Raw genomic sequence first — 72089 nt, 5'->3', positions numbered from 1 at the left:
TTTGCTAGTGTGTTCATGTTTTTGTTATGCTTTCTGGGTCCGCTCTTCAATAAAGTGTGACAGCCCCTAAACAAACCCAGTCAAGTAAACAAACTAACGTAAAGTGTGACTTAACTTCAGAAGCCGTTCGTGGCAGCTCTTGTAGGTTGAAATCAAGACAAACACATTATTAAGATCCAATTTATTGGTCATGCATACATGCATACACACGAAATTTGTCCTCCGCTTTTAACCCATCCAGTTTGGCACCTGTTGAGACACACATGCACAGGGTCACACACTCAGAGACGGATGCCAACCTGGAGCGGTGGCAGTCATTCAGCGCCCGGGGAGCATGGGGATACGGTGCCTTGCTCAAGGGCACCTCAGCCGTGACAAGGAGGTGGACTGACACCCCTCCAGCTATCAGTTCCACCAATCTTTTTTTTTTTTGAGTGGCACGAGTGGGAATCGAACCGCCAACCTTCCGGTTATTGGACGACCAACTCTAACCACTGAGCCAGTGGTTATTAATTATAAATGAATATATCTCGTGATTAATTAATTTATCACGAGAAAACGATCTTTGTTATATCGAGATAAGAAAATATTAAATCGTTATCACGATAACAGTGGATTTTTTTTAAATCCATGGACGTTCTCGGCTTCTGTACCAAACGACTCCGCTGACCACACCAAACAATTCAAAAGTCAGACAAACTTGGTCAGAGTCAGCGAAAACTCCATCAGTCAGAGAAAACTCCATCAGAGTCGGAGAAAACTCCATCAGAGTCAGAGAAAACTCCACCAGAGTCAGGGAAAACTCCATCACAGTCAGAGAAAACTCCATTAGAGTCAGAAAAAACTCCATCAGAGTCAGGGAAAACTCCATCAGAGTCAGGGAAAACTCCATCAGTCAGAGAAAACTCCATCAGTCAGAGAAAACTCCATCAGAGTCAGAGAAAACTCCATCAGAGTCAGGGAAAACTCCATCAGTCAGAGAAAACTCCATCAGTCAGAGAAAACTCCACCAGAGTCGGAGAAAACTCCATCAGAGTCAGAGAAAACTCCATCAGAGTCAGAGAAAACTCCATCAGAGTCAGAGAAAACTCCACCAGAGTCAGGGAAAACTCCATCAGAGTCAGGGAAAACTCCATTAGAGTCAGAAAAAACTCCATCAGAGTCAGGGAAAACTCCATCAGAGTCAGGGAAAACTCCATCAGTCAGAGAAAACTCCATCAGAGTCAGAGAAAACTCCATCAGAGTCAGAGAAAACTCCAACAGAGTCAGAGAAAACTCCATCAGAGTCAGAGAAAACTCCATCAGAGTCAGAGAAAACTCCAACAGAGTCAGAGAAAACTCCATCAGAGTCAGAGAAAACTCCATCAGTCAGAGAAAACTCCACCAGAGTCAGAGAAAACTCCACCAGAGTCAGAAAAAAACTCCACCAGAGTCAGGGAAAACTCCATCAGAGTCAGGGAAAACTCCATCAGAGTCAGGGAAAACTCCATCAGAGTCAGAGAAAACTCCATCAGAGTCAGGGAAAACTCCATCAGTTAGAGAAAACTCCATCAGAGTCAGAGAAAACTCCATCAGAGTCAGGGAAAACGCCATCAGTCAGAGAAAACTCCATCAGAGTCAGGGAAAACTCCATCAGAGTCAGAGAAAACTCCATCAGTCAGAGAAAACTCCACCAGAGTCAGGGAAAACTCCACCAGTCAGCGAAAACTCCATCAGAGTCAGGGAAAACTCCATCAGTTAGAGAAAACTCCATCAGAGTCAGAGAAAACTCCATCAGAGTCAGGGAAAACTCCATCAGTTAGAGAAAACTCCATCAGAGTCAGAGAAAACTCCATCAGAGTCAGAGAAAACTCCATCAGAGTCAGAGGAAACTCCATCAGAGTCAGAGAAAACTCCATCAGAGTCAGGGAAAACTCCACCAGTCAGGGAAAACTCCATCAGAGTCAGAGAAAACTCCATCAGAGTCAGAGAAAACTCCATCAGAGTCAGGGAAAACTCCACCAGTCAGGGAAAACGCCATCAGTCAGAGAAAACTCCACCAGAGTCAGAGAAAACTCCACCAGAGTCAGAGAAAACTCCACCAGAGTCAGAGAAAACTCCATCAGTCAGGGAAAACTCCATCAGAGTCAGGGAAAACTCCATCAGTTAGAGAAAACTCCATCAGAGTCAGAGAAAACTCCATCAGAGTCAGGGAAAACTCCATCAGTTAGAGAAAACTCCATCAGAGTCAGAGAAAACTCCATCAGAGTCAGGGAAAACTCCATCAGTTAGAGAAAACTCCATCAGAGTCAGAGAAAACTCCATCAGAGTCAGAGAAAACTCCATCAGAGTCAGAGAAAACTCCAACAGAGTCAGAGAAAACTCCATCAGAGTCAGAGAAAACTCCATCAGTCAGAGAAAACTCCACCAGAGTCAGAGAAAACTCCACCAGAGTCAGAAAAAAACTCCACCAGAGTCAGGGAAAACTCCATCAGAGTCAGGGAAAACTCCATCAGAGTCAGGGAAAACTCCATCAGAGTCAGAGGAAACTCCATCAGAGTCAGAGAAAACTCCATCAGAGTCAGGGAAAACTCCACCAGTCAGGGAAAACTCCACCAGAGTCAGGGAAAACTCCACCAGTCAGCGAAAACTCCATCAGAGTCAGGGAAAACTCCATCAGTTAGAGAAAACTCCATCAGAGTCAGAGAAAACTCCATCAGAGTCAGGGAAAACGCCATCAGTCAGAGAAAACTCCATCAGAGTCAGGGAAAACTCCATCAGAGTCAGAGAAAACTCCATCAGTCAGAGAAAACTCCACCAGAGTCAGGGAAAACTCCACCAGTCAGCGAAAACTCCATCAGAGTCAGGGAAAACTCCATCAGTTAGAGAAAACTCCATCAGAGTCAGAGAAAACTCCATCAGAGTCAGGGAAAACTCCATCAGTTAGAGAAAACTCCATCAGAGTCAGAGAAAACTCCATCAGAGTCAGAGAAAACTCCATCAGAGTCAGAGGAAACTCCATCAGAGTCAGAGAAAACTCCATCAGAGTCAGGGAAAACTCCACCAGTCAGGGAAAACTCCATCAGAGTCAGAGAAAACTCCATCAGAGTCAGAGAAAACTCCATCAGAGTCAGGGAAAACTCCACCAGTCAGGGAAAACGCCATCAGAGTCAGGGAAAACGCCATCAGTCAGGGAAAACGCCATCAGTCAGAGAAAACTCCACCAGAGTCAGAGAAAACTCCACCAGAGTCAGAGAAAACTCCATCAGTCAGGGAAAACTCCATCAGAGTCAGGGAAAACTCCCTCAGTCAGGGAAAACTCCATCAGTCAGAGAAAACTCCATCAGAGTCAGAGAAAACTCCATCAGTCAGGGAAAACGCCATCAGTCAGAGAAAACTCCATCAGAGTCAGAGAAAACTCCACCAGTCAGAGAAAACTCCATCAGAGTCAGAGAAAACTCCATCAGGTTCAGGGAAAACTCCACCAGAGTCAGAGGAAACTCTGTCAAAGGAAATTACGGACTGGACCACTACAACGCATCATAATTATGCGACAATTAAACGTCATAGAGGTGCGTTAAAGAGGAACAAGCGATGGGTGAGTTGATGACCAATGTGTAGCTTATCGATTCCTATATTATTATTATTTTTTCTATTTATTTTTCTACATATCTGGAGGTTTTCATAAGATCAGGGCCATGGATTATTAAAAACCAAAAGGCAGCTGGCTGTACTAATGGGTACTATTACTCCACCACATATGGACAATGATGTCCATAAGTACCATAAAAGTCCATAGAACTGAGGTATATTTGTCTAGGTAGCATAATTTATTGTAATAATTTTTAATAATTTTTTGTTATTTTTTGCATAATTTGCCAATCAGTTAATATTACAACTTAACCATTATTTATTTATTTTCCTCATATTGTTCCAGGATTCTATGAAATAAGTAAACACATAAGCTCTTAATGATAAGATTCATTCAATTTTCATTCTAAAGAATGTCATTAAAATGACAGCATATAAATCCAAGTCAAGTGTTCATTGAAGTTTTGGAAAATATGACTTAGAAAAGCATAACCAGTTGTCAAACATGGTTAAGTGCAGCTTGAGATTTCTCTCTTTTTTAAATATAATACTGCATCATTAACAATGAATGTGTCATTATACATTCTGCTGTTATTGTCAACATTATATAAAAGATTTAAATCATTACAAGTCAATGACTGAGCACAAAAGGTTAAGTTATTTAGATACATCAAATACTACCTGGAAAAATAGCAGGGTTGGTGGAGCCCTGGGTTTCATCTTTGCCTCGCAAGGCTAGCTCGAAAATTCCGCAAAATTCTTCCAAACTTCCTTCTCCGCATTAGTACGACGACTAAAGGGAACTTCTGTCAGAAGCACTACCGTATTGTTGCACTCGACACTCGGCATCTTCTTCGTAGAATGTTTTTTTTCTTTTCTTTTTTTTTTTTTTGAAAACCACAATGTTACAACAACAACGTAGAATGTTCATGGTCCCGCGCAACAGACATATGACGAAAGCACGTTGTGCGTCGTTTGTGCGAGCACATAAACCCTCATGGAAAATGCATTGGGAGCAGGATTTTTTTTAAAAAACGAGGTCCCATTCATGTCAATGGGAGCTTCCTGGTGCAAATTCGACCCTGACAGAAATCGCCCCAAATGGGCGTGGCAACACCAGGCGCGACCTTAATCTGATTGGACAATGACATATACAACCAGTTTGCCTACAGTAGATCAGTCCCACCTTAGCAACTAGATAAAAAAAAAAAAAAAAAAAAAAAACTCTGTGTTTGGTAGTGCGTAGCACAAATCGCCCCTATGAAGGAGCCGCCGCTGCTGAAATGCATTATTAAAGCAAGGGTGTTGCTAGACAGACACACACACACAAGTGAAGTTAAATTCAATGGTAACTCAAATACCAGGAGGTGGCGAAGTGTAGAGGACGTCGGGGTTTCCAAATGGACTTAGAGCATTTTGTTGTTTACGGATGTCATGGGTATAGTGACATGCAATCAATCTAAAAATGATTTCAATTAATATTTCAAAAACAATTCTTAAACTTACATGTGTACAGGGTTGTCCAGTTCAAGTATACCAGACTCTACCATTTTATATCCATATGAACTGAGAGTTTGGCAGATTTCCTTCTGTTTGAATCCACTCTTAAACAACAATTCAATCATTCGATCTATAAACAGTTAAGTGCAACAACCATAGACTGATTTTCTATTGGCTCCATCTGTACTTATACTTATTATATAGGCTCAATTAGCCAGAATACGAAAATTCGGATATGTAACATGTTGAATATTATTCCAAAACAGTTAGTACATAGCTCTCAACAGCCATAATTAAACATTTTACCCCTACGACTAGCTTTTATATGATTGTGGATACTCCTTTCAGTTTCAGCCATCTTCCGTTGTTCTGAAATGAAAATTGTAAAGCAATTAGCAGAATTTCTCTATGGACATAGACTTTTATTCAAACGATTAGCTTTACATTACAAACTATTTTTGACACTACCCACCCGCAATTTGCAACTTACGCTACGCTGCAGAGAGCCAATTTCAATCGTATCAACCAGATAAACACAAAACTTTTATCAGATGTTGGCTCACTTTCTACAGTTCAGAATTATACGCATGTATTAAAACGTAAATACTACTGGGATATGGGTAAAATATTTTTACAAAGTAATATAGCTATCAATAAGTTACAGTAATGTAGTGTAATGTTGGCACAGTGCTACAAGCGGCCAGGAGGGAACCAACCTGTCACTCCGGCTATGTTTGTTTTCTTTCGTCTATCCTAATTAGGTTTATTTTTTATTTGTAGTGGTTTAATTACTTGTTTCCATTATTTTACCTGCCTGTTTGATTTCTGTTTTTCTATAATTTGAATGATAAATGATAAATTTGTATGATAAACAATTGTTAGAGCAGGTGGTACTCAGTCTTTTGGTATAGTTTCTGTTATTTGTTTTGTCCTTTCCTTTGGACTTGTTGATTCTGGGCAATCAATACTTTGTTTTGTTTGGTTTAGATATAATTTGCCCAGTTTCCATTTTAAGTCCGTGTGGGTGTGTGACTTATGTGTTTGATCTTTTTGTTGCAGAGGCCGTGGTGGCTGGTGACCTGGGTGACAGTGTCCCTGTTCCTACTGTGTGCAGTGTTCCCCTGGGACCTGGGAATTAACGGTGGTCTGTGTGTGCCTATCACATACCTGGGTGGCTTATGTTATTTAGTGTGGACCCCTCTCCCCTCACGAGCGTCATCCCACCAACTAGCCTCAGTCCAGTACAAGTTTCCCCCTTACTTGTACGCTTAAGTGGTTAATTGTTTTAAAGAAAATGATTTAATAAAGTGTATGTCACACACGGGTCCCACAATTAAATATTTTGGGCAAGTAACACCAGCATAAGATTCCACTGTTGAGGAATGGGCAGAAACAGAAAAATGGGATTCACAGTGATATTTATTCCAGACCAAGGATAAAAGACAGACTAAAACCAAATAAGCAATAGGCTAAAAAAACCAATAAAATGCGCCGATCAAAAATAAAATGCGATGGTTAAAACCATTAAAATATAACAAATAAAAGAGGACAAAAAAGGGCAAGAAGCTAAATGAATAAAGTGCAGCAGTCAACGGCCCAAGGAGTCTTTAAATCTTCTTTAAGTCTTTAAATGGGCTTCAAGGTCCAGTGCCTCCAATCATCCGCCAAGTGGCCGGGTCCGTGGAGTTCTCTTGTCTCTTTTCAATCAGCTGATATCCACGGCCTGCCACTGCACCTCGAAGGACAGAGAGGAGCACTAAGTTTCCAGCATTGATAAAAGGACACATATATTGAACACTTAAGAGAGGGAGGAAGTACTTTCCTTTGCCAACTTAACACAGGCCGTTGTGATAAGTTCTTGTCCGCTCCACCTCGCCGCCGTCCTGGGATAAAACACCTGTTCGGACGGCAGGCTCCAGTTTTACACTGCAAAAAATAGGGGTCTTCAAACAAGATAAAAAAAACACTAAAACTAAGTGAAAAGGTACTCAAAACAAGTGAAAAAATCTGTCCATGCAGCAAGATAATTTGACTTGGCAAGATTTCTTAAATTAAGATTGTAGGAGTCTTGTTTCTAGATTTAACAAAGGCAGTTTTGTGAACAAACATTTGTCATATGCTTAAAATCCAAGGAATAGGGGCGGTCGGTGGCGTAGTGGGTTGAGCGGCCGCCCCATGTGCAGAGGCTACGGTCCTCGATGCAGCGGGCCCCGGTTCGACTCCCGCACCGGGCGGCCCTTTGCTGCGTGTCTTCCCCCTTTCTCTGCCCCCTGCTTCCTGTCTCTCTCACACTGTCCTATCATTAAAGGCATAAAAAGCCCAAAAAAATACTTAAAAAAAAAAAAAAAAATCCAAGGAATAAAGTGTGTTTTCAGATATTTTCTGTGCGACTCTTGAATCAAGCATGTTGAGTTTGTTATTCAATCTTAAAACAAGATTTATTTTGATGAGACTTTGGAGGAGAAACGTAATACATCTTATTTTAAGTGTTAATTGTCTCATTTTATGATTCCCTGCCTGTTTGAGACAAAAAAAGTAAAGTTTTGCTTGATATAAGATTATACTGTTAAGTTGAAGACTTAAAATAAGAAATTAATTCTTAAAACAAGAAAAAAATATCTAGCACTTCTAAATGTAAGGTTTTTTTTCTTGGTAGGAACCAAATAATTTGCAGTGTACCCATCCGGCACCAGCGAATGTGTTGTCGTTTTCCTTCCACTCCTGTTCCTCCTTGTCGTTCCTACGGTCCTTCTGCTGTCGTGAAAAAATGATTCTGTGAACTCATTGGCAATCAAAGCCACAATAATTCACTTAGAGTTATCTTCTTTTTTTTTTTATGTAAAGCTCCCATCTAAAAAGCAGACATTGATAACTTAATTTTCAAGTATCACAGGGATTTGGTCTTCATCTTAACTACATTTCTTTTTAGTCTTTCAGGACTGTGAACAGTGCATCCAAGTGAGATGATGTGAAGAAACTCAAGCTTAACTTATAAGATTCTAAACTTATTTGACAGCCGCCTACCAGCCTGTTTTTCACCCCTTTTTTTTGTGACAGGCTCCAATCCCAGCCCAATCTCATCATGAAATGTGTGATGAACCAGTTTGTTCATATTTGCAAAACAGTGTCACAATAAATGGTTAGAAATCATTACATATCTAAATCTGTGACCACATGACATGACAGGAACCCTTAACCATGAACAATTTAATGTGTAACCTATGTATACTTTTCTTTTTAACTTTAAACCTTGACCTGTCCTTAATAAGAGTGTTCATTGGTGTGAGTGTGTCTTGGAGAGTACCACTCAAATAAAGCTTCCACAAGAACCTCATTGGCAGTTCTGGAAGCATTCCACAACAGCCAAAAGGAGGAAATGCCACTTAACTGCATGGATCATGACCTACATCACAAACAGAACACAGTTTGCAAGAAAACTTAAGATCAGAGAATGTTGGCCAATAAATATATCTGCTTGTGTTTCTACCATTAGAACTGATTCACCAGAACCCTGCAATATGAACATGAGCTAACATGGCAACCCAGCCTGATGAGCACATCCATTAAAGACCTCCTTTGATATGATCAGTTTGTTCATACTGATAACCTTCAAGGTGGGGATATAAGCAACTTTAGATCAAGTCTGCTATTCAGTCCAGTGCTTTCCCAGAAATTGGACTGCGGGCCCTTCAAAGGACCACCACATAATCTGAGTGGTTGTGGGATGATTATTAAGAGAGAAGGTAAAAGAAAGTTCTGGCCTCTACGGCTGTAGCTGTTCATTTTACTGATTAGGCTGATAAAAACTTTGCATGGTGTTCCTTGAATACACTATAAGGATTTTATTTGACAGTTGCAAGGTGAATTTATACACACGTATACTAGAGGTAACAGCCGCCAATACCATTTTTAATTAGAACTATCCCTTTAACAACTCGGCAGTAAAGTGCTCGCTTTGAATTTAACGTGTTCCATTACTCTCAAGCTACCATCCTGAGGGTCATTTCGGGCTTTTTAAAAAAAACGAGACCCTCTTTTCAGATCTCCTGGCTTTTCCTGAGCAAAGAAGATGGAGGATGTTGTGAAGATTGGGAAGACTGAGAAAATATACTTCTCTTGTTCAGACCTCTGGCTCCGGTCTTAGCTGAAGTGGCAAAGAAGCCATTCTCTGGTTCCGGTAGGCTGTCACAAATATATACTGTTTCATATTTGCCATGCTGCAGTTGATATGCTTTGATCTTTCAGATAATCAATATATTATCACGAACTATACTTTCTGAGAGTTCTGGAGGTGTGTGAAAGAAAAAAAAAGATAAATTAAAGTTGTTTTTTTGGAATAAGCACTACTGAATGAAGAAATGCATCAGCTCCTCTAACTGGGCAGACAGGGAGAGCAGTTAGCCAGCTGAATCAATATTAAAGCTTTACGCCTCAGGAGCAGAGGGAAGAGAGGAGTGCAGAGAGAGTTGCGGAAGGAGGAATGCAGACAGGGACAGTGAATTTCTGGCAATTCATCAGATCTCTTTCTTGGCTTGGATGACTTTTAAGGACTCTGCTCTGCTGCTTGGGAAAACACAGCAGCTGTCTGCATCATAAGCTCTTATCACAAGCTCTGAGAGATGTGTGTGTGTGTGTGTGTGTGTGTGTGTGTGTCAGAGGGAGAGAGAGACCCGGTATGATAGTTTGAATTCTTTGAAACCTGCTCACTTCAGTATTTGTTACCGAAGCAGAAAAGTTCTGTCGAGCACCTGAAAATGATTATTTCAAGAAGCGTTACTTCTAACTTTACCATGGTCTTCTATAATTACTTTGTGCCAATGAAACGTATCTGTTAAACTTCTATCAGTAAAACTCCATTAGCTCTACCCTAAGAATCCTCTTCCTATCACTCACTTCCTGCCCATAACTTAATGGATGTTGTTTCTCCTCAGCAGCTTTTCAGATAATGTGCTACTGCTCTGACTGGCTGGAATTCTGGAGGTCACAGTCAGGCCTTCCCTGAAGCAAGCCCCACAAGACACAACGTTTCCATGTTATTTTCTCTTGGCATACACTGGGTCTGACCTCTAAATGCTTGTTCAGTCACATATACATATATACACATGTAAAGGCATAAACATAGGCAGATTGGATCAGGACTGATTGATTTGATGTATTCCATGTTCCATGATAAATTCATCTTTTTCCTGTTTCCTCCTTTAAAAGACCAGATAATATTTCAGTGCTGCTTTCTTCAACTAAACAGCAACGGACTGTGCTTTTCCTTTTTGTGCCCATTTCAGCATCTTAATGGGAAGTTTTTCAAGCAAATACTTGAGATGTGAAAGCCTCAAGTTTATGACCCCTTTTTCAGTAATGGAGGCAGATGGATTTTTGATCGATTTAACCCTTTCTACCCCGAATATTCACGTTTGTCATCATTTTCATGATGTACAAATGTAGCTGTTTAATAACAAACCCTTGTTGGATGTAGTTCCATCCTTCCACTAAGTTTTTTTACAAGCCTTCAAGTCTGCAGAGCGAGAATGCTTTCATTTGCACAATCCACCTTGGAAAATCAAGTGACAACTGAGCAAGACTCACGTTTCTCCTCTGCAATATTGTACTGATTATGAATTGTTTAAGTTTTTATCATAATTTCATTCCTAAGTATGTTTACATTCTAGTTGTGTTTCAATTTTGAATGCAGTTTAATTTGCAGTAGTGTAAAAAAAAATCATGTTTGATTTATATACGCTATACCATCAGCATGAAAAACCAACAGCATACCTAACCATCCCAACCCTACTCTTCTATAAAATGTTACAACATGCAGTGCCAGCAAGCATGGAAGTGACATTAAAGGAAAAGCACAGGTGCAATGATACAGACAATAGCTGCATTTTGTCTAGTGGAACCATTATTAAGTAATGTCTCGCATTAATGTGTCTAAGTTAACCACATTATTGGGTAACATTAAAGGGACACTTTGTAATTCCTCCCCCCATCTAGTGGTGCAATTTTATTTTGCAAAGTCGAATGAATTTGCTCTCTAGCGCCTCGCGTTTTCAAATGTGCGTTGCAACTTCTTGAACCACGGGAGGCGGCACGTGTCAAGATTCAAGAAGCTATAGCTTCAGACTCAAGGTCCATACAAACAAAAAGACATCATACACACAGTACAAAGGATTACATAACACACATACAATAACACTATAAATACAGATGACAGATAACATGTCAGATAACATAAGTTGACATAGCCTTTGGTGTGCAAGCAATGCCATTAGTCATATTCCGGGAGTTACCGGAAGTGACGTCGACGCAGCGGTAGCGTTAGCAGCAGTGTGTAGTTGCTATTTGGAAAGTATTCTTTTAAACAAACTCCCGGTAAACTTACAAACTTTCTAATGCCTCGTTTTGTGAGTCTGTGTACTACGGCAGAAGTTTGGTAACAATCAATGCATTATTAGTGGGAAAATTTACGAGATAAAATCTATTTACCATTAGCGCCATTAATAAGCCATTCGGCGGACGTGACGTCAAAATGACGTCATTTCCGCTTGCAGGCCTGGCGTTGGGGAAAACGCGATTTTAAGTGCTTTATGTCCCTCTCGGCACTTCGTCGTTTTTCATAGACCGGAAGGACATGGCAGCCTCCATAGAGCTTACCTGCTCTATGTAGATACAGACAAGTTATTCTTCACTCAGGAGGATAAGTGAGATTTTTGACAGAGATCATTTTACACCAATGAGGACTAATTTATGAATGAATATGTTGATTTGAGCTAATAAATGACTTAATATATTACATAATGTCCCTTTTAATGTGGTTAATTTAGACGCTTAAATGAACAGAGCATTTGTTGATGTCCTCATTAACACATTGACCTTAGTCAATGACAAGTATCTGAATGGTTACAAAACGTTTTCAGAGCTTGATTTCTGTCAATCCTCAAAGATGTTGTTTACAAATGGAGGGAAATTCAAAGCAGTGTTGCCCAGGTTCTGAAGTGGTAAACCAAAAAAATATTGCTAAAGTTTAGCACTCTCCACCAGCTGTCAGGAATCAGCAGATGGCCTGCAGGTGTTCTGCAGCGGTAAACTCAGGGGCATACGGGTAGATGCCAGCTCAGTTTGGGGCTGATAAACCGTCACTTCACTCTGGGGCTTGCTTTGAGGCTGACTTAGAGATCATCTGACGAGGGATCAGCTGAGTTTAGAGCTGGTGAAGAGGAAACTTTAACCTAGCCAGCACAACCCAGTCTTTGTGGCTCCAGCACTGGGATTAAAGATGTGACAAACCTCTGTAGTATAGACATTGGGCCTCGTGCAAGAACATTTTCGTTTTTTTATTCTTAATTTCTCTTACTTTTCACGTACGAAGGTCTGGTACAAACACGCCACGTCAGATTCAACAAACGCTCTTAACTTCGGAAAAAGTGTGTAAACGACCTGCGTAAATGATGAATGCCACCCGTGCGCATTTAAGTGCACGTGCACGAGGATAGTAGATTTGCATACTCCACGCCCTAAATTTTACCATATAAGGCTGTGCTACCTCTCTCCTGTGCCAGGAAGTGTTGAGTGTTGAGTCATGAGAACGGCATCAAGGCGCAAAAGAAAAACTTTACGGGCTCTGAGATTGAAGTTCTTCTTTCAGAGATCCAAAAAGGAGAATCTGTTATTTTTAGCATGTCAGCAGTGGAATTACAGGACCTGCTAAAGCGAAGAAATGGGAAGCAATTAAAGTGCTGTTAATTCAGTGTCAACTGTAGTGTCACCGAAATAAAGAAGAAATGGTTTGATATGAAAATGGCTTAAAAAAAAAAAACTCTCGCCATGGCCAGGCGCTCAATGACTGCAACTAAAGCCGTGCAATCAGTTGTTGCCTCATCATGATGGCTCTTCGATGGGGCGGTTAATGAGGGGGGACCTTCTGGTCTGCCTGGGCTGGTTCAGGTTGTGGGAGACCCTCGTTCATGGCAACATTGTTCAAAACGCAGCATGCCTTCTCTGGGCTATAGAGCAGTTTGCCCCCCTGCTGTATGGAGACACACCCACCTGGCCTTCAGCTCAGTGCGCTCCACAACAGCACGGGTGCTTGGATGCGTATATGTGTAAGTCCCTCTTAATTTGTACTTCTTCGACAGCGGTGTATGGGAATTTGATGTATCATGGGTGATAAACTGATGAGAGTTTTGATGACCCTCTTAAAGGTTCCAGTGGCCAAAAATCCAAGGGTGGTGAGGACCTGGGCGTGTGGTGGAATTGGATTTGATCGGCGTGTTTTTCTCTGGAGTTGTGGCTCTAGCAAGCTGCATATTTGCAGCAGCACAGTCCTTGGCAATCTGAATCGCGATGTAAGCCATTCATCTGTCTCCGCAAGGATATCTACACGCTCTCTTCCAACACTGGAAAAAATGCCCCTCCAAAAATGAGTAAAAACCAACAAATAAAATACATTTTTGCTTGAAATAAGCAAAAAAATCTGCCAATGGAACTAGTGAAAATCAACTTGTCAAGATTTCTTGAAATAAAATGTGATATTTAGGACTTTTGAGTTAAAAGTGATCTTGAAATTAGCTTAAAAACCTCTTCAAATGAAAAAAAAGCTTGTTTCATGTGAAATATGACTCAAAACAATTTGTTTTCAAGACTTTTTCACTTAATGAGATATTCAAGATGTATTGTATTAAAACAAGTCCCTATATCTTGCTGAAATGGTACTTGTTAGGCGGTTGTGTCTTATATCAAGTGTAATGAGATACTCAATGAGACAAATATACTTGGTAAGATTTAGATTTTTTCCAGTGAATAGCCTGACGCGCTAAAGCATCCAAAAGTAACAAGTCAGCCGCTTCCCATTGACCTTGTTATATACAGAGTCAGATGAACCTTCATTTAGTGCATAATTTAAGTCAAACAGAATAATGTCAGCATCATTATGGGGTAAATGTATATATTTATTTATGTTTGCCTCAAAGTAATTAAATATACAATCCATTAGTCAAGCAAACTTGATTCGAATAACAGCAGACTGTTTTACAAAACTCCTACGACGGGTCTGGATCACTCGTAAATTCTGTTCGTACCTGAAAGAAAAAGTAAAATACGAAAAGATTGGTGATTGCGCAAATTCTCGCACGATTTAAGAACAAATCTGTGCATACGAACGGTTGTTGCATGAGGCCCATTGAGATTGAGGAGGTGTCAACTCTGTGTGGATATGGACTTGATGTTGTTGATCCTCTTCGGATATGATGTTGGTCAGGCATCCTCCCATTGTAGTCTGGGGGAGAAGTTCTACCCACTTGGATTCAATAAGTCCAGTGTCGACACTTGGATGGTGTTTAATGATTCAGCAGCTGGAACAAGATGATCAACTCAATAAATCTTTGGTTTCTGTTAATTATTGTACAGCAAATACACTAAATGCTGCAAATACTCTCGTTCAGAAGAACGAGCAAGAATATGTGTTCCTCAATGATAAACCGAAAAAAAATAAATAGGTACCTTTATGTTTTTTTAGTTTTTTGTGTCAAACTAAATCCAAAGTCAGTGATCATGATGACCACGTCGGCCAGGATGATATTCATGGGTCAGAGCTAAGAAAGCTGCATCAAATGAATTATACTGAACAGCCACACAGACTGCATGTGGCATCTTTCTTTAACTGTAAGAGTTTTTTAGTTCAGTAAGATTCAAATCTCTGTGATTTCAAATGGTTTTCTTCTGGTTCTCCAAAGCTCCCTGAAGTGAATTTTGTGCAGTTATTTGTGATGTCCAAAGGGTTCACCCCTCCATATATCTTTAAAAGCCAGACCAGTTTTTGAACAGCATTCTTTGTACAGAGGAAACTAAGGAAATACAGGAAGAAACAGATTCTGAGAAGGCTTTGAAGGACTCCAACATCACATGGAAGCAGTGTGATGACATGAATATGCATGGCTCCAAGTGCACTGGATCACTCCTGTTTATGCACGATTTGACAGAACACAGGAACAGACTGCTTAGATTCAGCCAAATGCTACAAAACTGCTACTATCTGTGTTTCACAGATAGATGAAACATCTAGTCGAGAACATTTCAATTCAATTCATTCAATTATATTTTTATTATCATTGTAGCTTGTACGACGATATTAAAAAGTGTCATCCAGTCAGTGCATTAAAAAAAGCATCTAAAAATATGATGAATAAATAACACACACACAAGCATGCATGCGATTATTGCACAGATCTCTTAAAAAAAGAAAAAGTCATGTATTAGCAGCGTTAAAGGAAAGTGAGTGATCATGAACCAAAGCTGACAGTCTGCTCTTTAAGCCAGTATGTATCATAAAATTGGAACTAAAATTATTTTTTGTATTTGCTGTGAATAATGAAATAATGAAATCTTGGCAGCCAAATATTTCCACACTAACTTGTATGTACACAGTGCAGGGCTATTTATTCTGACCCTGTTCTTCTCCTCCTGTCGTCTAGTTAGCTGCTTGGTACAGCTGGACCATATTAACAGAAAAGTGGTGCTTAAACGCAGATTTCACTGATCATGGACAATATTGTAAACTATTAATTACAATTTCTTATATATATTTTTAAATATCATGTACAAATATAAACAAGAAAGTAGCAGACAGAACACACACATATCTAGCCCTGCCTTATGTATTTCATTCAGCTTTATGTGCTTTCAGTGGTAACATAGCAGGATGCATTGTGGGTACATGCCCTCCACCCATGTCAATTCCACACCAACCAAATTATTCTAATACAAGGGTGTGAAATTATCCCTTTAGGGGGAGACTGCATGTAGTCCATCAACCTTGCTCAGAAAGCAGAGAGGCTGTGTGACCCTCTCTCTTTGTGTGCGTGTGTGTGGAAGAATGTGTGTTTCCATCCATTCTTGGTTTTTTAGTTTTAACTCTCCATCCATCCACACCAGCCATCAAACAGAATACACATCAAGCTGAGAGTCTCTTTTAAAGGGAGGTTTGAAGGGCTTTTGGCATAGAAGGCCTATGCAGTTAAAAGACTAATCCAACCATTTGGTGTTGCAGTGTTTTGCTTCCCCAGAACTGCAAGACTAACAGGCAGAAAAAAAGGCAAACAAAGCTAAATCCATTATTTACTGGGTATAGCTGTCTAGTAAGCACTATTAAGAATGATGATACATTCTCTTTTACCTCCTCTATAGTAATAGTTTATGATTTTCTGACACATTGCATAATTTTCCCACAAACAGCATGTTATTTGGCAACACCAATGAGTGGCTCATGCCTGCCCCCTATCTTATCTAATGTTCAGTTAGAGTCATGTAAAACGAATTGTCATCTGCAATTGTAATGAACAAAAACAACTCCCAGGATCCTATTATGCAACTATGTCTTCTTTTTCTGATTTGACTTAGATCTGTGGTAGTAAAAAAATTTGGCTGCATATTGCACGTTCTTGTGGAAGCTTGAGTCACACACCATTCTCAAACACATTCGTACGGCGTTTCTTTTTTTATTGCCAATGCAATACTTTTTGTTTTTTAGTTTTTACTCACAGACTCACACACCAACGAACACTTTGGATTAATTGTGGTGCTCAGTGTTTAGCCCGAAGATACGTATTATTCGACCTTGTGATTGATAGACGACTTGCTTCATCCAAAGTCACAACAGAAAGAGAAGAAAAAGTGGATTCAAGGAACTTTAATTCTCATACTAATTGTTTGTATACTTAAATGGATAGTTTGCCTCTTTTGCTGTGCCACTGATTTTAGCTTTGAAATCGTACTACGTCACACATATTTATGTTTATGTTTATTGCACAGGTGTGAACTTCAGATCCTCTTAAAAGGCTAAAGTGTGGGGTAAAAATATGCTAATCTTTGTTTAGTGGTAGCATTTTATGGCAGTGTAACCTTTCACTGCTGTCCTCCATTACCTGTGTGCAATCCGGCTTTAATGAAAACAATGCACCACCTCTGGCTCAATTGTTGGTGATTTTTCAAAGGTGATGCCAATTGCTGTTAGATCAAATATTTTACTCATTCTATATCATAAAAAATTCCACATCGCATCAATCATATCCACCCTATCAGAGGCAGATGGCCTCAATCTGAGTATTAATCACAGCTAGACTATGTAATTACCATGTAGTAACTCAAATGTTATTGTGCATCAACAACACATGTAACAGCCTGACATTCATAAATAAGAAAAGTGTGCCGTATACACATGTACTGAACAGCAGAGGCACATGTTTGTCTCTGTTTAAATATCAGTGTGCCTTCTCACAAGGCTCCCACAGAAAGACGATCACTTTTCCAACAGTGCCATCATGAGGTGAAAATTTGGGGTTTTGAAATGTCTCAACGGTTACTTGATAGATTACACTGAAATATGATGCACGTGTCCATGCCCAGGTCATGATGAATTTTAATCACTTTGGATATCCTTTAACTTTCCAGGACCTGAAATGATCCTTCCTGCCATCTCTGTGTTTAACACATGTAGAATTTTATATTTACACTGTGAACATTAATATGCTTAATATGGTAAACATATCTGTTAAATATCCGGACATTTCCATTGTCAGTGCGAGTGTGTTAACATGCTGACTGAAGTTTTAATCCAACCTGCAGAGCTGGAACTGTAGAGGTTCTTTCACAGCTGCAGGTCCGCATTTGTGTTGATCACACAGACATTAAACAAAATGTCATGAAATGTCAAAGTCTACTGTACTGGCGTGTCTGAGCTTTTGGTGGAGTTAAAATAGAAAAATAAAAACCCAAGGAAAAGTGATGACAGCATTTTGAGCACAAATCTTAAATGGGTGGTAATGTCTTAACCAGCCTGGACTTTGTGGATTCTCAAAACACCATCTCCTATATTGTAGCATTATGTGTTTCCACAATAAGATACATCTCACGTAGCAAAAATTTAATGGACTTCCTGTATAGCTGTCATGGTCAATGATTTTTGGGTTATTTATTTAATCTTTCATTTTTAGATTTTTTTAGATCTTTCATTTTGATATGTTCTGTACCTTAATTAGCTTTACTCCCTGTTTTCTTTTTAGTTGCTTTTTCTGGTGCCCCAGATAGTTTTGCTTCAAACAAGAAGAAAGAGGAAGAAGAAGAAGTCTTCATGTCATCACCATCAGTCCCAGTGATGTTCTTCTTGTTCCACTGTTTGGATTTAGACTTTATTTGTTCACCCGTCTACCTCTTCCCTATTAGTTTCCAAGTAATATTCTCATTTTAACCCAATTATGACTCAGACTAAGACACTGCCATGTGAACAATATTTTCTGATCATCTTATCCCCAACAATGTTACACTTGCCTTAAACAGTAGATTAATCAAGCTATGCTAAATATGCCGATCTCAGTTCCATCATGTAGTCATGCTTGCATTTTCACCACATCTTGCAACATAAACTGCTACACTATTATGCCCACTCTAAGCTCCAGGGTTCCCGGGTGAATTTATTAACATTCATAACTGTGGGCACTGTCACTTACTGTCTCTTGTCTTGGACTTGTTTTAATCGATCAGATTGTTAGTTTTCTTGTAAGATCTCCAGCAGAATTTGGTGCAGAGCAAGACACTGTGTTTGAGTTTTGTTCTGTTTGGAATGTCTTTCATACATCGCTGTGTGGGGTTTTCTTTCAGTTGCAGGGATGTTATTTGCAAGACATGGCCCTTAGCCAGCCCTCTGAGGATTTGTGCATGACTGAGAAACAAAGTCAGTCTTGCCACCCCACAGTTAAACACATAACCCACTAAGCTCATCCTGATGACAGTCTGAAATAAAGTAGTGCATTTTCTTTTTGCTAATGTGGGCAGTGGTTTTATCATTAGTATATCAATACGTATCTACTGAAAAACTATCATTACATTGAGTGATTTTATGTATATACATGTGAACACACACATAACATGCATGTCTAATTAAACCCAGAAAAGTGCTGATGTTCTCCAACACAGGTGGTGAAAAAAGAAAACCTGCAGAGGAACAAGAACAGGTATTCCCTGAAACCCATTTTACATCTCTGTCAGAATGTCACACAGAAAGCAAACGATAACTCGTTATGGACTCATTACATCAAAAGCCCTGCTGAAAACATTATAGTGAGAAACAGCTGTGGACAGAGTTGGTCTGTGACTACTCATTGTTTGCTGGGCTGGAGAGGGGAACTTATATGGGAAATCCAATCTGCAACTCGTGTTATCTCCATAATTGCAATATTGTCTTATTCAGATTTAATTCAAATAGTTGCTCTGCAAGCACACCTAGTCGTTGAAAAAAATGAAGCTCAGTAAACAGAATGACAAACTCTACCTGAAAACTGCTACAGTGATAAATCATCTCAATTTGAGAATTTATTTTCCTCTCAGCCATGTCGACACAATTGAGGCTGGGTTATTAAAAATGCAAAGAGAGTAATACCGAGGGCAAGCAAATGCCAATTAACCTTTAAGTCAATACAAACAACATTTCAACAAAGCATCTGGGGAGAAGTATAAGGTGCACCACACAAGCTTAATGTTGTCCAAAAGAGAACTGGTTTGGTTCTCGATCTGAACCAGTTCTGTTTGATAAACACAGAACTAAAAGCAATGCATTAAAGCAGCATCAGTTCTGAAGTCAGATCAGTTACATTTTCCTGGGTTTAGTCCACTGGCTTATTTTTTCAATTTATATCAACAAACACTAAGTTACAATGAGACATTGGCTGCGTTCCAATGTAATTGTCAGAAGACAATAAAACCTTTTTTTCTCTTCAGTGATAAAACACATCTGCCCCAATAAGTTATACTACAGCAATACAATTTCCCTTTGGGGATTAAAAGAGTATTTGAATTGAACTGAATAGAAAAAGGAGAAGCAGTAACCAAGTAGCCATAGATCAGAAACATGAATCCGCAGTACCGATGCTGTTGGTTGCCTTATAGTATTAGGAAGACATGGGGCACTTTTCTGTATATGGTTCAGAATAAGAATAAGAAACTCAGTGTCTGAAGCTCTGCCTAAATCGGACCTGATAGTCTCACTGTAAAACTACTTTCATCATTCTTTGCAAGTCTTTCAATTTAAAATCAGTTCTAGTTTTTGGCCCTGATTTTTATTTATACTAAATTGCTTTCAATATTTTGTCAAGTTATGTTAAATGTGTCAAAATAATCTTTAAAATGAAACAAAAATGTCTCAGATAGGATTAAAGGTTGACTGAAGTGTGAAAACTGAAAATTTGACGAAAACTTTGCTCTGGATACAAATATACTGATTAAATCTAAAAATATTTGTCTAACGAATTGAAGAATTAAGAGCCTGCTGAATTTGTAGTTTAAAAACAACTGGACCATAATGTAACAAAGCATATCATACTATGTGAGGTGATTATATAGGTTTCTTATTTATTTATATATTTCTATTTTTGTTCTGGGTGCGGGTTGGTTTTTCTTTGTCATTTTCAGGCTGGGCGGCCAGCCAGTGGCGGACCTGGCTAGATTTACGCCCTGGACGAACCATCCCTTACCGCCGGCGCCGCCCCACCCAAAAAAAAAAGACTTCCCCACCTGGCCGCCACCAACACAACAACATATTATATTATTTGTATTATTTTATTATATATAATCTTAAATACAAAAAGGTACAAAAAGATACCACATGTAGCTTACAAAATGCCATGTCAATGTATATCAGAAGTTATTTAAGTTATTTAATTTCGCATATAGCTTATAACATTAAAAAAAAAATCCAGTCGGGACTTCTGTGTGAATTTGCAATTGTTGTGTTGCAAGCACAAACTAGACTAGGTTGCCTATGGGTGAAATTAGTTGCATGACATGATGCCTCAATTCTAATTCTAGTTCAGCAAAACTAAAAATCAAATACAGTCGTGGCTAATAGCAACATATTAGCAAGAGGCTAACAAATAGCCTATAGCTGTGGTGTATCTGATCGAGCACTCGGTACTCGACAATGTTGGCCTGCGGCGCGCCAGGCTCTGTGATTGATTGCTTGTATCTGTAGCTAAGTTAAGCTGACGTACTAAAGAGAGCACCTGAAAGTACCTCGCCTCCGTTGTGTATTATTTATTAATATAGTTATGGTAACCCACGGTCCGGTCTAACCTACGGTAAGGCCTTACAAAGAACTACAACAATAGCCTATGTCACTCATGTCACTCATAGAAATCTGCATCCCTTTATCTTTTGCCTGTTTCTTATTCTTCTTTTCTTCTCTTTCTAAACTGGGCACCTGATGGCTTCTTTGGTCTTTTACCATGATGATGATCCATCATGACTCCACATTATTACCTTTGCTTTTCTCATTAACACCCTCCGTACACCCATCAATCAACCGGAGTCATGTGACGTGAACACATTCACGTAGATGACTGCCCAGATCTTTTTTTTCATTTTTCATTTTTCACATAACCCAGTTAATTACACGAAGGTATATGGGTCTATGTTATTTTTAGGAATGAAATACAGTTTATTTGGATTGGAAGCAGTTTGTGTTGTGTGGCCTGGGATCAGTCTAACCCCCTCCCCCTTGCCTCTTCTGATATACACAACCTGTATGAGTCTCAGCAGCAAGTTGGACGTGACAATGAGGGCGCCCCAGAGCCCACTCCACTAACGTGACATGGAAATGAGCGGTACTCTATGTCACACCCAGGGAATGCAGGACGCAGGAGCAGGAGATGTTTAATCCACAAGCTTTATTTGGAGGAGCAGGCGTTTCCAAAAACTCTCCAAGACAGAACAAAACAGTCCATAGAAGTTATCAATAATATATATACTTCTCCCAAAATCTATGAAAATTTATCAAAACAATAATCACTCCACTAAGGAGGAAAACAAAAAACCTCTTCTGAAAAATAGGAGGCACTACACTATGAAATCTTATTCAAACAAAGGATCACTCCACTTGGAGGAAAAAGCAAGAATGCTATAAATCTTAAACTATGCTTAATCAAGGCTATCTTATTAAAGTTATCAAAAAACAAAAACTCTCTTAGCGAGGATTCAATCAGAACGATGGTTTGGTAGATGGACTATGGTTTATAAAAGGCGAGAGTGAAGCACGTTAGGAACAACAGATACGACACACTGGCACAAGATAAGGGGAGATGCAGACTCTTATACACACATAGTTAAAGCTGCAGTCTGCAGGATTTGTTGTTGTCATACGTAAAGTCCTACTTTTTGGCATTTTAAGAGTTTACATGATCTATCAGAACGCTTGAAGTTGAAAACGGTGACCTCCGTAGTCGCAAAATGCAAGAAATGCTTATTTTTTAACCGAAAAATAAAAAGTTATTCAACTTCCTGTCCCGCCCCTTCAAAACACATGAGAACTCGTGCACGTCTACGTGCACGCCAGATGCGCCTACACGACTCCTCATTCATCAACTCACCTGTCATTTGCGATCATGGAAGACACAGTAAGTAGACTAGCCCGTAATGAAGTTCAATAGTCCAGATAAATAAGCGTGGGGACGAGCATACCTTGTATCGCGCGTGCACACTCGGTGATTGACAGGCAGCAGAGCCCAGCTCATAAACCTGATTGGTTACCTTTTACCGGTCCGGTCTGCAATTTTGTAAACAAACCTGCTGGCTTTGGAGGGACCTAGTGGGACATATTTTTTTTGTATTGGGGTATTTAATGTACTACTTTCAGAATCCCCGGACAGTTCCAGGCATTATGCTTGAAAAAGAGTTGCAGACTGCAGCTTTAACAGGGAACAGGTGTAATCGTTCATGCGACAATCAGACTGGAACACGAGAGGAAGGGCATCTTTCAAAATAAAACAGGAAATGACGAGACAAAAAACCCACTTGACCTCACCGCGGTGTGACAGTCTAGAAAACTGGCTTTTTTTTTTTTGGTCGCCCACATTGCCCATAGCAAAAACCGGCCCTGCAGCCAGCATCCCACGGATCACACACCCGGACACGGAGCCCCCTTCCCCGCCGATATCCCATATCCTGGATCCCTTCCTCACTTCCTGGCATCCCAACTTTCCCCTCAGTAAATAAAATCCATTTTCTGACACCTAATCTACCGTCTCTTGTTCGCATCTAGATCCAGTCTGCTCACCCTCTAACACTATGCTTGCAAAGATTGATGAAATTATTTTCATTTCATTGCAAGATAATGGATAGAGGACACTAATGTAAAAAATGCCAAGAATTACCTTATTTGTGATTTTGCAAGTCCCCCCATGTGTTCCTGAATGCTCACTGATGATGGAGTTGGATGTATTTATTCTCCATTCTTTTTGACTTCCACTCCATTTGGCCTTTTTGTGAGACATTAGGTGAGTCAGTCATTTTTATAAATGACTCCTGGATGATTCTTTTCAGCTTCTAATAATACCCTATTGTGTGAAGAAAACCAGAAGTATGGGTGGTGAGTTTGGAATGAAAGAGCAGAAATGATGCACCATATGTTGATGAGGCATACCATGGAAATTATTTTCTAGTTTTTCTTGACCATAGCAGCTTGAGTAAGGGCAGATTAAAGCAGTTTGACTGAACCATTTACATGGTTGGACGTAACTTGACTTTTGTTGAATATTCGTTAGACTTTATGGGATTTATTTATTGAATGGCTGAGACATTTCTATAATATATTGTTAATGTATTGGGTAATAAGCATTTTAACAAGATAGATATTAGATTCTCTATCAGCCATTATTTTCAGATTGTACAGAATGTTGTTAACACGTTACAGGAAAGGATTTTCAGGGTGATTTTAATGTATGAACAATTAAGTACCAAATAAATACTAACTACTAAGACTGTCACGCTGTTCATTCTGGAAGAAGAAGTGAATCGTGCATTTGATGTCACTGAATATCAGACTGTTTCTGGTTTCATACCAGCTTGCATTTAAAAGAATAAATTTAAAAAAGGAGGAAACACCAAACACTCTAATGTAAAAATCGGTTTTGTAGTGATGTTATTGTAGCATGTAAGAGAATATACAAAAGGTGCACTCAAACACACCTACAATGCCGAGATTTGAAATAATGGCATCTGCTTTAACGTGTGACATGTAATAAGGTCAAGTCAAGAAATTAGAATTGAATCACATCATCCAGCACTGCAGAAGCTTAAGAGGCGTAAGCTCAGATAGAAAAACAAACATGTCATGTGTACCAGCTACAGATAGACATTTCAATACATGGAATTTATAATGGAGCCAGAAATGATTTCTTCCCCTGATTACCAGTTGTTACGGAAACAGATCTTAAATGGCAAGAGACTAAAATTGGAGATTTCAGTCAAGCAAATACAGCTCAAATTACAAAATAAAAAGTGCTGATAAGCGTTTTCTTCATGTGTACAATTACTGCACAATGATACAAATGCATTTAAAACACCACTCGTCAGTAGTTCCAGGCAGATGTCATCTACAAGAAATGTGCTTCAAACTTGCTGCTTTGCTGCTTAGTCATTCATGCCATTAAATGATGAAGCAGATAATCTAAATACAGTCAAGTTAACAGTCTGGTCATTCAGTTAGTGGCCAGCTGGTCTCTCAGGCAGGGAATGCATGTATGATGGAGGTCCTCTCAATGGGTTTGACCTTTCATGCAAAACAGCTGGATCCACTATTTACACAGGCTAGTTTGCAGCTTGAAACCTTAACTTAAAAACCACTCATCTCCATTCAGTTGGGGCTGTAACAACCCCAGAAAACTACAACTGTTAAACACAACACATGACTACAAAAGTTTCAAAAGGTTTATTGACAAAGGTTATGAGAATTAGGTGATCTCCAGAGCTCTCCACTGGCTCTTTCAGTAACTGATCTGTGACAGAGGCAGAAGGGTCAACTTGAATCTTCAGCACAAAATACCTTTGATTGTTTTCTTTGGGAGGTTGAAAAACGGGATCACCGTAGGAGTCAGCTGCAACTTGCGACGCCAATCAGTGGTGAGGATTTGTCCCAGGCTTGGTTTGCGTTAAATTTAAGGGAGAGATCAGGTCATGCTTCATGGTTGCAGGGAAAAGGCAGAGACTTCTTGTGGTGTCATGTAGGTGTAACAGGGCACAAAAACAAATCCAGCAGGTTGTCAGGCAGGGTGGGTGCGAGGAAGGATGCGGACGCAGATTCTTCAAAAACAAAACTTGGTTTATTTTCAAAAAAAGGGTTTTAACAAGGAGCGCGGCTGATACCAAAAACTAAACTGTGACTAAAACAAAACATGACTATGGCTTGGAATACTGGAAAGGTACTTAACTTGGTTGAGACAGTGACGAGTGAGGATCTGGCAATGAACATCAACACAAAACCCAGAACTAAGGAGGAACTGGAGGCGGTCTGGGGGGGGGGCAGACGTCCGACGACGTGACAGGGGCGGCCGGAGAACATGAATAAAAAACTAAGTCTTGACATGACAAAACACAGAAGTAAAAACATGGGGAAAAACCCCATGAACGTGACACAGGTCAGGAATTCTGTGTCGCTGTTTCTCCACACCTGTTTTTCATCAGTTAATTAAGGCTTACTTTGATCCTTTTCTATCTTACACTTGACAGGCTAAATGAGTGAGCGATTATACTCTCCAGTAGTAGTACTTTATGTCTTAAATGACTGAAGGCAAAGAATTGACTCACTGTCTCAGCCTCTACTCTCAGTGGAGACAAAGAGCATCTTAACTTTACTGAAGAAAACAAGTTACATGATGAGCATGACTCAACAGTGGCCCAATACTCAGGCAAGACAAACACGCTTCACTAAAGCATTCTTAAAACTAGTAAAACACAATATAAAAATACATGAGAGGCATATTCATCATTAAATCAGCCTCTGAGCTGAAAACTGCTGAGAAGAGACAGCAGATAGAAGAACTGAATCAAACAGAATATGTTGTTGATCAGATTAAGATTAAATCCTCAATATTTACAGCTCACAGCCTCATGTTTAACCACAATCAAGACCATATATAAAGACAGCACTGTTTCAGGAGCTGTTAATATGAATGTTAAGAATCAAACACACAAAGAATCTCGTGTTTGACAACAAGATAATAATAAATGTATAATTATGTCCACTGAAGAGGAATTGCTTTAATTAACAGGTGAACAGAAGAGATATTTCTCTTTGATGGAAAAAAAAGTGAAAGCAGCACAGTGGTGAGGAAGACGTGAGTTGGTTGCATTGATTTTGTGCAAATAGACATCTTATTGGGTTTCTCAGACCAACAGGTTTTGGAGCTTCTTGGCTCCCAACTTCCTGATATATATTTAATATAATTGAAGATGAGCTTCTTTGCTCCAAACTGTGTTCCCAAAAAAATGCTATTCCCGTCTTGTTGGGTAACCTAATTAAAGCTCAAAGTATTTTGATACTATAAAGGGGACAAGTTTTTCACAGTAACAAATAAAGAACATGACACTGTCAAGACTGTCTTGCAGTAACATGTTAGTTGAATGGTTTGTTCAGTTTTTCTGAAGGGAGCATAATTCAGAAAACTTAGACGCCATTCTTACCCTTTTTCTATATGTCAGTGATGCTAATCCAAAGCCATGCCACAGCAGTTGGTCCTAAATTTCCTTCACAAACCTTTTTATTCATCACCAGCTTCATCGGTTTGGCACTTTCATAAAGTGAGAGTAAGTAGAGTGTTTAGAGAAACAAAAACATCAGAATCTCATTCAAAACAGCCTAAGTTTTAGTCCTAAGTTGGACAAATGCTTGGACCTACATTTTTCATCATCCAGTTTTTTTGTACAGAGGAGCATTCTTCTTGCGTCCTCTAAACTTCAGAGGATATAAGTGTTGGAGCTATTTATTTCTTATCTTCATTACTCTGAATTTTGTTAAAACTTATTCTTGGGTTACTTTATATTTTGGGGGGTTATTTATAGAGTTTATTTGTTTTTTTGTTTCTTTGTTTTAAGTTAGACGGGAAGAATTGTGGGTCCATTAGATTTTCCTATAAATATAGGGACTGGTATAGGACCAGGTTGGATTGGGGTGGGGCCTATTGTTTTTTACTAGAGGACAAAGAAAAGTTGGATCTGTATTATTTGCTTGCCAGCTGGAAAAATAAACCGTCAAAACGCAATCCTCAGGTATTGGACATTGAGCTTCTTTTTTGCCTGCGTATAAAACCCAACCCCAGTTAAGTAGTGGCTTGTTTGAACTTATAGGATGTTTGGTTTGACAAACAATCGCCACTACAATAAGAGTGCAAAGGATAAACTATAATGGAAGGTTATATTCCAGCTGGAGTTAGTAAAAGACTGTATGAGCAGGAACCAATGATCTTTCCTGCTGTGTTCACTATGCGCTGCAGGGCTTTCCTGTTGTAGTCAGTGCAGCTCCCGTCCCACACAGTGATGCAGCTGGAGAGGATGCTTTCGATGGTGCCTCTGTAGAATGTGCACATGATGGGTGGTGGTGCACTCGCTCGCTTCAGTTTGCGCAGGAAGTAGAGGCGCCGTTGGGCTGTCTTCGCCAGTGCTGCAGTGTTGATGTTCCAGGAGAGGTCCTCACTGATGTGCACCCCCAGGAATCTGGTGCTGCTCACTCTCTCAACAGCAGCACCATCGATGGTCAGTGGCAGGTGATGGGTGTGGCCTCTCTGGAAGTTGACAACAATCTCCTTGGTCTTGCTGACATTCAGTAGGAGATTGTTGTTTCTGCACCACGTGGTCAGAAGGTCGACCTCCTTCCTGTAGTGAGTCTCGTCGCCCTTGGAGATGAGACCAACCATAGTTGTATCGTCCACAAACTTCACTATGTGATTGGTGCTGAAGGATGTTGAGCAGTCGTGTGTCAGCAGGGTGAAGAGCAGGGGGCTGATCACACAGCCTTGGGGGGCCCCTGTGTGCAGTGTGATGCTGCTCAAGATGTTGTTGCAGACACGTCCTGCTTGCGGCCTCTGAGTGAGGAAATCCAGGAGCCAGTTGCATAGTGAGGTGCTGAGCCCCAGATTGTCCAGTTTGTGGATGAGGTGGTGGGATTATAGTGTTAAATGCTGAACTAAAGTCTATGAACAGCATTCTCACATACGAGTCTTTTTTGTCCAGGTCGGTGAGGGCTGGGTGGAGGGCAGAGCAGATGGCATCCTCTGTGGAGTGTTTGGCTCGGTATGCAAACTGGTAGGGGTCCGGGGGGGTGATGTGTGACATGACTAGCCGTTCGAAGCACTTCATGATGATGGGAGTCAGTGCCGCAGGATGGTAGTCGTTGAAACAGGATGGAGCAGGTTTCTTCGGCACAGGTATGATGGTGGCGGCCTTGAAGCACGATGGAACAACAGCTTGCCTCAGAGAAGTGTTAAAAATGTCTGGGAAGACATCCTTGAGCTCCTCTGCACAGTCCTTCAGCACACGACCGGGGATGTTGTCTGGACCTGTGGCCTTGCGGGTGTTGATAGAGGTGAGTGTCTTCTTTACGCTGGCAGCAGACAGGTGCAGGGTCTGATCGTGAGGAGGGGATGGTGTCTTCTGTGGGCAAGTGTTGCTTCAAAGCGCGCGAAAAAGCTGTTCAGGTTGTTGAGCAGCTATGGCAGCTCTGTGGCGCAGGCTTGTAGTCCGTGATGGCCTGAATGCCCTGCCATAGGCTCTGTGCGTCTCTGCTGTCACTGCAGTGGGAGGTTATTTTTTGTGTGTAATCCTTTTTTGCTTTCCTGATGCCACTGGACAGGTTGGCTCTTGCTGTTCTCAGGCCAGATTCGTCCCCAGCTCTGAAGGCGTTGTCTCTGGCCCTCAGCAGCCTGTGAACGTCCCCTGTCAGCCATGGCTTCCGGTTAGCTCGGGTGATGATGTTTTTTATGTGGGTCACATCTTCGATGCATTTGCTGATGTAGGAGGTCACGGTGTCTGTGTATTCCTCAATGTCTGTATGGTTGTTGTCGGTGGCTGCCTGCTTAAACATTTCCCAATCTGTTGTGTCGAAGCAGTCTTGAAGAGCAGAGGAGGCCCCCTCTGGCCACACTCTTGCCTACTTCTGAACAGGTTTGGTGACTTTCACTCTCTGTCTGTATGCTGGCATTAGCATAACAGTGATGTGGTCAGAGAGACCGATGTGGGGGAGGGGGGTGGCTTTGTAGGCTCTTTTGTGTGTGGTGTAAAGCTGGTCCAGAATGTTGTCTCCCCTGGTTGGGAAATCGACATGCTGGTGAAGTTTTAGGTGGACAGTCTTGAGATTGGCGTGGTTGAAATCTCCAGCGAGGATGATGAAACCGTCTGGGTGGGCTGTCTGTTGTTCACTGATGGCCTGGTACAGTTCACAAAGTGCCGAATTTCTATCACTGCTGTTGTTGGTGGGTGGGATGTAAACCGCGACCAGTAAAACCGCAGTAAACTCCCTGGGCAGATAGAAAGGACGGCACCTCACGATCATAAACTCCGCCAGTGGTGAACAGTGTTTGCATACCACCACAGCGTACCGGCACCACGCATCACGGATGTAAACACAGACCCCGCCGCCACGAGTCTTTCCTCCGTTCACGAGCTTACAGTAATCGAGTCTACTGGAGATGAATGCATGGATGAGTTTCTCCTTGTCTTTTTGGGAGAGGAAACCTTTAATTCTGTTGATGTTTCTGAGATGGTAAAAAGCTGCCTTGGTGACAGCTTTGATGTGGCTGCTGAAAGTCAGATCTGAGTCTATCAACACTCCGAGGTTACTAACTTGGTCAGTGATTGTAAGGTCCCGAGTCTCAAGATATTTACCAACGCTGACCCTCTTCTCTTTGCTCCCAAACAGCATGATCTCAGTTTTGTCTTCATTTAATTGTAGAAAATTCTCTCTCATCCAGGTGTTTACTTCCTCCAGACACTGACACAGTACATCTGCTGGGCTGCAGTCGTCAGGTGACAGAGACACATAAAGTTGTGTATCGTCTGCATAACTGTGATAATTGATGTTAAAGTTCTGCAATATCTGACCCAAAGGGAGCATATACAAGTTAAACAGAAGAGGTCCAAGAATTGACCCCTGGGGCACTCAACAAGTCATGACCACTCGCTCAGATTCATAGCTGCCAATTGTAACAAAATAACTCTGGCCTTCTAAGTAGGACCTGAACCAGTTAAGGACCGCTCCAGAAAATCCAACCCATTTTCCAGCCTGTGCAACAGGATTCTGTGATCTTAAGTATCAAATACTGCGCTGAGGTCCAACAGAACCAGGACTGAAACATTACCAGAATCAGTATTCAACCTAATGTCGTTTAACACTTTGACCAGAGCTGTTTCAGTGCTGTGATGACGTCTGAAGCCTGATTGAAAGTAATCAAGACTTCCACTTTCATTCAGAAAGTCGTTGAGCTGGTTAAATACAACTTTCTCAATAATCTTAGATATAAAAGAGAGATTAGAGACAGGTCTGTAGTTGTTCATCATAGAGGAGTCTAGAGTTCTCTTCTTAAGAAGTGGCTTAATGGCAGCTGTCTTTAGTGACTTGGGAAAAATGCCTGATGCCAGTGAGCTGTTAACTATTTGTAGAAGATCACTTTCTACTGAGGTAAAAACAGTTTTTAAAAAGTCGGATATTATTATGTCCAGAGTGCAAGTGGTTGATTTCAGATGCCGAACTCTTTCCTCTGTTTCCTCTATTAAATTGTGACATAACGTCAGAGTTATTTCTAGGTTTTAGACAAAGATTAGTTTTCTTGTTTGTCTGTGTTGCGTGAATGTTTTGTCTAATTGTTTTGATTTTTAGGCTAAAAAAGTTGGCAATTTCGTTCTTCGAATTCGTTCTTCAGCTGTCTGGCCTTGCACAGCTCATTGTTATAACTACGCAGACGTTTTTTGTACAGCTCATAGGGAATCTGAAGCTTTGTTTTCCTCCACTTACGTTCAGCTTTCCTGCATTCTTTTTTCAGGTTTTTGACCATAGTGGTGTTTTTCTATGGTGTTTTCTGTTTGCTCAAGGTGCTCTTGATTCTTATCGGTGCAACAGCTTCCATTACATTCAAAATTTTTAAGTTGAAATGATCCGACTGAATGAATCAACTCTGGGCTCATTGTTGGTAACATAGCTATGGCCTCCCTAAACTGATCACTTGTTTTCTCATTGATGTACCTCTTCTTAACTGATGACCTGGTTATTTGAACATTCTGAGTGATCAATAAATCAAATAAAATACAAAAATGGTCAGACAAGGCCAAATCAATAACATGTCACATCAAATCATTCATGTAGACCCAATTATGAACAAAAAAAATAATAGTAATCATTTTTATATATGCTATATAACATTATAGCTTATTTGTATTCATTTCTGCATCTTCCCATGGCTGCAATTTTATATCATGCTGCAAGGCATTACAATAGGACGTTCAGGATTTCTCTCTTTTAAACTGAGGCAGTGTGAGTTTGGCTGATGGGTTTCGCTGTACAGAGGGGATTGGAGACCTTTGTGTGAAATTAGATAAGAAAACCAACCTGGAGTCTATTTCTCCCTGTCATTTTCACTGCCATATCGTGGGGTGGCATCACTATAAGAATAAATAAACTCTAAAGCTGTCAAAGACAAGATGTGGCTGCACACGGGGTTATACAGTAGACATGTAACAGTGAGCCAAGGACTGCATGTTAAGAAACTGTCAGCCCACTGGTCCAGTGAGTAACACACTGATTCTACTGTCAGGCCTGACTCTGTTAACTCTCTGTCCATCCCACCACATGTAACAAAGTTTTGTTTTAATCACCATCCATCTATTTTCTTTACCTACTTTATCCAATTCAAGGTCACGGAGGGGCTGAGGCCTACACCAGCTGCCATCAGACTCTGGACAGATTGCCATTCCATCACAGCGCCAACACTGAGACACATAAAACAAATAACATTACATGCTCACACACTCACTCCTATGGGTTGATAATGATGACACTTACAAGCGTCCTCAAAAAGGACTTTTCTTCCATGCTGTAAAAAGGAAACTCGTGATTCAAACTTTACTTTTGTGTAAATGTCAGAAAAATTGTATAATTATTTTTCATAATTTTTTTTAAAATTTTGTTATTCAAATTGAATTGTAGTTCTACTGTAGGCATATTGCAGTTTGAACAAAATTTGCAGTCTTTGTACTGACGATGGCTCTGTGAGAAGGTTATTTCAACAAGTCTAAATTTAGTTTTCATTAAGCTTACAGGTCATGATCTCAAACACATTTTCCTGCCTTTTCATTTGCCTTAAAGGAAAACAAAGGGTTTTAAAAAGGGCTTCATATCGATGCTATAAAAAAAAAGATTTGAGCACGAGACAGCGCCCACTATTGTGAGAAGCTGAACTAAAGCATAGAAAAGATGACAAGATGCTGCGCTAAGACAGAAATAATATACACTGCTCAAAAAAACTAAAGGGAATACCTAAACAACACAATGTAACTCCAAGTCAATCCCACTTCTGTGAAATCAACCTGTCCAGTTAGGAAGCAACACTGATTGTGAATCGGTTCCACTTGCTGTTGTGCAAATGGAACAGACCACAGGTGGAAATGAGAGGCAGTTAGCAAGACAACCCCTATAAAGGAGTGGTTCTGCAGGTGATGATCACGGACCATTTCTCTGTTCCCATCCTTTCTGGCTGATGTTTTGGTCACTTTTGCATTTTGTCAGCGCTCTCACCCCAAGAAGTAGCATGATGCGGTGTCTACAACCCACAGAAGGTGCTCAGGTAGTGCAGCTCATCCAGGATGGCACATCAATGCCAGCTGTGGCCAGAAGGTTTGCTGTTTCTTTCAGCACAGTATCCAGAGCATGGAGGAGATACCAAGAGAAAGGCCAGTACACCAGGAGACAGGCCAGTCCACCAGGAGATGTGGATGGGTCCGTAGGAGGGCAACAACCCAAGCAGCAGGACCGCTACCTCCTCCTTTGTGCAAGCAATAACAGGAGGAGCGCTGCCAGAGCCCTGCAGAATGACCTCCTGCAAGCCACTAATTTGCATGTTTCTGTTCAAACTGTCAGAAACAGACTCCATGAGGGGGGTATGAGGGCCCGACGTCCACAAGTGGGGCTTATGCTTACAGCCCAGCACCATGCAGGGCAATTGGCATTTGCCAGAGAACACCAAGACTGGCAGAGTCGCCATTGGCGCCCTGTGCTCTTCACGGATGAGAGCATGTTCACACTGAGCACATGTGACAGACATGAGTCTGGAGACGCCGTGGAGAACGTTCTGCTGCCTGCAACATCCTCCAGCATGACTGGTTTGGCGGTGGGTCATTAATGGTGTGGGGAGGCATTTCTTTGGAGGACCGCACAGCCCTCCATGTGCTAGCCAGAGGTAGCCTGACTGCTATTAGGTCCCGGATGAGATCCTCAGACCCATTGTGACCATATGCTGGTGCAGTGGGCCCTGGGTTCCTTCTGATGCATGACAATGCTCGGCCTCATGTGGCTTAAGTGTGTCAGCAGTTCCTGCATGATGAAGGCATTGATGCTACGGACCGGCCTGCCCGTTCCCCAGACCTGAATCCAATCGAGCACATCTGGGACATCTTGTCTCGCTCCATCCACCAACGCCACGTTGCACTACAGACTGTCCAGATGTTGATTGATGCTTTAATCCAGGTCTGGGAGGAGATCCCTCAGGAGAACATCCGCAGCCTAATTTTTTTGACTGAAATTGGATCCGCCTGTATTGTGATTTTCCATTTTTATTTTGAGTATTCCAACCCTATTATGATGTGGTAGTGTCAAAGGTCCATAAGCGTTTCCGTTATCCTCCGGAAATCATCACCCTTATTCTTTAGGGTATACGTACGTTGTTCCAGTCATGAAGTTTCTTTTAACAGATTTGTTTAAACAGATTAAATGATGGGGGTTTTTGTTGGTTCCAATTGAGCAAGATGCATTTCTTTTGCTATATAGGTGATTATGACAATCTTCTTCCTGTGTGTGGTGTCCAGTACCTTATCCAATTCCGTACCAAAAAGGTACAGTGTTGGTGCAATGTCCAGCGGGGTACCCACAATCTTACCAGTTAAATCATGTACCGCCTTCCAGAAATGTTTTAATTTCCTGAATTCCCAAAAAACATGCATAATTGACCCTTTACATATTTTACAGCAATGACATCTGGGGGATGAGTTAGGAAACATTTTGCTTAAGCGGAGCAGAGTATGGTACATCCTATGTATGAATTTATAATTTTGTTCGATTATTTTGTTACAGGACAGTGAGGAAAAAACATTCTGACAAATGGGACTGGTCTTCATCAAAAGCACATCCCATATCCTTCTGCCACAAGTTCCTAAGTTGGGTCAAGGAGGAGCTGTAATGGTCCAACAAGGCACTATAAACTACAGAGATTTTCCCTTTCAATGATGTCATGTTCACTAAAATCTCCTCAAGATTCGTCAGCCCTTTCAAGGTGTTTATTAGATGGCGAATTTGTAAATATTTGTAAAAGTCCTGTTTCGGAATTCCATATTCTGACTTTAATTCTGCAAAGGACTTAAGCATATCCTCAGCAAACAAATGTTGGAACTGATATATGCCTTTTTCTTTCCACTTTGCCAATAAAGAACTGCCAATAGATGGCGGCAAATCCTGGTTTAAGGATAAGGGAGAAAACCTGGAGATTTAGCCAAAATTCCGACAAAACTTACTTATATCTTGCCAAGCCCGAAGAGTGTTGTACACAACATATGTTTTTGTCATTTGATTTAGTGCATTTATATTGTTTATGAATGGTAGCAAGGCTGTAGAAACAGGAGAACAAAGCTCTTTCTCTATGTCTATGCAATGTGCACCGCTGCGTCCTTGCACCCAGCCAATCGGGCCCTTTGTCTGTGTGGCCCAGTAGAACATCTGAATCTCTGGTAGAGCATGTCCCCCCTTTTCTCTAGATTTTGTTAAAATTTTAAAAGCTATTCTTGGTGAGGAATTGTTCCAGATAAAAGCAGTCAACAATTTGTTTATGGATTTAAAGAAGGTTTTATCCAAATAACAGGGCAGAGACTGAAATAAATAACTAAAATGGGGCAAAGCATTCATTTTAATCACGTTAATTCGTCCAAGAAATGAGATGGGGAGCATTTTCCAATGTTCTAATTCTTCCTTGACCTTATTAAGCAATCTAATGTAATTCATGGGGAAAAGAACCTTAGGTTTTAGAGCCACATTCACCCGTAGATATTTAAAACTGTTTTGAGCCCAGGTGAACGGTGAGATTGCCCTGATATGAGTTTACTAGAAACAGACAAATTAATTAATAAAACATTGGATTTTGTCAGGTTGACTTTATATCCCGATATTGTTAAAAATTTAGTGATGAGGTCTAATACTGCTGGGACTGAACGCCCAGGGCTGGTTAAGTATAGGATTATGCCGTCAGCATATACTGAAATTTTGTTCTTCATTTTCCTGATGTTAATACCAGCAATCTCTTCATTAGTCCGTATGGCTTCTGTGAGTGGTTCAATCGCCAAGTTAAATAAAAATTGGAATAAAGGGCACCTCTGCCGGCAGCCTCTAAACAAACCAAATCTTTCACTGAGGGTACCATTTATACATATTTGAGCTTGCGGATTACTATACATAGTTCCGACCCATCCAATAAATTTTTCACCGAGATTAAATTTCCCCAATACAGCAAACAAATATGACCACTCGACCCTATCAAACGCTTTTTCCACATCAAGTGAAAGTTGTAGGGCTGTTCTATTGTGTATGGTCGAGTGGTCCATTATATTCAATAACCTCTGGATATTGTCATATTCATAGCGTGCCTTCACAAAGCCGGACTGGTCGACTAAGCCTGCGTGCAATTAATTTTGATAATATCTTTTTTTTTTGTAATTTATTTTTATTGACATCCAGAAACAAACATTCACATCCGGTACATGTGCATACATTTTGTATCTGTTGTCTGTCCTAAATGCCTTTTAAACGTCTAAACGATGAAAAGAAAAACAAACAACAACAAAGACTATGTGCCAGTGGGGAGTGATCCTTTTCATATAGAATTATTACTGATTTGTAAAAATAAAATCAGGCCTATGGGGCGTGACAAAATTGACCCAGTTTTCCCAATATGAGGCGAATTTCTCCAGTTTGAGATTAACAAATGCTGTTATTCTCTCCATTTTATATATGTCCATTGTGATGTCTATCCATATGTTAACAGTTGGGCTCTCCTGTGATAGCCATTTCCTAGTAATACTCTTTTTACAAACCACCAGCAGGATATTTATTATATGCTTATAATATATTTATATTATATTATTTAATATATCTATTTTATATTTATATTTTATTTCTGGGAGGGTGTAATAAAGTACTAATCAGGCTTTTCCAGCCAAACACCCTCCACTTCTGTGAGCTGGTAAACAATTTTGATAATATCTTAAAGTCAACTGAAAGTAAAGAAATTGGGCGAAACTATGCACATTCAGTTGCGTCTTTGTCCTTGTGTATTAATGATATTATTGCTGTCTTCATAGTGTCTGAAAGAACACCATTTTCAAAAAAATCCGTAACCATTGGCAGAATAAGTGGCTCAATTTGCATGTAGCACTCAGCTGCTCCTTTTTGTCCTCTGAAATAGAGGGTCGGGATACTTTTTCCAAAAATCTATGAATATCTATTTCACGAGGATTTTCTGATGCGTAAAGCTGTGTATACAAATCAAGAAATGAAGACTTAATTGAGTCTGTATCATATTTCAACTGGCCTGCCACAATACATGTACACTTTATTATGTTTTCTGCGCGTTCTTTTTTGAGTTGATAAGCTAGAAGTCTAATTAGCTTATTACCATATTCATGATATTGCTGTCTGGTAAAGAAGTTTTTTGATATGCTCTGTTTGGATAACGTTGAGACTAGATCTGGCTGCATTTAGTTTATTAAAATTTTCCTCTGTAGGAGATTGTTTATGGCATTGTTCCAGATTAATTAACTCTTTCTTCAGTTGTTCTGTTTGTTAAATAATATTTTTTTCTTTACAGCTGTATAAGAAATCAACTGTCTCCTAATTACTGCTTTAGCAGCATCCCACATCACTGCCGGAGTAACAGGGGAGGATCCATTATCTTGTCTGTACTGCTCTAACCATTTACTAATATTATTATAAGCCTCGAAGTCTGTGAGGAGTGAGGCATTAAATCTCCATTGTTTGGTTTGACTTGTCTGCTGGGGAAGGGATAACCGTAGATAGACAGGTGAGTGGTCTGATATAAGAATGGGTCCTATATCACATGAAACTACAGATGAGAGATGATCCTGAGGTAAAAAAAAAAAAAAAGAAATATAATCGTGAATATGATTTGTGTCTGGTCGAATAGAAAGTGTAGTCTTTCCTTGTAGGATTCAGTTCTCTCCAAACATTGACCAGGCCTACATCAGCCGAGGCTAACCTCAGAGTCTTAGACAAATCCTTGACCATACAGTCTAAACCTAATGCTTCTAAGTTACTATCCATACAGCAATTGAAATCTCTGGCAACTATTCCATAGCCCAAATTATACTGATTAAACAGGGTAACCATTTCCATCATAAATTTAGGATTATCCTCATTTGGTGCATATACGTTCAGCAATGTCAGTTCTTGTTCATATAACATCCCCCGAATTAGTATGTGTCTGCCCTCACAATCGTTATATTGATCCTAAAATATGAAGGGCAGTTTTTTATGAATACGTTTTGCTGTTCCCCTTTTACTGCTAGCAAAGCTAGAGAAATAGGCCTCTAATAATAATAATAATGATCTCTCTTGAGTTTTCTGTGCTCCTCATTAGACAGATGAGTTTCCTGAAGGAAAGCTATGTCTACTCTGTCTTTTTTTTAAGAATGTAAGGACTCTCTTCCGCTTAATTGGGTGGCCAAGGCCTCTGACGTTATTATATTAAGTGTGCTAGACATATTAGGTTTTGCATATTATATTGGTTTCGTGTGATCATGGTACAGTAAAAGGAGAAACAGAGCAAGATTAAAAGACTAGTAAAAGAAAATGTAACATAGGTAGAGCCTAAGGAGCCCCCTCTACCGACCCAAACGACAAGGCAACCCCACTGTAACAGGTAACACCCTCAAGTAGAATGGCAAGTAACAACTATCAATCAACAACGCATATCTTGTTTAGAAAAAGCGGTATCTCTGTGCAGGGAAACAGGACATAACATACCATGTCCAAAATAAAGGTACAAATAAATAAAGTGACAGTCATACACAGAGTGTGTCCACGGAAAATGAATAGATATAAGTAAAAAAAATAGTCTGTTTGATGACCAGTATGTGCCTGCCATTCCCATGGTTATAAGAGCAGATTGTCTTAAGTGGCCACCACTGCGCTCAGTGATGAGCTTAAGGCTACGGCTACACGAAAACGTTTTTCACTGTAAACGATACGCCAGTGACGTATACACATACGCAAGCGTCGCGTTTCCATGTGGACACAGAAGCTTTCCTGTGTGGTCGCAATAATTTTCGTACTCGTTTTCAAAAAAACCCTTGTTTCGTTTTCGTGTAGCCGTAGCCAAATTCTCTGCACATACGTTAATGCACTCACCCCTCTCCATGTATGAAAGACGATTCAAACCCGGTCATGTGTAGGTTATTTGGCGGAGATTTAGCGGAAGAATTCCTCAGCCTCTTGTGGAGAGGAAAACAGCTGGATCTTCCTGTTGCAAAGCACTCTCAGCCCGCTTGGTTGGATGTGAAATCCTCGGAAGGTCCCCATGTCAACAAACAGCTTTTTTACAGCGTTAAGGCCTCGTTATGCTACTCCGTCGCTATCCGCCAATCTGACTCCGTGGTCACGCAGAGGCTATTAATCCTTTCGAAGTTCTCCGTCGGGATGTCGGACACGCAAGGCAATTCACCTCACGATCCTAATCTTGCGACGTCTATCGTGAAAGTCGTTGATTGATTGTTCACCTCCCGACTCCGTTTCACTCCTCACAGTGAACGATGGCGACATAGAGAGAAAGACTGTTGTTGGAGTTGGAGCTTATTGATATTGAAATGCAAATAATTTTGAACAAATGTTGACCGGCACACAGTAAACTCTTTCAAAAATGGCGGTGTTGTTGTTGTGAGAGGAAGGAGCTAAACCGGAAAAGTGATTCCGGAAATGATGTTGTTAACCGACCAATCACAACCCTTGCAGCCTCCGCGAGTCTCCGTCTCCTCGACGGATGGTTAGGAATTTTGGCCGACGCATGCAAGCAACGGGGATTCTCCGTGGGCTCTCCGTGGTCTTTCCTGGACGACTATAAATCAGGCTTTAAACTCCCGTCTTCGTCGGATTATCTCCGCCGAGAAATCATGTGCCAATGAGAGTTTGGATCCATCGTGTGTAATGGCCCTTTGTCTTGTGGAGCGCAGGACGAGCTTTTTATCGCGGTAATTAAGAATCGAAGTAGGACAGCTCGGTTCTGGTTGGGGACTGCCGTGGCCAGGTTACGGTGGGATCTTGTTTAGAAAAAGCGGTATCTCTGTGCAGGGAAACAGGCCAGAAAAGAGTTGCACGCACGCTGCTCGCGTCTCATCACATACCATTGCGTCTTCGTCGGATCGTCTCCGCCGAGAAATCATGTGCCAATGAGAGTTTGGATCCATCGTGTGTAATGTCCCTTTGTCTTGTGGAGCGCAGGACAAGCTTTTTATCGCGGTAATTAAGAAAGCGAAGTAGGACGGCTCGGTTCTGGTTGGGGACTGCCGGGGCCAGGGTACGGTGGGCTCTTTCCAGTATGAGTGATCTGTCGGGTTCGGTGCCCAGCAACTGGGGTAGCATAATCGGTTATAAAGTCCAAGACGACACTTACCCTCAGCCCCCTCCTTAAGACCAAACAGACAGACATTTTTCCTTCTCCCGCAGTTTTCCAAGTCCTCTGTCTTTTCTTCAAAAGTATGTGAGCTGCTTCATAGCTTGGTCCTGTCCGTAGCGGCTATGCAGGCTTTAGCCTCCTCAATTCGTTGTTCATGAGCCGTTACATTTCGTTTAATTTCATCCAAAGTGTTCTCCATTATCGAGACAGAGTTCGTCAGGTGCCCCAGTTGATTGTTTATTCCGTCCAGCTTGGTGCTGAATTTAGAGCGGAGTGATTTAAGCTCAATTAGCACGTCGGCCACGGTAGCCATGTCGCGAGCCTCGGTATCCTCGACCAGAGATGTTGTCTTTGCGCTTCTTGAGCTTGTTTTGCGAGCCTTCGAATAAATTACACTCCTTTGCAGCTGGGGGTTTAAGCATAGTTTGTATATTGTCGTTGACCATGTTTATCTTGGTTTGCAAAAGTTAGGGCCTGTTTTATTTGCGAGGTTATAGAGAGCTACCACGCTGTGCTGCCAACTTGTTCTGAAAAAAAACAACTGAAAATTAGCATGTGCTATGAAGCCCCTAAAAGGTTCTCGTGAAACCAATTACCTTCAAAAGTCACATAATTAGTGAAATTAAGTCCAGCTGTGTGCTATCTAAGTGTCACATGATCTGGCAGTATAAACGCACCTTTTCTGAAAGGCCCCAGAAGCTGCAACACCACTAAGCAAGGGGCATCGCACCATGAAGACCAAGGAGCTATCCAAACAAGTCAGGGACAAAGTTGTTGAGAAGTACAAGTCAGGGTTGGGTTATAAAAATATATCCAAATCTTTGATGATCCCCATCAAATGAGCACCATCAAATCCATCATCTTCAAATGGAAAGAACATGGTACCACAACAAACCTGCCAAGAGAGGGCCACCCACCAAAGCTCAGACCGGGCAAGGAGGGCATTAATCAGAGAGGCAGCACAGAGATCAAAGGTAACCCTGAAGAAGTTGCAGAGTTCCACAGCAGAGACTGGAGCATCTATACAATAAACTGTACACACCATAGAGCTGGGCTTTATGGAAGAGTGGGCAAAAAAAAAAAAAAAGAAGCCATTACTTAGTGTTATAAGTAAGAGGGCATGTCTTTGCCAAAAGGCATGTGGGCCACTCCCAAAATGTATGGAGGAAGGTGCTTGGGTCAAATGAGACTAAAATTGTACTTTTCGGACACCAAGGAAAACGCTATGTCTGGTGCAAACCACCAAATGTTCAATGACTCAAGCTGAAAAAGCTATATCAGATTCATAGCAGCTTTGTTTTGATGGAAGCCACATCAATCTGCACAGGCTGAAAGACAAATAAAGGAACAGCCTTTGGCATTTAGATAATTTTCAACACGAAACACTTTATAGATTCTGAGCTGTGTATCTAAACACTGTATGAAGCCATGCTGGTCTGCACTGCAAATACAAAATTCACATGAGCACAGTGCAATTGATGGACAAGTCTTATTGATGTTAGCGCAAAATAGCAATAGAGGGTTTTTGAAAAATCCGAACAAACAAATCCCTCAGACTTGTGTTTGAGGTCCTCATGGCAATTCTGTCTCTGCCTTTGTGGAACAAACAAACAAGACTGCAGACCGAGCTTCCTTCAGTTTCTCTTTCCCCGCAGGAGCAGGTTGGTTAATTAAAACATCACCAGATTCACATTTGTTTGTGTGTGCATTCTCATCTTTCCAATGCCATCCACACAAATGAATCTGTCCTTCAGAAAAAGTCAAATTTACTGAACAATATTCAAACAGTAACGATGAAAAAGTAGATACATATGAATTTTTTTTTTTTTTTTTTTAAAGTGTCCACACGGGTCATAACTACACTTGGCAAGTACAACCCCAATCCCAAAAAAGTTTGGACACTATGTGAAATGTAGATAAAACAGGACGCAAGTATCTTTAAACCTCGACTAATAATCTGATCACAATACAACATGGAAAACATATCAGATGCTGAATGAGACATTTTACCATTTCATGCTCATCTTGAATTTGATGGCAGCAACATTCCAACAGAAAGATTGGGATTGGGGCAACAAAGGGCTGGAAAAGTAACATCGATTTTTGATTATGTGGTACGGTTCAATATGACTCGGCAAAACTCTTTCATGCTTTGTTAACCATTACAAACAGTGTCTACTCATCGTGGCCAAGATCACCCTATTTTCACAACTTAGAGATACACAACTTCCCCATGTTTGTGTTTTATCCTTGAACGGATTTTGTAAACGCTTTTATCCAAAATGATTTATAGATGAGGAGTATAAAGTGGTTATTCACTGATGAGTTTGCGACAGGCTTGAAGGTCGGAAGAGTTCTGAACTGAAAGCCTTCAATGATCACTTCTGGGAGCGATCATGACCTCTGAGTGCTGCGGAGCTCAGCCCTAGCCTGGCGACGCCATCCTACGTATATCCGCCCAAAGATTTTGGCTCCGCACATAGTCTGGCCCAATCCCCCTACCTCGGTTCGCTCAGTGTTTTGCCAGTCAGCAAACAGTTGAGAGTGGTGATGCAGAACTCACGCGCGGAGTCCATTGTAGTCCATGTAATTGTAGTTCAACCGCAGCAGAAATAAACATGGCGACGGAAAAAGAGACGCTAGAAGCTATCCATGAAGTTGTCTCAACTCTGGAGAGCATTACACAATTAAAACAAGAGCAAGAGGAATGCCTCGTCAATTTTGTTAGTGGCAAGGATGTCGTAGCTCTCCTTCCAACTGGCTTTGGGAAAAGTTTGATTTAGTGTTGCAACCGGGTATAATGAAAGCGGATGTGGGAAGCGTGATTCGCGAGCTAGAGCCTCGCGAGAGTAAGCATGAACCTCGGCGCATAACCTACGTCATTTCTAAACATTACTGATTGGTTAAGGGAACTCCAATGAATTTAAGTTGCTGACACTCCCACACTCCATGGGAACGGATTCCTCTTGGGTTTTTCCAGACTGTTTGACGGAGTCAACAGACGGCTTTCGCCCAGGCTAGCTCAGCCCCAGTTAGCAGAGAAAAACGGGTTGCACCCCCCCATTCCGACATCCCACCATTCCGCCATGAAAACGTCCCGCCATTCTGACAAGGCTTTCCATATAAGAAAATGTGCGTTACTCAACAGGTGAGTCCCTTTTTTCTGTTCATACATTTTACATGTTTTAAGACGTGTACAGATGTGATACAGTCTTTAAAAGTGTAATTAATGTCACGCCCATGAACTCTCGTTTTTAGTTTATGTTTTAGGTTACGTTTTTGTGTTCATGTCTTGGTTTTTGGTTCTTAGTCCATGTTTAGTTTAGTCATGTCTTAGTTTCCCTGCACTCTGTTTATTAGTTCACTCACTTCACCTGTGTTTTTTCCCTCAGCTGCACTCACGCTCCAATCACTCTCACTCCCTATTTAGTTTCCTGTCTCCCCTGTCTTGTTGCCGGATCTTTCTGTCAGGGTGGTGTGAAGGGAAGGGAAGGACACGGATGCGGACTTAAGAAAAGAAAACTGGATTTATTCTCCAAAAAACAAAGTAACAACACAAAGCGCGGCTAGGCCGGATTCAAAAATCAAAGTGTGGAAAAACAAACAAAAAGACTTGGCATGGAATAAATATATAAATACTTAGCTTGGAAAAAACTGGTAGCATGGGTGAATAGACATCAATGGCAACAAAGATCCGGCAACAAGACAGGGGAGACAGGAAACTAAATAGGGAGTGAGAGTGATTGGAGCGTGAGTGCAGCTGAGGGAAAAAACACAGGTGAAGTGAGTGAACTAATAAACAGAGTGCAGGGAAACTAAGACATGACTAAACTAAACATGGACTAAGAACCAAAAACCAAGACATGAACACAAAAACGTAACCTAAAACATAAACTAAAAACGAGAGTTCATGGGCGTGACAATTAAAGCCTCTCCCCCTCTCTCTCTGCCTGTTATTCTTCAAAGCTTGTGATGTTTGAATGACATTAAATTGATACTGAATGATGATTTAAGGGTCAAATCTACAGTCAGAGGGGAGGATCAGGTGGATGTGGGCTTATTCCGGATTTTAGAAATAAAAATAAAATATGATGACACTCAGGATCCATCCATAAGGGGTGTGTTGTTACTATTTCACTATAAATCTGGTCTGTGCGTGTAATGATATTCAAAAATCACTTATTGATTTAAAACTAATAAAAATAAGAAAACGTTTTGGGTATAATATATGAAATTAGTTTTATTTGCAGCACCGGGACGTCCGACACAGGTGAGCTGTCATTGAGGTCTGTGATTGCAATTTGCATATGATGCCAGCGTGCAAAAGACCATGGGCTCTGTGGAGAGCTCGGCTCCTGCTGGCTGCTGTGACAGGTCACTGACACTGTATTTCTGCTTAATCTAACATGTTTCAGACTCGCCCGATTTAAATTAATACCTGTATTTTGATATTTGAAATTTTAGGGGATTTTGATAATAATTTATTATACTTGGTTTGCGAGGTTTTTTTATTTTAAAAAAGGACAGGACTGTACAGGACAGTATTCAACTACATTCTCGTCTACAGGGAGGGAAACTGCCTTGTTCTATAAAGGAATACAAAGGAAACAACACCTTCAGGACTTCAGGAAGAACCTCCCTTCTTTGGACACTTTATATACACAATGCTGCAAGAAAAGAGCAGAGAACATCATCAGAGACTCATTCAGCCAGCTCCTACTCAACACACAACCTGCGACACAGCAGAGAAGACAGTATTACCACACACTCGAATTAACTCTTTTAGCAGGAAGAAACCTCCATCAGAACCAGACTCAGGAATGGCGGCCATCTGCCTCGACCCGTTGGAGGTTGGGAGAACTGGAAAGAGGGGACAATAAGCACCATAACACCAGGCCAAGGATACCCAAATCTAAATTGTCAAAGCAAAGATATTTTTCATTCCTTAAATAGATCCTTTTTTTCATGTGTTAGTATTTTAGAAATTAAGAGTTATATAAAAACTACTTTATATTTGAAAGTATTTGATAATCATTAGAATCTTACCATTATATTTTAGTGTGATCTCCAAACAGGTCACAGACCTTCAAACATACATCCAAGGTACAACCAAAGTATGGAAATAAGAGAGGGTCTGTTCTGATCTCATCTAAATGGGGCTAATTATTATTTTCTGTCCTTATCTGCAAGATAATTTAGTTGTTAAATAATGTGAACCGCATGATGTTGCATGAATTTAGTTTTTCCCTGATTTACATTTCTTTTCAATAGCAATGGAAATGCAGACTTGGAAGTGAGACAACATAAAGTTGTGCAATTTGTCAATAGCAGAGCTAGAGTTGATGAAAATCAGTATGATCAACAGCAGCAGATATTTGCAGTTATCAACTATTCCTTTAACTCTTATATTTACATGTGTAAAAGATGGCAGTGTATCTTTTTAATCAACAAGACCTGGATGTAGCTCTGTGTGACACACAGCCTCATGTAGAGTCTGCTGTTCCTTTGTGACAGAGCTCTATGTCAGTCCAACAATTATTGAAAATAGATCAATAAGCCAAACTGTTGCACTGGATGACATATCCCTTTATTACCATGCACATGCTGTTATTTGTTTGGACTTTCCTTCTATTTGAGTTAGACCATACTACTACAAAGCCTTAAATTGAAAAATATATATATATATTTCTATAGGCATGTCTTCTCATGCAAGTACACACTGACAAACACTGGCACTGTTAATAAAAAGAGAAATTTAGAATCCCACCAGCTTAGTTCTGTGTCATCAATCCTAAACACAAAAATAGTAGACGAAATAAGCTATTCTCGTGCAGTTTGGCAATTTGATTAATTTGCCATAAAAACTCATTTTGAGGGAGATTTATGTTTGTTCTACAGGCCCACAGCACTTACTTCATCAAAATTGTTGCATAGAGCAATCCATCCATCCACCTATCTTCAGCTTATTCGTGGTTGGCCGCGGTGGCAACAGGTCCAGGAGGGAGACCCAGGCATATAGAGATGTGAGATGCATTTAAGTATCAAGTACTTTTCAGTCTCTTTCAGTAAAAGTTAACATTTACCTGGGTGGAGCAGTTCCAAAATGATTTGGCTTTTACTTAAAGGGGAACTCCGGGGCATTTGAAGCGTGTTTCCATTGCTAGAGGTTGTCAAATAATGATAGTATGACACAGAGAGGTGCGTATCTGTGCTCCCTGTGTGGAGATCGCTCTGTCCGCACAGCATGTCATGCGAGGCTAATACGTGGTGGCTAAGGGGCAAGCGCTAACCCTTCCACGTAAAACAACAACTTGCACACTGCAGAAACGTCACACCACTTTATAACCCATCCGACAATAAAGTCACAAGCCTTACCATCAAAACCATATGCATGGTTCTCACATTACTGGCATGGGGACGTTACAAAACAACTTTATAAACAGCATGTCACTCACCGGCTGGTTGTAGGCTCGCGCATGTGAAAGCCCAGAAGAGTCGATGGAGAATAATCACATATACAAAACAATTATCTTCTCTAGAAAAACTGCGTTCAAGTATTTAAAACATTACAAGAATATTACTGGGCAAGTATTGTTGTAATGTTTTAAATACTTGAACGCAGTTTTTCTAGAGAAGATAATTGTTTTGTATATGGGATTATTCTCCATCGACTCTTCTGGGCTTTCACATGCGCGAGCCTACAACCAGCCGGTGAGTGACATGCTGTTTATAAAGTTGTTTTGTAACGTCCCCATGCCAGTAATGTGAGAACCATGCATATGGTTTTGATGGTAAGGCTTGTGACTTTATTGTCGGATGGGTTATAAAGTGGTGTGACGTTTCTGCAGTGTGCAAGTTGTTGTTTTACGTGGAAGGGTTAGCGCTTGCCCCTTAGCCACCACGTATTAGCCTTGCATGACATGCTGTGCGGACAGCGCGATCTTCACACAGGGAGCGCAGATACGCACCTCTCTGTGTCATACTGTCATTATTTGACAACCTCTAGCAATGGAAACACGCTTCAAATGCCCCGGAGTTCCCCTTTAACAGTGGTCAACAGTAATATTCAATGGATGGAAAACAAAAAAGGTGTATTTGCAGTTTCTGTGATGGTGATTGCAGTTTGAAAATTTATGTGACAAAATGAAGTGCTTGAAAAAGCAGCATGGGAAATAAAGCAGCAGCTTTAACAAACAAAACACTGCACCCAAAGGAGAGTGATCACTGGCACTGGGATAAAACTGTGCTATTAGTAATCACCTGCTGGCTGCTCAACAGTGAGTGAACTTTATCTAATAATTGTTATTATTTAATTTTTTTGGCCTATAGATTTTATTCTGCTGTTTCGGAGTAAAAATGAATTTGTTGTCATCACACGGGGAAATATATTGTATGGCAGGCCCTCTATCAATGTTGGAAATGGAAAAAATATTTTAATCTGTGATTCACTTCTCAACTCATCTCACTCAGTGGGGTTACATGGCACTGAAAGGATCAGATAATTTGCTAAACTACAATAAGATTAAGTTATTAAGTGCATAGACACCTTAATCTGAAAAGAAATTGTATCAAACCCAGTTACTCGCGATCGGATTAAGACCCCGAGATAATTCGGATGAAAGTCAAAATAAACGTAATTGTATGAATGAATGAATGAATGAATGAATGAATTTATTTGACTATTATTTTGTAAAAAATATGGTACAGCAACTGAACCATACATTAAAAGAAATAAATAGTCAGGGATAACACAAAAAAGCCCTAAGGCATATTTCCATTGTGGTCCCTGGATGGTAGGAAAACAAGGGCAACTATGGCAGCATTCTTACATACATACATACATACCAACATACATTCAAAACACATAGAAAAATACACCTGACACATAATATTGGCACTCAGTCTAGTATCGTTGTTGAAACCATTTTTTCAAGTTTCGCTTGAAACTGTCTAAACTACTTATTGCTTTGAGTGGGCTAGGTAACCTATTCCACAGTACAGAACCAATATAAGAAAAACACTCTTTGCCCATGTTTGTCTTAACTAAGGGAGGGACAAAATCTGTTGTGCTCCCCCTAGTGGAGTAATGATGAACTTCATTTACTTTACTAAAATAGTTTTTAAAATACTTTGGAACCTTCCCATACACAATCCTGTGAACCATGCACAACTGAATCAAAAGACGGGTGAAGCACGTGGTGAATTAGACTTTGCGTTCTGCGCATGCTCGAGAATGTTTCCCAGGGTCGGGAACCGGAAGTCGGAAGAGACAATATTACTGTTGTAATCGCCATCGGAAAGAAAAACAACGCGATGGAGAATGCGCCGTTGTGCATCACGTTTGTGCAACAAGCAGCTCATCACAAACGAAATATAGAGGGACGTAGCTTCATCTTGCTCTTCATTCGCTATTTTCTGATGCCTGAGTTTGGTGTTGAAGGGGTCAACAGGAAGTGGCTCTATTAGCAATAGTTGAAATGGGTACAGCGCCACCTATTGTATCGGAGTGTGACATGCTTTGTGCCTATGATTCGATTCATTCATTACATTACATTACATTACGGTCATTCTGCAGACGCTTTTAACCAAAGCGACTTACAATAAGTGCGTTCAACATTGGTAGGCAAAAGAACTTCAGGTCACAAGAAATCATAAGTGCATTTCCTTCCAAAACCAAACAGCTAAGAGCAAAACTAGGGCTAGAGTAAGTGCGATAAGTCAGGTACCTAGACAGATGGGAAGACAATTTAGAAAACAAAGACAATTTAGGATTCAATATAAACACAAGAAACTTGTGCTAAAGAAAATAAAAAATTAAAATAAAATAAAGGACCAGACTCGGTGAATAATTCCCTACACTCCCTATTATATAGATCAGTGAGCAGTGCTGACCAACATATCATTGAGGTCATCAGGTGGGAACCTCCTTTCATCAGTGTTTCGTCTAGTTGGGCCCACAACACCTCCAGGAGGCTAGACAATGACCACTAGTGTCCCAGAGTCACCCCCCTAATGCCAGCCATCACTGCTCCTCACACCACAACCACCATAATCTACCTCAGCCTATTCACCGCCATATATCCAAGGATAATTACCCTTGCTCAACTCATTCTTATTGTAATTTAGCCAATAATCTGATCCTTTCAGTGCCATGTAACCGCACTGACTATCTTTCCTAATTCATTAAAAAAAAATAAATCAATCAGTATCTTAATTTCTTAATTTGGTTTTTTTCCCCTTGTCCTGTCCACCATTATGGCAGCAGAATTGTAATCTGAATACTTTTTATGCCAAACACATTTGCTACGCCAAGGGAAGCTTAATGAATGTAAAGCTCCCCTTGATGCCCAAGAACTGCTTATTGATTTATTTTGGTTACAATACTAACATGTGCCAAACCGGAGCGGAGAACGGGGAAAGAGGAAGAGCAAAGAAAAAGAAACAGAAAAGAAATAGAAAGAAACAATCAGAGAAAACAATGAAAAACCAGTGTAATGGTAAATTCAATGTCTGCAAACCATTTGTCTCTTAATTAACACCCAGACAATAATTGTTTTAAACCATTTGTTTTTTAATGATCAACGAGACCACATCCCGCATCCTGCACCAAAGTATGAGACATTCCCCCGGGGGGTGTGGTAAGGTGACGGTTGAACAATACACACCCAAAAGAACAAAGCCCCTTCCTCAGGCATGAATGGTTTAGCTCCCTTTTTTCCAGGGTCTCTTTTCACCATAACTGCTGAGTGGTGGAGATTAACCTTTTCCTTGCAACAAAAATAAAAACCTTGGCCGGCCGGCAGAAAAAGAGACGTCTCTATATTAATTTCTAATCAGAGGTATTAGGAAGGAAAGAAAACTTCCACCACACCAGACAACCAGCTGCTACACCTGTAAAAACAAAACAGAAGACGGCCTCTGTTGGGCATCCAGCCTTAGAGCCACCAGGAGCACCTGTAAGCAGACAAGCAGTGAACAAACCCACAAACAAAAAGCAAAAGCAGCAGCAATCACATACAACACAGCTGTGGATAAGGATGAGCTCAAACCACAGGACAACACATCAACTGCATAGCGAGCATGCTACTGGGCTAATGAATGTGTGTGTGTGCATGAACATGCGATACACATGGCACAGGTCCCATATGATAATTGTGCTCCGTTTTGAGTGTATAAGTGTATAGGGCCATGGTCCACAGCACCCTCCAGCAATCAGATGCAGGCAGAGAGGGCCCCAAGACCCAGGCCACCAGCAGCCCCCAAGGAGCACAGAACCCGGGAAGCCCACCATAGGGACAACCACGCATCCACCCAGAAGACAGCAGAGGAAGCCCCCGGACAGAGCCCCCACAAGTATAGGGCAGAGGCCCCCTGGGAGCCAGAGGCGACAGCCCTCCGGCTCCACCAGGCCCCCGCCACCCAGGCAATGGCCATGCGCTGGGCCCCACGAGCCCGAGCGCTCCCAAACCCGGCAGAGGCCCCGCCCAATACCCCAGAGGGCCAGGATACCCCAGACAGCCAAGCATAGTGGGCCAGCGCATGCCCCAGTGCCCCGGGAGTCAAGACGTTGGGTGAAGCCGCGACCCCCCCCCCAATCAGAAACAGCACAAGCAGGCCAGAGGACAGCAAGTCCCAGACTCAGTCACCGCCAACCAAGTGCACCCACAAAAATACACAAAAAATAAATAGATAAACAAACACACACACACACCCACACCCATCCACTCATGGTCCCCCTCCCCCACACCTGGGGGCCAGCAGTACCCCAGCCACCACAGACCCCGAATCAGCAGAACGACTCCTCCTCCCGGCAATCCCCCTGGCCCAGGCAGCAACCAGGCAACAAGGGTGTGGGAAGACCCCTGCCCTCGCCCCCCTGGCTCTTCAATATTTGAGTGGGTTGACGGCAGTATCTAAATTTCTAACTTTACAAAATACAAAAATCTTGATAATTACCCACTTCTTGAGACTTACCTTCAACAATCTATCATTAGTCTTTCTGACTTACAGATTATAAATTTAGATAAGTTACAATATACAAGGGTAATGGAATATGGAACCCAAACAGCAAAATGAATTAGAAAAAGACTGAAGAAACTTGGATATTGAAAGTCACTGACCCATTTTGCCCTCCCACTCTTTTCCTCTATGGCACAGTCAGCAGCATGTTCTATAATGCTGTTACGTTCTATAACATCTTTAACATCAAATAGGTTTACAGTGTATTATATGAACCCGAAAAATCGAGTGTTGTTTGTTTTCGAGTGGCTCCGTCTCCTTCGCTGGGGCTCACGCAAGCTGCCTTTGGGCTTGGGCTTGGGTTAGCAGCTGCAGAAGCAACATGTGCTTCATATTCACATGGGTTGATGTAAGGTGCTTCATTAGATTTGAGTTACTTGAGGCAGACGTGGATAAAGTTTTTTTCCCTGGGCATAGCGTGCATGTTACATACACATTCTTGCCTTTTATCTCCACGAGTGAGAAGTAGTGCCGGTACTTCCAGTTAGAGAACGCTACCTTTGAACTTCCCTGGCTCGTCGCATTGTCGCTGTCTTGCGTGTGTTTAGTAGTAGTGGCGTGAGCAGGGCAATCGCGCACACAGCCAATCATCATCGCATTTGCAACGGTGTCATCATCCCCACCCCTGCTCTCTCCAGGCAGCTGATGTGTAGCCAAAAGCCCACAACCAAACTGTAGTAACGCCCCACTTTATATTCTCAGTAACGATAACGGCGTTGTAACGATGGGAAAAGTAATTAATTAGATTACTCCGTTACTGGAAAAATAACGCCGTTAGTAACGCCGTTACACTTAAACGCCGTTACTCCCAACACTGGTTTCTCCTTGTCTTTTTGGGAGAGGAAACCTTTACTTCTGTTGATGTTTCTGAGGTGGTAAAAAGCTGCCTTGGTGACAGCTTTGATGTGGCTGCTGAAAGTCAGATCTGAGTCTATCAACACTCCGAGGTTACCAACTTGGTCAGTGATTGTAAGGGCCCGAGTCTCAAGATATTTACCAACGCTGACCCTCTTCTCTGCTACCAAACAGAATGATCTCAGTTTTGTGCACAAGATCATCAGCAACTCTGTGACCGAAGCTGACCAACTTTTTAATGTCAGAGCCTGAAATTAAGTTTAGGAGATATTTTAAAGCGGCACAATGCAACTTTTTCATGGTCATAAAATTGCTTGGCAATCATCAGATTGCTTGGCTGACCCGTTCTGATGAAAACGGTGACATTTCCATCTCCATTTGGTGGCCCTAGACCGAAACAGCGCTTGCAACTTTGCCTGTGGCGCCGTGTGCTTTGTTTACCTCTGGAAGTCTCGCGACACACAAAAGCCGAGAACTATTGCTTCACAGCAGGTCGTAAAGGGCTCTGAGCCGAGCCAGGTAGCCTGATAAGACACACCCCCTCTCCATTAGATGTCGACGGCTCTCCAACTCTCTGCCAGTGTCTTGAAAAATAAACCGTAAATTGCCTCTGGTGGGTTTACGACAGTCTGGCTAGACTGTCGCCTTATTTTCTACGGAGCTCCCCCTACAGCTTTGGGGTGTGTATTGCATAACAAACCCCGTATTACTGAAAGTTGCATAGTGCCGCTTTAACAGGTTACACAGCACACTTATATCTAATCTTAAACTTTAAGAAAAATGTTCCTACTTGAAATGATTAAAACCAACAAATACTGTACATAAATCATCAATGGTGAAACTTCTCATATTAATTCAAAATCACACAATTTTTGGCCATTTCACATAATACAGTGGCATTGGCATCTAAACTGATTTGTCATCAAGAACCATCATGCAGTTTGATTTAAGCTGAATTGATCTAAACTTACTGAAGCTGTTTGGTAATGTTTCTCTTTGCTTCCACCTGAAGGTTAGACCATATGGGAGCTTGCACATATTGTCAGCTGTATACAGTACAACACAACAACGGAAATTATTTTTGGCGCATGTGCCAGTTGAGAAATTGAACAACTCTAAGTCTAGTTTCTGATATCCAAAATACTCTCACCTGCAGCTGAGATGAGCAGCAACAATAGAGGTCTGGAAAACTCACTTCATTCTCCACACCAACTGATTTTTTTTTCTTTTTCTTTTTTCACATTTGTTTTTTTTTAATACTTTATTGTGTTCATTCAGGTCTCAATCACTTCACAAACAGTCATGATAATTCATTTGTGAACACATTTTCTCATTTTTTTTTTCTCCCCTTATGTGCATTCCACCTTCCCCACCCGTGAAATAGACTAAATAAAATATGAGTCATAGTCATGATAAACAAATAAATAAACAAAAAATAAATACTAATAATCATAGTAATAGTAAAATATGCATTAAATACATTGAACAAAAAAAACAAAAAAACAAACATAAATATGTACCAATGCAATGCATGCACCTATGTATGCAATTTAACCTGTGCTTAGCAGTATTCCTCTTCATTTTAATGTACATGTACTCTTAGACCCTCCCGCCCTTCTAACCCCTCTTCCCCTCCCATCTCCAAACATACATCCATCCATCCACGCATACGCCCACATTCACACCCATATAAATGCATCAGCATATGTTCATCTATCCACACCTACACCCACATTCTCATCAGCATAAATGCATCCACATGCACTCACAATCCCCCATCCCTCCCCTTCTTTCTAACACCCCCCCCCCTCACATACACACACACACTCACACACATGCATTCGCCCATCTATATACAAACACACTCATGCCTAAACCCCCATAAACAAAATAACAATTAATCTAAAGAAAAAAAAAGAAAAAAAAAGAAAAACTTAAATAAGTAACCAATTTAACCAAAATACACTGCAGAGGGTATGCATGAATATGAATTGAGTATTAAGTATTAATTTCTCATGAGGGTGGTTTAAGATGGCTCCTCATTGTAAAGGGCCCATTTTTTGTCATATACATTTTCTTTATTATTAAGTCTATACATTATTCTTTCCATATTTCTCATTTCTTCTATACTTTCCAGCCACTTATCTGTACTCGGTGGTTGTATTTTTTTCCAATTTCTTGTTATTTGTTTAAGTGCTGTTATTCTAAAGACCCAAAACAGGTAGAGGTGTTCCTTTTCCAATCCTTCTGGTATTATGCCCAAAATAGCATAATGTTGTTGTATTGACACTTCCTTACTTAATTTTTCTCGCATAAGATGTTGAACCGCTTGCCAATATTTGTCAAGTTTATCACAAGAGTAAAATATATGTGTATAATCAGCGTAGTTTACACCACATTCCCTCCAGCAGCTGGTATTGGTTTGTGCGTATTTACCTATTATTGATGGTGTTAAGAAGTATCTAATATTTATCTTCCAGGCATACTCCTGCCAGTAGGGGGATCTTGTATAGGTGTTGGTATCTTTCAGACACCTTTTTCATTCCTCTTCACTAATGGTTTTGTTCAAATCCTGCTCCCACTTATCCTTAATGTGATCTAACTTTTCAGCCCCGTATTCCTGTAGAATGTTATATATTTGTCCAGTTGCACGTTGAGTGTTCTCGCTCTGGCATTTTCTGGCCATGAATTGTATTAGTAAATGTAAATCTTGAGAACTTTTTAGCTGAACTTTTTCATTAAGGTAATTCCTGAGCTGCAGATACCGATAGAATTGATTGTTTTGAAGCTGATATACTCTCGCTATATTTTCAAATGAATCTACTCCAGTGTCACTGAACATTTGGCAATGCATAATGAGGCCTTTATTCCCCCAGTTCTTAAAGGCATTATCCAGTTTATTTGGAGTAAAATCTGGGTCATTCTGTATTTCTCTTAAACAAGTCAGATCTCCTTCGTTGATTTTTATACTCTTACATATTATTCTCCAAGTTTTAACAGTATTATTTACTACAGAGTTATTTGTTTTCATCTGCTTTGTGGTGAAAAGTTTGTTTAAGTTACCAACCAAGGATGTCTCTATTTTTTTCCATTTTGGGCACAGTCCTTTGTTCAACATAGTTACAATTAATTTAACCTGTGCTGCATAATGGTAGTTAATTAAATTTGGTAACGCAAGCCCCCCTTCCCTTCTCTTCTGTTGCAAAATTTTAAGTTTAACTCTTGGCTTCTTTTCATCCCATAAAAATCTTCTCAATAAGCTATCCCAGTATTTGAAACTTGTATGTGGTATATAAAGTGGTATATTTTGAAATAAAAATAAAAATCGTGGTAAAACATTCATTTTTATTGTACTAAGCTTTTCCATTAACGTAAGAGGTAAATTTTTCCACCTATGTAGGTCTTGTTTAACAGACTTTTCCAGTATTCCAAAGTTGCATTGGTAAAGTTGTTCCAGGTTATTCGGTACAATCACCCCAAGGTACTTTATGCTGTTTTGGTCCCATTTGAAGTTATAATTATTTTTGAACTGGTTTTCTAATTGGCAGCCTATTTGCATCACTTCAGTTTTATTTAAGTTCAGCTTGTATCCTGATACATTACTATATGATGTTATTTCACCCAACAGGGCTGGCAGGGACTTGTAAACACTTGTCAAATATAGAATTATGTCATCTGCAAACAATGCAATTTTATGTTCCTCCTCCCCAACATAAACCCCTCTCACCTCTGCATTCTGTCTGATTCTTTCAGCTAATGGCTCTATGCATAGAGCAAATAATTGTGGTGACAATGGGTTGCCCTGTTTGGTTCCTCTCTTTAGTGTGAATGGATCCGATAGTGTTCCGTTAACTCTTACTCTGGCCTGTGGATGTTTATACATTCCTCTGATTAAATTGACAAATGTCTGATTAAACCTAAACTTCTTGCAGACTTCTACTAGGAAGGGCCAAAAAATTCTGTCGAACGCCTTTTCTGCGTCAAGTGTTATGGTTAACATGGGTAATTTACTTTTTAAGGCGTAGTCTATAACATTAAAAGTGCGGTGGATATTATCACTTAACAATCTGTCTTTCACAAAACCTGTTTGGTCCAAGTTAATTATACTTGGCATTATATTTGACAATCTCTTTGCTATTATAGCTGTGAATATTTTTTGGTCAACATTTAAAAGAGATATAGGCCTATATGAAGAGCAAGATTCAGGGTCTTTACCTTCCTTATACAACACAGAAATTATCGCTAAGTTCCAGGTGCTGGGCCAAAAACCTGTTTCCAGAATCGTATTGAAAATTCTACACAAAATAGGTGTGAACAACCCTTGAAACTCCTTATAAAATTCATACGTGTACCCATCACTGCCCGGGCTTCTCCCGGTTTTCCCATTCTTTATGACCTTCACTATTTCTATTTCCGTTATTGGCTGTGTTAACTCTTCGTTCTGATCATCAGTTACTACTGGAAGCTGTAACGTGTCCAGGAAGTTTTGAATGTTCCAATTTTCCACCTGTATTTCTGGGGTGTACAGATCTTGGTAATATTCTCTGAAGCCAGATGCAATATTTAATTTTCCCCTCTTGTAGATACCTTTTTTATCCTTAATTGTGGCTACCATAGATCTTTCTTGTTGTTTCTTTAACTTAAATGCCAGTTTTTTCAAGAAAATAGGACTATTGTCAAAATAACTTTGTTTACAGAGCATTAGTTTTTTTTCAATCTCCATTAATTCTAATGATTTAAGTCGTTTTTTAGTGGCGCATAATTGTGTATATACCTCTGTTGTCTTACTAAGTTCATATTCTTTTTGCAGATCTCCCATCTTATTTTCTAAGTTGATCTTAGTTTTTTCTTTTTGTTTTTTTTCCCAGGAGGAAAGTGCAATTATTTCTCCTCGAACTGTTGCCTTGGCAGCTTCCCATAATACTATGTCTGTTACTTCACCATTATCATTTGACTCTAAAAAGGACTTGATTTTGCTCGCTAGTTTTTTTTTACATTTGAATACATCACGACAACAAAGTCAGACAGGACACAAAGGGTCGGTTTATTCATATTATCTCAACCAATTTACTTGGAGGTCAAACTGAAAGACAGGGTATCTGAATTCTAATAATGTCTCATTGCACAGAAAAACTGATTGTTAAACCATGATGGAAGAACAGCGTAAGGTACAACGTAACTGATAGCTAACTGCTCTTTTTTTGTTCCATTCAACATAGTGACACTGTCACAATACTAGAGGCCAAAACACAACCATTTAAATATTTCTCATAAATCGTTATAAAGATAATTATTGTGTTGAATTTGGTAGATGATTATTTTTCACTCTTTTCTCTTCTATCTCTAACAACTAATACAAACCAGTTTGTTACTGAAGATTAAGCTCTACAGTTGGGGATACAGAAATAGCATCTTGATGTAAGAATAACATCGTAACTGTGATTAGCCTTATGAATCTCTGTAGCAGCAAAAGAAGAAGGATACTGTAAAAGAAAAAACATGAGGCTATCACAAGCTCTTCTAAAACTTTTTTTCTAGAAATCATAATGCTGTTAAATATCTTTCATGATAATAAGAATGTGATCATTATATAGATTGGAAAGAAACTGTGGGGACTATTGCTCATTAAAGGTGTAAGATGAGGAGAAAAGACAATCTTCTGGCCTGTTTTAAAAAATACAAAGACAAGTTGACAAGACCATGACAGCATTAATATTAACTTTAATTCTATTTTAGACTCTATTGGATTTTCTCAGAGTGTTCACAGACCGACTCACTGCCTTAATCACACCCTTGATCTTGTGCTGACTTATGGCATTGAGAGTGAACAGTTAACAGTGTTCCCTCATAACCCTGTCTTATCTGACCATTTTTTCTGATCATTACTTGACTATACAGCTTCTGAAATTTATATATAGAAGGTGTCTATCAGAGGATGCTGTAACCAGGTTAAAAAAATTAATTCCATCATCCTTTTCTTCACTGCCATGTGCAGATATGACAGAGGACGACTACCTAAACTTTACTCCAGCAACACTCGACTCTCTTGTTGACAGCACTATAGTTTCAATGCGTACAGCACTGGACAATGTTGCCCCTCTGAAAAGGAAGGTAATCAGTCAGAAGAGGTTGGCTCCTTGGTATAATTCACAGCTGCGTGCTTTAAAGCAGACTACAAGAAAGCTGGAGAGACAGTGGCGTTCCTCTAATTTAGAAGAGTCTCAATTAGTCTGGAAAGATAGTTTAATAACGTATAAGAAAGCCCTTCGTAAAGCTAGAACTGCTTATTATTCATCATTGATAGAAGAGAATAAGAACAATCCCAGGTTTCTTTTCAGCACTGTAGCTAGACTGACTAAGAGTCCGAGCTCTGCTGAGCCAGTTATTCCTTTAACTCTCAGCAGTGATGATTTCATGAGCTTCTTTATCATTAAAATTGTTTCTATTAGAGAGAAGATTGATGGAGTCCTTCCCACTATTATCAGTGATGTATCATCAAATACAGCAGCTTTAGAAGTATCTTTAGAACCTGATTTGTATTTAGACGGCTTCTGTCCAGTTGATCTCTCTGAACTAACAACAGCAATAGTCTCTTCTAAACCATCAACTTGTGTTTTAGGCCCAATCCCAACCAGACTGTTCAAGGAGGTTTTCTTCGGGATGGCCCGTTTGACACGGACGCTTCGGCGCTTGTTTCATCTTCGTGAAGCAGAGTGGTTCGGCACAAGGTTCAGGGTCGTGTACCAAATGGCTCTGATCATGTGGTTGATGACGTCCGAAGCGCCGAATGCATTGTTTGGTCGAACCACGGTTCAGACGTCACTAATTTGAACACTTGGGTGCGCTGTTCTCTATAAAAGGAGAATGAATCCCAGATAATGTCTCCCGACCAGTTCTGTTGTCCTGTCAGAATTCAATTAGATTAATTGCTTTTTTCCATGGCTTCTGTCAAGAAACGTTCTGTGGCTTGGGATCACTTCACCTTGGTTTCTCCTAATAAGGTAATACTCTTGTACAATATACAATTGTGTGATGTAAGTTATTTGCCTGTTTTTGTTTTTCAAGTTTAAATATATGCTTTATTATTATTAGGGGTATGCATGCTGATATACTTATTATTAAAATAAGAGGGCAGCACATTTAAGAATCTAAGTTATGTAGGACAATACATTAATTTTGGGCTTGTTTATTTAGCGCATATCACAAACAAAGCGCTTACGGCCACAGCTGTATCCCGAGTACCAAACGCCTCTCTGTCTGTGTTCTGACAGAAAGGTGTTTATTACACAAAGTGTCTCTGAATTATTTAAAACAACTAAAGTGTACTATTATTTTTACCTATTGATGTCTTTAACAAGAAGTAGGTTAGTCCTTAATTTTAAAAAGTAATTGTTTCTCTCTTTCTTTTCTGTCTGTTGAAGGTGCAGTGTTTGATTTGCCCACAAGAACTGTCATTTCATGACAACACATCCTCCATGATGCAACACCTCCGGTCCATCCATCATGTTGAGACCCCTCGAACAAGAAACCAAACCTTCAATCCTCCTTCTGCCGGTAATTATCTATTGTATGATATGGATGGTGGGTGCAAACAGTCACATACCTGATAGCTCAATGATTAGCTTAGTGGCTTTTGCATCTAAAGGTTATGAGTTCAAATCCAGCATTTTACAAGTTTGCCCTGCGTTTATTTTCTTGATACGCTGAATTTTATTTTTGTAGTGTCAAGGAAGCAAAAGCTTGATTCTGCGTTGGTGGATATGATTGTAATGGATGCGCAACCATTTTCCATTGTGGAAGATGAAGGTTTCAAGGTACGGTGGCTAGTAGTTCTATAGCATTTAGAGTATCAATGCATGTTTACCTAATGAGCTGTATTTCATTTAATGTCACCCTTAGGCCTTTGTCAACCTTTTGGACCCCACCTACATAATTCCAAGTAGGAAGGCCTTGAGGACAATGGTGGAGGAAAAGTACAAGGTGACGAAGGAGAAGACCTTAGCTCTGGTGAGCAGGGCCTCTGCTGTCAGCCTGACAGCTGACATGTGGATGTCAATTAACATGGACGCCATGTTATCACTGAGGAGGTAAGTACCTGCTGCTTTGTGTATTGCTGTGGTTCATGTCTCTCACTTTGCACATTGTAGGTGGAGCTGTCCTCTGTGGTCTTGGGGGTTCAAAAGTTTCCCCAAACCCACACTGCAGCCCACTTGGCTGAGGCCAAACATCTCCTCATGGAAGAGTGGGACATCAAAGGGAAGGTGAGAGACCAATAAAAGACAAGATTATCCTGCAATATGGTCTACTACTAACTGATGTACCTGATTTGTGAACATGTTGTAATCTTTCCTTCAGGTGACAGCCCTGGTCACAGACTGTGCTGCCAACATGATAGCATGCGCTAATATAATGAATCTTCAGCACATAATGTGTTTTGCACATGTGCTGAATTTGGTGGTGAAGAGATCCCTTGCCCAAACCCTTGAACTGGAGGACATCCGGAGTAGGGGGCGCAGGATCGTTGGGCATTTTAAGCCAAGGAGAAGCTGTCTGTGATGCAGCGACAGCTGGCCAGTCCGGAGCACAAATTAATTCAGGAGGTGATTACTGTTTGGCTATTAATACGTTACTTTTGACGTAGTTACTGTAATTGTGATATTTTCTTTCTCTCCATAAAACCTGTTTGTCATCTTATCTTAGTTGGACACGAGATGGAACAGTACGTTCACAATGTTGGAAAGACTGTTTGAGGAGAGAAAGGCACTGGGTGCAGCTCTGGCCACCCTCGATACAGACCTCACCCCGTTCACCTCGGAGGATTACCAGGCAATGCACCACTGCCTCAACGTTCTTTCTCCATTTCACCAGGCCACAGTTGAGCTCTCAGAGGAAAAACGGGTGTCGGCCTCCAAGGTCATACCACTTGTGAAAATGTTAAAACATTATATCTCAAGCAGATGTGGCCATATTACAAACCCACTGGGTGAGAAACTAGCCACAAACTCGAGGAATAACTTCTGTGAGAAATTTTTAATGCTGGAGAAGGTCACTGCCCTCTTAATGGCAACCTTATTGGACCCTAGGTTCAGAGAGCTGGGGTTCTGCAGCCAAGGCTCTGCCCAAACTGCTATAGATAGGCGGACCAAAGAGTGTGCTGCAACAATGCAGGTGGAGCTTCCAGCACAGGCACAGCCACAGTCACCACCTAGAGCAGGCCCTTCTATTCAACTGGAGGATGGTGGTCTCTGGGCCCTGCTGGACAGGCATGTGGGAGCTCAACAGCAGGTGACCAGCACAACTGCTAGTGCTACAGTGGAGGTTCAGAGGTACAGTAAAGATTATCACCTCATCACCATTTATGCTCATGCTCTGCTGCTGAATGACAATGGGCTACTTATTTTCCAGGTACTTAAAAGGAACCCCACATTCCAAGAACGGAGGACCCACTGAGGTACTGGGTCACCCACAAGGTGCTATACCCACACCTGTACAAGCTGGCGATTAACATTTTGTGCACCCCAGCTTCCTCTGTGCCCTGTGAGAGGATTTTCTCCAAGGCTTGCGAAGACGTCAGCCAAAGACGAAACAGGCTGAAACCCAGCACAGTTTAAAAAATCCTGTTTTTAAATAAAAATCTTTGAAATGTATCCCATGCAGTCAATTTATCTTGACCCGGTTTCATAAGCACACCCCCCTCTCACTTCATACTTCCATCCATCCATCCATCCATTATCTTCCGCTGGTCCGGGGATCGGGTCGCGGGGGCAGCAGCTTAAGCAAAGAGACCCAGACATCCCTGTCCCCGGCCACTTCCTCCAGCTCTTCTGGGGGGACCCCGAGGCGAGCCGAGAAACATAGTCTCTCCAACGTGTCCTGGGTCTTCCCCGGGGCCTCTTCCCAGTGGGACGGGCCCGGAACACCTCACCGGGGAGGCGTCCAGGAGGCATCCTAACCAGATGCCCGAGCCACCTCATCTGACTCCTCTCGATGTGGAGGAGCAGCGGTTCTACTCCGAGCCCCTCCCGGATGACCGAGCTTCTCACCCTATCTCTAAGGGAGAGCCCAGACACCCTGCGGAGGAAACTCATTTCGGCCGCTTGTATTCGCGATCTCATTCTGTCGGTCACTACCCACAGCTCGTGACCATAGGTGAGGGTAGGAACATAGATTGACCGGTAAATCGAGAGCTTCGCCTTCTGGCTCAGCTCCTTTTTCACCACGACGGGCCGGTGCAGAGCCTGCATCACTGCAGACCGATCCGTCTGTCAATCTCCTGCTCCATTCTTCCCTCACTCGTGAACAAGACCCCGAGATACTTGAACTCCTCCACTTGGGGAAGGATCTCATTCCCGACCCCGAGAGGGCATTCCACCCTTTTCCGGCCGAAGACCATGGTCTCGGATTTGGAGGTGCTGATTCTCATCCCAGCCGCTTCACACTCGGCTGCGAACCGCTCCAGTGAGAGCTGAAGGTCACGGGCCAACGACGCCAACAGAACCACATCGTCCGCAAAAAGCAGAGACCCGATTCTGAGGTCGCCAAACCGGACCCCCTCAACGCCCTGGCTGCGCCTAGAAATTCTGTCCATAAAAATTATGAACAGAATCGGTGACAAAGGGCAGCCCTGACGGAGTCCAACCCTCACAGGAAACATGTCCGACTTACTGCTGGCAATGCGGACCAAACTCTGACACCGGTCATACAGAGACCGAACAGCCCATATCAAGGAGTCCGGCACTCCATACTCCCGGAGCACCCCCCACAAGAGTCCCCGAGGGACACGGTCGAACGCCTTCTCCGAGTCCACAAAACATATTAGACCGGTTGGGCGAACTCCCATGCTCCCTCCAGGATCCTGCGGAGGGTATAGAGCTGGTCCACTGTTCCACGGCCAGGACGAAAACCACACTGCACCTCCTGAATCCGAGATTCGACTATCCGGCGGATCCTCCTCTCCAGTACCCCCGAAAAGACCTTACCAGGGAGGCTGAGGAGTGTGATCCCCCTATAGTTGGAACACACCCTCCGGTCCCCCTTTTTAAAGAGGGGGACCACCACCCCAATCTGCCAGTCCAGAGGCACTGCCCCCAATGTCCACGTGATGCTGCAGAGGTGTGTCAACCAAGACAGCCGCTGCTTCCAGCTGCTTCCAGCTGCTTCCAGAGTCCCACTGGCCAAAAAGGCCAGTGGGTCAAGCTGAAGAAGGACTCCTTCTTCAGCTTGACGGCTTCCCTCACCACTGGGGTCCACCAGCGGGTTCGGGGATTGCCGCCACGACAGGCACCGACCACCTTACGGCCACAGCTCCGGTCGGCCGCCTCAACAATGGAGGCAAGGAACATGGCCCATTTGGGCTCAATGTCCCCCACCTCCACTGCATGAAAAGTGGGATTTTCGTCAGTATGCGGCACTGTAGATTGTCGTGAAATTTCAGGTTTACGGCTGTTTACGGCAATTTGCAGGCAATGCAGAAAACTGCCGTGAATTTGCCGGAAATTGACGTGGGCCTGGCTTGGCAGTCATCCCCCTATGACCCCCCTGCTCCTAGTTCTAGGGGAGGCTATACAAATGCAAATCAGGGTTGCAGGGGGAGTTTTATCCCAGGTGAGATTTTTCTAAAAGGTAAAATCTCTGGTACAAATAGATCAGGCTAAGGCTGCGGCTACACGAAAACGTTTTTCACTGTAAACGATACTTTTTCTTATCGTTTCGCTGTCGCGGCCACACGGAGCCGGCGTTCCCACTACCCCAAAACGATAGTTTTTGAGAACGGGTTCCAGAGTGGGAAAGTTTGAAAACGGCCTCGTTTCGTTTCCATTGTTACAGCTAAAACGTTTTTGCGTCAGTCAAACGTTGACGCTGTGAGCCAATTTTAACACTTCTCTATTGTCTCACAGCGTGGCGTGACACAGTGGCGTGTGTACTGCATCGTTTCATCGTTTTCATCCGTTTTCATCTGGACCTGAGTCTTTACAGCAGCGCGTTGTGTGGTCGCAAGAATTTTCGTACCCGTTTTTAAAAAAAAACCTCGTTTCGTTTTCGTGTAGCCGTAGCCTGAGTATAGCCTAATAATAGACTCTTACATTTTAGCTTGAATTGATTTATTTAATGAAAGTATGCTAGATTAACTACTGTGTATGTCATTAGCAATGGCAAATGTTATGTAAAAAAAGATACACAAAATCAGAATCAGAATTAGCTTTTTTGGCCAGGTTGGCGTAAACAAACAAGGAATTTGACTCTGGTTAATCTTTGCTCTCAAAGTACAACTCTCAACAATAACATAAAAAAGAATAAAACATACAGAACAGTAAGAATAGAATTAAGGCTACACATACGAATAAGACACTATGGGTGGGAATGCAATTGCCTGGAGGGGGAGTGCAGCTGGGAATGTCTGCTTTCTAGTTGTCCCTGTCATCTTAGAGCTCAACCACTGTGCATAGTGGTTGACTACAGTGACCTTTTCTTTGGTCTTACTTAAATGCACAGTGGATGTATTAACATCCACAATATTAATGAATGCTTTTGGATTTTCTCTCCCAAACTCCATTTTTGAAACAGCGCCTTCTGTGGTCATAATACTATGAGAGAGTTCATAGTTGCAATGTTCACCGAAGCGCCGAGGTCTTTCCTTCCGTCTTGGGACTTCCATCTTTCAACAAACAAGAGTTTCTCAGGCACACCTTTTAGACGCGAGCCAGGGCGAGCTTGTCTCGCGAGTCCTTCCGTATGACAATAACCTCGCATGTGATTGGAGGAGCCCGACGAGCCTTCTACTCCTCATCACGTGAGAGGTCATGGCCACGGCTACTTGCACGACTAGCATATACACAAACATTATCGTACCTAGCTAGTTCTCAGACCTTCATCTCCTGTTCCTGTGGTTTTGCTGCCTTGTCTACACGCTAGTAAGGATTTTTGCTACAATGGCTGGACGGCGTCTCGCATTTAGCTCTCCCGCCTCAACTCCTCTGGTTGAACGCGACCAACTTCCAGCCAGTCCGCAGACCGACCACAAGAAACTGTTGGCTGCCATCAGCGGACTGTCTCGTCAGTAGAGTCGGGTTGCTACTGGCATGAACGAGCAGTTCAGTGCCGTTAACTCCAGGTTGCTGTCCAGACGCTAACTCCAAGAAAAGAAGACGGGTGCATAATCCTAATATTGCGGTAAGAATATGTTTGATGACTGCTAGCTAAGCTAAACGTACTATAAAACCACGCCTTTGTTTGTAGCCCAAGCTAAAAGTAGCCTAGTAGCCTTGCAAAAGAACAACAGAAGCAGTGTAAGTTTCTTTATTAAAGTGTATTTTTTGTCTTGTAATTTACAGGAAGCCGTACGCCGACTTCACAACTCGGAGACCAATACTAGGCGCTGCGATCCGGAGCAAGGGTAACTTGAAATAATATGCTTTCATTCTTCTGTATAAGGAAATGGACACGTTAATAGATACCGATCTTAACTGTATAATTTGTTTTCACAGGCTAAACTCTCCTCACAACGAGGCCGTTACTTCTTTTTTGTCCAGATTTACACGATGCTGATAATGACGAAATTGTGTGTAAGTAACTTCTTTTTTTTTTTTTTTTACTGGTTCTCCTTCCTTGCTTGATGTTACTGTGACTTACGTTTGATTTTTATTAATACCACCCTCATTTAATTTTTTTTCCAGCGGCCTGTAAGACGTCCTTTGAAAGCATACGCTGGAGTTTCCCATATAACCAGCCAGGACTTTCAGAGCAGGCGGAAGCTGCGAAGATTTCAGCTCAGAGTAGGTCGAGAAAAAGAGGGTAAGATGCATTGATAGATGTGTTGTGTCCATACGCAGTGCATAGCACAGTGCCGATTGCCTTTATTTATTTGTTTTTTACAGCTGTTGGACGCAAGACAGAGTGTGTTAGAAGCGGCCGAGGAGGAACTCTGGAAGTCCGCTACAGTCGACCTGATGTCCGACGAGGAAGACCGCACTGTTGGCGGGGTGTCTGGATGGATAGTTCGTTCTCCCTCCTTCCGTAGCCAGGATTTCTCCGAACTGTGTACTATGTTGCAGTCGCGATTGGAGTGGACTCCGAAGTACAGAGCGACCCACCATAGGCGTCTGCAACACGGCCAGCCCTCGCACAGAACGCCGCCTACAGGCTCTAGCATGGTTGCCGCGTCTGCTCGCGCGAGCGGTGTTGATGACGTCACGAGTTCGTGCCCGCCTTGGACCCTATATAGTGGCGCAAGTCGTTGCGCGCCAGTAGTTGCAATTTTCTCCGTCACAGAGGTGGCGCTGCTACGTGAAGGTTACCACTACTCTACAAGCACGAAAGTGGAGAAGAAAACAATGCCGCTGTCAAGAGCAGGAATACTGTAATTAATGATAGTGCTGCAGTTTTCGGATCATTTTAAGTTTTTAATTCAGTTAAAAGAGGTGAAGGTTTGAAGCCCCCGGCATCAACAGAGTCTCTGCCTTCTTCTATGCCTTCACATATCTGTCCTGTAGCTTCTTCCACATATTCTTACAGAACTCTCCCTCTTTCCCCAAAGTTCTGCCCATCACTGTGAACCAGTTTGGGGAGTTTACGTGCTCCCTGTGCTGTTTCACTGCAGTTTCGTACAGCTGCCTGTACAAACGCACCTCCTCACTGAGCCTGGTCTTACATCGGTCCATCCGGTTCGTTGTGCTCGGCGCCGCCAAGTTACAAAAATCGACTGGTGCACGACAACGTGCTGCGCCGTCTGTTCAAGGGAAGCGCCAGGCCTGAAACGTCATTTTGACGTCACGGTCCACCACCGCCGTGACAGACGCGGCAACCATGCTACCGCCTTACTGCTCCGAGGCTGCAGAGCGGCAGTTCACACAGTTGTACCCAGGATTTTGGGTACTCTTTTTTTTTACTCTTTGTCAGCTACCTATACATGTTGTGTGGGCAGATCTCCTGTGTGTGTTTTTTTTTTAAAAAAAAGCTCTTTCTTTGCATAAACGTGTTTCTGGTAAATGTTCCTTGCCTCAATAAATTCAATCATGTCGTGTAGTAGCCTACATAAGAGAACAATGATATACAGCATAATAGCATATAAATTAAATAATAAATATATAATAATAATATAATAAATATATATATTATAATAATAAATATAATTTATTATTGGGGTTTACATTTGAGCCTGCCTACTGGTAGCTCTACCAACCTATCACGAGTGATTTTACTTGTTTGAAAAGTAGTGGTTTCATCAAATCCTGAGTAAGGACATTCAGCGCCAGGCGCGCGGTTTCTGCATTCATATGCTAATTAGAGCCGTGAGCATGGTTCGTTCCCGACAATTTGTGGCACCGACAAACGCCACGTTCGCAGCCTGTAAATTGTCGTTAACTGCCGAAAATTAGGGAGATTTTCGGGAGTTTACAGGGACGAAAATCCCACTTTTCATGCAGTGCTCCCCCGTGACATGGTTGAAGCTCTGCCGGAGGTGGGAGTTTAAACTCCTCCTTACAGGGGATTCCGCCAGCCGTTCCCAACAGACCCTCACAATAGTTTGGGCCTGAGAGGTCTGACCAGCTTCCTCCCCCACCAGCTGAGCCAACTCACCACCAGGTGGTGATCAGTTGACAGCTCCGCCCCTCTCTTCACCCGAGTGTCCAGGACATACGGCCGCAAGTCTGACGATACAACCACAAAGTCGATCATCAGGCTGTGGCCTAGGGTGTCCTGGTGCCAAGTGCACATATGGACACCCTTATGCCTGAACGTGGTGTTCGTTATGGACAGTCCGTGACGAGCACAGAAGTCCAACAACAAAGCACCACTCTGATTCAGATCGGGGGGGGGGGCGTTCCTCCCAATCACGCCCCTCCAGGTCTCACTGTCATTGCCCACGTGAGCATTGAAGTCCCCCAGCAGGAAGAGGGAGTCTCCCGGAGGAGCACTCTCCAGTGCCTCCTCCAAGGACTCCAAAAAGGGTGGGTACTCTGAACTGCCGTTCGGTGCATAAGCACAAACAACAGTGAGGACCCGTCCCCCCACTGCCTTCTTTCATCTTTGTAATATTGTTAAAATCAGGAACATCCTGTCATATTTCTCCAGTTTTAGCTTCTCTTCATTGGCTCCCTGTTAAATTCAGAATAGAATTTAAGATTCTTCTCCTTACATATAAAGCTCTTAATGACCGAGCTCCATCATATCTTAAAGATCTCATTGTAACATATTTTCCTAACAGAGCGCTTTGCTCCCAAACTGCAGGTTTACTTGAGGTTCCCAGAGTTTCTAAAAGTAGAATGGGAGGCAGAGCCTTCAGTTATCAGGCCCCTCTCTTGTGGAATAAGCTGCCAGTAAATGTCCGGGAAGCAGACACCCTTTCCACTTTTAAGACCAGGCTTAAAACTTTCCTTTTTGATAAAGCTTATAGTTAGGGATGGCTCAGGTGATCCCGAAACATCCCATAGTTAAGCTGCTATAGGCCTAGACTGCTGGGGCCTCATCTGTCACACCTTTCCTCACTTTACTCTCTTTTTTCCTCCCTCTTAATTTCTCATATGAGATTATGTAAATTTGGCATTATTGTGGTCATTAACTTGTGTTTCCCTGTTCCAATAGATATCCTTTGAATGGTGTTACGGTGTTTGTTGTCCACCCCAGCTGGTCGAGGCGGATGGCCACTCTTCCTGAGTCTGGTTCTGCCAGAGGTTTCTTCCTGTTAAAAGGGAGTCGTTTCTCTCCATCGTCGCCTCAGGCACGCTCAGGACAGGAGATTGGACTGAAGACAAGTTTCGGTGCAATCTGTTGGTTTCCTTAGCTAGGAAATTGTTTTTGAATTGGCTCTATATGTATGAATTGGACTAATTTTGAATTTAATTAATTGGATTTGACTGGATTATGATTACAATGAATTTGACTCTAATTCACTTGAATTGGACTGTATTATTGAAGAGCCATGAGATGACATTTGTTGTGATTTGATAATATATATATAAATATAAAGCTATATAAATAAAACTGAATTGAATTGAATTGAATAGTTATGAAGATTACTGCCTGTCTACAGCACTGAATTTTAATATGCTGGAGAGCCTTTTTTGCTCAGTGATTGAGATCAGAGATCTTTATGATATACTATATTTCTACAAATAAAAAACAGTATTTAATTCAGTGTCAATCTGTAATGACCAAAGGAGGAGTAGAAATGAACAATTACCAGCTCTAAGACAACTCTGGCAGAGAGGGAGAGGAAAGTAAAAGAAAAAAGTGCACCTGTGTTTATAATGTGCACACCTTTCAATCTTTAACACTTTTATCTAATTGGTTAAGTAACCATGCTGATTTAGACATGTTGTTGTACTAGACTCAGCATTTGTCAAAGTCACTGTTTGACTCCTGCTAACAACATTGATGTTTTCTATCTAATTCAATTTGGAAGGGATGCAGCTTAGGAAATGTTAAGGGTGTTGTCATCACAGCTTGTCAAACTCATGGGATGTTCACTTCATTTTTTTTTCAACTTTCTGGACACAGCACAGTCTCTCTACAACAGGGCGCAAGCGCTTATGTGTACTCTAGATTTTAAAAGCCTGCTGATGGTTTACAAATCCCAGAACGGTTTAGGCCCAAAATACATCTGTGATATGTTCAGAGAATATAAAGCCAGCAGAGCTCTTAGATCCAAGGACTCAGGTCAGCTGGTCCAGTCCAGAGTCCAGACTAAACATGGAGAAGCAGCATTTAGCTGTTCTGCTGCAAACAAGTGGAACAAACTGCCAGTGGAGATTAAACTTTCACCAAATGGAGACATTTTTAAATCCAGGTTAAAAACATTTCTGTTCTCATGTGTCTATGCATGAAATCTGCACGGTATCTTTTAACTTATCGAGACTGTTGCTTGTCTTTAATCATTTTAATGATTTTATTTGTTTCTTTTTATATTCTTTTTTGTATTTTTAATGCTTCTCCCACTCCCTGCTGTAATGGTTTTGTTTTATGTAAAGCACTTTGAATTGTTTTTTACATGAAATGTGCTATACAAATACAATTGACCTTGAGTTTGACAAATTCAGTTTTAAGGCAATAAAGTAAAGCATTATAGAAAAATTTGACAAGCCATGTTACTAACAATGAGAATATGAAATATGGTGTGCCTCAATTAGAGGCCTGGTACCGTAAGCTGCTGGTGTACATAAATGCCTCTGCCTCTATCTGAGGAAATACAGTTAGTAAATTAAAACATAGATAAATGTACAACATTCCACAGAAAAATTCAAACATGTTCTTTTTTTCTTTTTTAATGGCAAAAAAGAAAAATTGTGAACTTTGTGGATATAAATTGAGAGACAGCAGATTCACCGCTTCTTATTTCCAATATATCACATATTACCTATAACTAAGCTCTCTCTTCAGTTTTGAACATATTTGATTGACACCCCTTTATCATACTTCTCTGATGCACAGGGAACTGCTCTACGGCTGCATATAGGGGTCATCCTTCTGCGGCAAACTTTTGCACCAGCCAAAACAGCTGTGAATGTAACAGGAAAATATCATTCTATAGTCCTGGTTTATCAACAACTAATAAAGATTACTCAAGCAATGTTTCAACCCGTAGTATCATTAAGTTTTCAAATCTATACAGTCATAATATTTAATTTAACATTACAACGGTTCCCCAATTACAAGCAATAAAGACAGTATACATAGTTAACATTTACATTTACCTCTCTTAGAACATGCAGTTTTCTTTTAATTGCCTTTAAGCACTATCTTCCACAGTCCCATTGAGTTCCTTATGATTAATGAAACTGTATGTCCACCCTGATCTGTCGTTCTGGCTCCCCCTTACTGTAAGAACCTTGTTGTACTTTACGTTTATTGCTAATCCCGGAAGTTTTCATATCACAGATATCTTTTTTTCTCTTCATCTACTTTTAGGATTTCTTTGAAAATCTGTTTTTTGGGGGTTTTATGGTCATATTTATATACAAATATGAAATTCTATTATCTTCCTAAACTGTCAAGCTCTCCATCGGTTAAAATTATAAATGTGTTATAGTTTCCACGGTAACCATTTTGGATTCCAACACAAGTGATTAGAGTAGGCACTGTTTGTCCGTCATGAACAACATGTCTTCAGTGTGACACAGTATAAAACGATACATGACCAGATCTACCTGGAAGGATTGTAGCCTTGTTCACATACAACTGTGACATCCATTCAAAGGCAGTATTTGAGAGTAATTGTTTTTGGCTCTTTGAGATCAAGCAAGCAATGCCCCGGGAGCTCATGAAACAGCTCTCACCTGTCAGGATGGTGATGTTTCTTAAAGCCAAGCCAAAACTCAAAGTCTGCTCAGAACCTGTGGCACATATTGTGCAGCCATATCAATCCAGCAATATGTACATGGTTGATAACGCTAGCAGCTTACAGGGAGAGCGGCTGAGAGTGGGCATTGATTGCGCCAGATGGTAGAAGGTCCATGTCATTGAATATGACTTTCAGCTATTTTTTAGAAAATGCAATGGGAACATTTACTGAATACAGTTTGTATGACAATTATCAATTTATAATTTTGAGTTTGATATTTGACAGTGTAAGCAAGAGAGGGTGCGAGCAGCTCAGTGCGGGGTCTGAGGTCAGTTCAGCCGCACAGAACAGCTTTTCAAAAAAGCTTTCTTTTTTATTGCTGTGTGGCCTCTGATGATAACAGCACTATTCCTTGCTTCTGATTGGGTTTGATGAATAATTTAATGAGGAGATCCTAAGAATCCTTTTTGAAACCTTATTCTCCAATACAGCACATTTACAGGAAAGCGTGGTCCTTTTGTTTTGTTTCTTTCTTTTTTTTTATCTCGGTTACATTAGCTACTTACACTAGTTTCTTCTCAAATTAAATCTTTTAAACTAGTTTTCACTTTATAAATGCAAAAACGTGCTAGCTTGTAGTTTGGCTCTTTGCATTGATGATAGGTTTTTTTTCTCTTTATTTTCTTCTGCCTTTTCTCATGAACATTTCAGACTTGAACACACTTAGACACAGAAGTTCTCGTGGTCAAAATGTTTTCTTGGGAGAAGTATAGTTGATCCTTGGTAGAAGAATAGTTGAATAGAAGAATAGTCGTAAAACCAGACAAAGAGCAAACAATAACAGCAACAACAAAACAAGCAAGGAAATAGAATCTTATTAATAAGAAAAATATTAGAATTGAAAAAAAAATATTTTCCTGAACTCCAACATTTTGCCTCTATGATTAAAATGTGTAAATAAGACTTCTTAATGTGTTTTATCATTTTGAAAACCTTTTTTTCCCTACAAACAAACAGATAACATTCCTGTTATCCATTTTCTATACCCGCTTAGTCCAGTTCAGGGTCGCAGGGTACGTCAGCCTAACCCAGAGGCAGGGTACACCCTGAACAGGTTGCCAGTCAAT

Source organism: Odontesthes bonariensis, chromosome 20 (genome assembly GCF_027942865.1).
Source record: "Odontesthes bonariensis isolate fOdoBon6 chromosome 20, fOdoBon6.hap1, whole genome shotgun sequence".
Lineage (NCBI taxonomy): Eukaryota > Metazoa > Chordata > Actinopteri > Atheriniformes > Atherinopsidae > Odontesthes > Odontesthes bonariensis.
Note: the sequence above shows the minus strand (reverse complement) of the source record.